We start from the raw sequence: 72,089 nt of genomic DNA, 5'->3' as shown, positions 1-72,089 counted from the left end.
CATATGCATTCAACCACAATGCTCAAGGTTATCCCTTCAAGTGTGTATTGTCTAACAAGTGTGATATGATGTCTTGTGTGACATGTTCACTTGGTGCACAGGTCAAGAGGAGCTTGACCTACATTGCAGATGTTCTACTCCAATGGTGTAAGCCTTCTGTTATTTTGTTCATATTATAGTATCTACAGGCAAGACTGGGTTATTCAACACATCTTGAAGTGTGTCATGCTACATAGTGGTAACAAAGTATAACAACACCTTTGTTATGTTAGTTTGTAATGGCTTTGGGATGGGTAGGTGATGTTTATCCAGTAATTGCTTTTTTCCTTATGAGCATGCCCGGTATAATGATGTAGTCTATTATACAATGGTTAGCAGAAATTACATCAAATAATCAATGTTGCAGAATTTCGCAGTTATCTTGTAAAAAAAAAAACTTCTGGAAATTGGCCTTCATCAGCATGACTTTGCCAATGGCCATGTAGTGGAGGTACTGGCCGATGTGCAGAGGACAACAGCAAATGTTGCAGGCTACTGCATTCTAAAGGTCACATTCAACAGCTGCTTTCTCCAGTTCACGTACTAGCAGATGGTAATATTTCACCTCCCTCTGTGATGTTATGTTGCCTGTTGTGATCCCAGTATTACAGATGTGTTGCACAATGTTCAGTTACGGAGATGATTTGATTTAAGACTTGATACTATACTGACTTCATAGGTGTACTTTATCAGACTGCATTTACTTATGTGTGCCAGTAGCAAAAACTACACTCATAAGCCACAAGTGCTTTAATATCCCATCACATATTTAATAAGCTGAATGAGTGCATGCAGCATTTGTAATTACTCAGTGCTAACATCAGGCACATTTTTGTTGTGATTACTTCTCCTAGGTGCTTGCTATCATCATGGCTGTCCTTCCTTTTGCACAGACCTAATCACATCCACAGTCATACATTGACACTCTTACACACACAACCCTGAAGTTAATGGACTGCCTAGAAATGACATATATCTTCCAGGATTTCCATCTTGGTATATTTTGCATCTCTCCTTGACATGTAGCACATCTCCCGTGTACTTACAGTACATCTCATCTGTTGTAGTTATACATCAATATCAATGCACTGCAGCATAATCTTTAGGTAATACGCTGTTCAAAATTGACAGTTCTATTTCTGTGACAGGTCCTTGTGGATTGTACCACATACTGATTTGGGACTGATAAACTATTCCAATTCCTGCCATTACCAGTATGTAAGTTGCTGCAACAACTGTTATAATTGTTTCCAGTATCACTGCTTATTTAGGAATTATGTCCACTGATGCTCCTTATTTTTATCAATTGTTCCACAGTTTTATTTATGGTAGTTCTCTATTACCCTTGCAATTGTTATGTCAATACATATAGAGTTAATAGAAAGTATAAAGTTGGGTTACACAATCAATTAATTTGGAACATTTGTGCTGCCTATATGTTATGTCTCACTATATCTAACAATGCTACTGACTCTGCTAAATGTCCACTACATGCACTGAATGCAATATCATTCTATATCAGGTTTCCTTGTCAACTGTTATCATACCTCTCTTCACTTGAATTTCAAGGACAAACTGAGTGTGACTGCAGTTGTACCTCTGTCCCTCTTAATAGCATGTAAGAATGGGAAACCTTGGAGAAAGAGGGTGAATTTTACCCTTGCCCAATATTTTGCATCCATGCATGCTTACTTACTATGAAATAAGTTACTACTGCAGGTCAAACAAGGTATTACTTTGATTTCATTTATGGTTTGTCTTGACGATTGGATGGGTATACACACATTTACAACAGTGTTATCATGTACAGCCCTGCATAATTTAGAGAGATAAGCACTATTAAGTTGTAAAAAATAGAGGCACACACTTTTAAGTGTGTCTGCTTAAAGATGTAACTTATGGACTCATGACCACCTGCTTAGTATTGTTCGTATGTTCCTAAGTCCTGATATAAGATGCATTACATTGAAATAACATTTCAATATACTGTCTTGGCAGGAATGGTGGTTAATTTATTAATGCATTTCTGCCTAAATCATATACCTTTGCACAGTGTAACATGCTCCCTCTGTGTAGGCATGGGCTTTTCACATGCCTGCTAACCATCAGAAATTATCTCAGTCTAAAAAAAGAAATCCCTTAAAAGGAAAACCACAACGTAGTAAGGATAAGTATTGTTTCTTTATTATACCAGAGCTTCATAAGAATGAAGGCAGTAAATCAACAATCTAGTTAAATAGCTTTCCAAAAATCATATGATACAACAACCAGCCAATCACAGAAGTAAAAATAGTCACATGGTGGTTTAAAATTACTTTCTTGCAGGTAAGACATTTGAACAGCATTTAATGTTAATGGTGTCATTTAATCCTGGAGTTTTATCTGTTTTTGTCAATAACTGCCATGTCATTTTTTTAAATTCAATCTAATTATTATAATCTTTTTACTTCTGATGAAGTTCTGATATAATAAAGGATGAAGGTGCTTAACCTGACTAAGTCATGCCTTGGGATTCAGAGAATTTCTGCCTGTCCACACTAACTGTCCAGTGCAATTTGATCAAGTAGCATAATAGAGAGAGCGATTATGATGCAGTGACATGGTAAATCTGCACTGAGAAAAACCTCATTATCAGCTTACTACCACAGCTGAGAAACAAACCTTGCAATGTCAAGTATAACAGCACTAGGGTTTTGCCTAGCAACTCATGCATTGTGTTAACAAAGGCAGCCTCCTTCCAATCACACACATGCGCTCATTCAGACACTCATGGTCACACACATACACTACCAGACGTGCACCCCCACACACATATACACAACCACTCATCCACAAACAAGCCCCAAACATACACACACACACACACACACACACACACACACACACACACACACACACACACACACACACACACGCAAATCCATTAATCCTCATTCATGCCCTTACATACTGACAGTACATCCACAGACATACACTGATATCCCCACCTCCCCACTGATGTGCTATTCTTACCTGTACGCTAGTAGTCCAACAGGAGTGAATTGAAGACAAGTGATTCTCTGAATTTTTTGGCTGAGTAAAGCTAACTTTCCAAACATTTGCAGGAGGGATTGCAAGGCTAATTTGTATTAGTCACTTCCCCAAACTTCTGCATTAGCCTGTGACATCACCCACAAGACAGGTCTCCATGTTAGAGTCCCTGCAATGGGAAAACTGGGAATTAGTTTAAGAATCAGAAAAGCTTACCATGATGTAGACTCCTTCTGAGATAAGGCTTTTGCATAACAATAAGCCTTTCTAAATCCCAAGGGAGTTATCCTATTTAAGGAAACTATTTTTCAGTTTTAGTCCATTCATATTTCTTGTTTTGATCTAATTGTTTTTTATATTTCTTGTATTTCGTCAGTCATCTTGCCTGGAAATTATGGACAGCACTGTATATAATACTTCTGCTACACTGGCTATGAACCTGGATCCATCAGAGGGGTGGGGGGAGGTGTCATGAATCAGAAATTAAATAAGTATATTGAAGAGGCACATGATGATCTTAGTTATTTAGTTGCTGAGATTTACCAATTTTGTTTGAGGGTACTCCTAAAAATGCAGAGAATTTATGTGACATTACAGTGGTCATGAGAGAAGAGTTAACAACCAATAAGGACCTGTTACTAACACCGATAAACCTGTTATTCAGAGTGGGAGAGGTGATGGCCACACCATGAGACAGACTACTGATTTAATGCATCTAATGAGTCAGATCTTAAGTCACATTTTAGTGAGCAATGAAAGAAAACTGTGAAATATAAGTCTGTGGTGTATGATAATGTTTACATAGACCAGTGTTTAAGGGTGAAACTCATTCTATTAGAGCTGCAGGTTTTCTCATTTTCTTAACAGAATTACTGCAGGTGACATGGTATATGAAGAATGCTAAGTGTTTAATGACACTGGTTTAAAAGTTATTAGAGTTCTGCAGAAACATATTGTTTTTATTTTATTTTATTTATTTATTTTATTTTTTTTTATCATTTATTGACCAGGTTAGTCCCTTCTTTTTGGGGAAGAGTCCAGGTGGTATTTGTAATACTAGTGGAAATGTATTCAGACCATCTGATAACTTGTCTTACTCTTTTCAGTAGGTGCTGTGGGATCCTTTACATCCACCTCAGCTACCACTACCTCAAGCAGAAGAGACCTCAGTTTAACATTTCATCTGAAGGAATAATTTACAGTGGATTAAATGTTTTGAAGAAGAAATTGTGTCTCTTGATGGATGTATAAGATAACATTCCTTACTTATAGCATTTGCAACTGAATTTGTATTGATGTTTACTGAAGTAGATAGATACATTGCATCTGTCATTAAGAGAAAGTCAAAAAAAGTTTAAAAGGGATGAGTGAGCTTATAGAAACTGGTCTGACTTTGCACTCACTGGGAATTTAGGTCACCGGCTTATTTTGGCTAATCAGAATCACATTTTCCAAGAACAAGGAAGTGAACCTTTCTGGATATCAGTGACGGAAAAACAGCGCCTAACATCCAGACTTGAAATCCAGATGAATATAATGTCAAGACAAAATGCAGTTTCTGTGGACCAGCATTGGAATCATGAAGCTCAACACAACCTCCATTTCCGGATAATACATGACAGCGAGGTAACAGCAACCAGAATGGTTGAAAGGGAGAGAAGATAAACCATGTTAACATTAAGTATTCCAATTTTCAATCTCAGATCCTGACAGTTATATTGGACACACATGCAGATATTTCAAAAGCTTTTAATTTTTGCCCTCAATATGTGCTAAGGCCATTGACCTTCTGTTAGATTTAATGTCTTATCAATGTAAGATTAACCTAGAATATTTTTAAAATATATTCCTACATATTTGGATGCTGATATAGATCCTAAATTAAAGAAGGGAAATGTTTATAATCCAGTATTAGTCACAAACTGGAAGCTTAAATGAACTTGTGTGAAAATGATTTTTGGCTCATATCTATGAGGATCTTATGAAGTTTATCCTCCCATGTTAGTTTTTAACCCTTATAGTTTTTGTATGAATAACCTAAAAGCAAGCAAAATAAGGAATTGTTGGGATGCTTACTCACTGCCCCTACCCATAAGGGACATGTGTGGTAAACCAGTGCTGCATCTGTAGTTTCACATCTAATCATCCAGTCTATGTTTGAAAAAAATAAAGGAAGTACTTCACTTTAGGCAGAGTTGAAGATGGCTCCATAGAAGTATTCTCTGTGATATATATCTATCCCTTCAGCATGTTCTATCTATGTTGTCAAAGAGACTGATTTCCCTTGAGAAGGTGTTTATACTACCATTAAACCTGCAAATGTGTAATAAGTCAGAGAAGATAGATTCTGATGAGGAGCTATACATGAGGCAAATATTATTGTTTAGTGGCCTGTATGATACCAAGTAGAGCAACAATGCTTTGAGATGGTCTGCATAATTTTTGTGATTTAGGGCCTTAATTTATTTTTTTTTAAGTAAGGAAGTGGTAATTTAAGTTCCCTCATCCCTGATTATGGGTTCAACTTTGAGGAGTGTATTGTCAAAGTGATAATTACAAGAAAAGCCATGCTTGCTGAAGAATAACATTATACATTTCTTTGCATTAAGTTTTAGTGTAAAATTTTACTCTAGCTGTTTGTTCTAGAAAGGCCTCTTGGAGGACTTTAATGTTCTCTGGGGAGTTTATGATGGCATCAAGTTTACAGTCATCTGTAAATGTGGTCAGCTATAAACTCTTATTATTTGCTTTGATCTCTAAGAAGTAAATGCCAGCGATGAGTGGTCCAATGATTGGACATTGGGGTACACAGCTAGTGACAGATCCTTTAGGGAAGTAGAGACACACACCATAATTTCATGGGTTCTATTTCAGAACCAATTTGTCATCCAATGAGTTACATAGGGAGTTATGTTTAGCTGGGAGAGTTTCTCTACAATACCTGTGTGTGGGATGGTGTTGAATGCCTTTGGAAGGTATAGGTATGTTGTGTGTTCTCATTTTACCTCACCCATTGCTTAAATAACCTTTTTGAAAAAGTCAGTCAGGTTAAGTGGGCATGATCTGATCTTAATGAAGCTGAATTGGCTCTGGTCGAGAGTTTGTACTTTATCTATGTCCTTATTTATTAATTCCATAATTATCCTTTCCATAGCCTCATAGATGAGGCTGATCAAGCTTATAGGTCTTTAATTACCTGGGTGCATTGCTGAACCACTTTTGTGCAAGGTGATGACTGTTGCTGTCCTCAATTAATCGGGCATAAAGCCTATTTGGATACCGATTTTGGATAACTACTGTAGGGGGTCAGACAAGTCATGATTCGGGCTAACCAGCAGACAGCCTAGTATGTTATGTGGCTCCATAGAGGTGGTGTTCTTGGCCTTGGCTGATGCTTTGAGGACTTGTTCATAGGAAATTTTGATGGATGTTTAGATGCAGGTATGTGATATGAGAATATAGAAGCAGAGAGGTAGAGAATTTTGTCTTCTAGTACATTGGCTATGTCCTCTGTGTCTGAGTACAGAGTATCCTCTACTATGTGGTTATCCTTTTGCTGGGTGGCTATTTTACCTCATTTCTGGTGACGGTGGATTTGATCAGGGTCTGGAGTTCTTTCCTATGTTTAACAGAACATTATTGGCATCTTGAGAATACAATTTATTTTTGTGTGCAATTAATTTTTTCTCTTATCATATACCCCTTTTAAGGTTTACGTTAGTTTTCCACCATATGAGTTTATTTTTAAATTGACAATTGTATTTATTTCTGAGAGGGCCATATGCATGTATGCAGCTATTTACATGTACATAGAATTTGTCAGTAAAGGATTCTGCATGAGAAGTGGGGCTGATAAAGTGGAAGGGACTTTTGAATTTACCCAGGCCACTACTCCATTTTAGTAGATCAGCCCTAACATAATCTCCAAATGCAGAGGTATGGGCAGATGCATCTAGCTGCTGTCTTAAGATGAATGTGACTGATTTGTGGTCTGATTTGACCAGTGAAAAAGTTAAAGTTTGCAGGAACCAAATCTGCCCCATACCAGGATTATATCAACCCTATTTGAGCTGCAGAGTATCTTTTCCAGAGAGTTTGCATTGCTTAAGCCAATACATTTTTGGGCATACGTGTCTGAGGATTTATAATTTTTCAGTTAATGGAGAGGTTGCTGAAATCCCTTAAGAGAATAGTGTTTGGCTTAAAGCATAGGACCTTGATACTGGTTAGGTATGAAGTATGATCTGTGGAGCATAAAGGGGGTCCCAACATGAAACATTTGGCTCAAACAATGACCTTATACATGAAAAGACTTTTGGAACTTTTTAGACTTATTGGACAAATACAGTTTTAATGATCAGGCTTTATACTGTTGAACTAGACTTGTACACTTTGATTCCAATGGATCCAGGACTAGACTATGTTAGAACTTTTGTAAGAGCAAAGCCTGATTTTAGTAATTCCAAGAGCTATGCTATCTGTATTTTATTGGCTTTGCTGTTTTCAAATGTATATACTTTTTTCTTAACAACCATTTTATTAGCAGCTCAAAGTTGTGGTTATAGATACAAATGCTGCACCTGCCTTAAAATATGAATTAGCACAATGGAACAATGAATTTTTTTAATCTTTCATTATATGATCATATTCGTTTTTCTAAGCATTTTATTCATGACTTATTTTTCATTGGGAATGGTGACTCTTTAGTATTTAATGAATTTATGGGGCAATTAAATTCCAACAAAGCAATTCATATCTGTACTTTACATTAAGTAGTAAAGGAGCTACAGTAGACTTCTTAGATACGTTTCTCACCTTAGATTTATCACATCAGGCTTTTTAGTAAGTTTTATAGACAAACTGAATACATTCTCAGAGTTAGCACCAGAAGTGGTTGAAATCTAGTTACAATAATTTGTTATTAGAGTGCTCTTACTTGTCAAGTTATATTTATTTATTCTTTGCTGACAAGGTTAGTTCCACTAGACTAGAAGACATTTTTCAGAGGAAACCCAAGGCTGCATTTATACTATTGTGAGAAAATTTGGTCAGAGCAATGGCGAAGTTCCCCTACTATTTTTGATAGGTGCCCTGGGATCTTTTACATCCACCTGATCTACCAACTCAAGCAGATGAGACTTTAATTTAATGTCTCTTCTAAAGGACAACACATACAGTTTTTAAATGAGAAAAACTTTCTTATATTTTCTATTCCCATTTTTTTTTCTTTTGTGGGGAGAGGAAGTACTTCTTAAGATAAGTGTTCATTAAAATGTTGTATATTTATTATTTGCACTTTAAACGTTAACTAAAAATTAAAGACGGAATCTAAAAATAATGGTGATTTTGTTTTTCCTCTAATAACCTCTTTAACAAGAAGTTGACTTTTATTCAGATAAGTTTTTGATTTTTTTCCAAATAAGTTTGTATTGGAAGTACTTTAGTAATTCTCCATAATTACTGTTCAGAATGTATACAGAGATAATTAAGAAGATATACTCTTACTGAATTTACAATGTATGCAATATATACATTTGCACATTGTTTTAGGCTTGATGTATGCTCCATTTGCAGATTACATTGCTCTGTTTTAGAATGCAGTCGAGATCTATTAACATTATATTTTAATTTGACTATATTAGCAAAGAATCTGAAGCAATTTTGGGTAAGGAAAGTGAAGCATTTATCACTGCCAGCAAATATGTAGAGACAATACAGGACTTTCTAGAATTGTTTGTGTTACTAGATATTAGGTTCAAGAAACATCCTTTAACTGGTGGGTTCATACACTAAAATGCAAAGTATAAGAAGTATTCCAGAACTAATTTTCCGATCTAGGCAATTACTGAAAAGATACATTTAACTATATACCTTAGTTTATATACATTTGCTTATAATTGCTAAGGTTTATTGTGACTGTTTCCCTTGTAATTATCACTTGACAATGTAATTTGTGACTTATTACTGTTATTTTTGCTATTATTATTATGATTATTAATGTGTATGCATAATACTGTCTTTTCTACTGCCAATTGCCCTGGGTCATGCGTGAAAATGGTGTTTGGACCAGCACATGTACGCAGCTAACAAATTTATAAATCAATAAATAAATAGACATAGAGTATTACAAGGTAAAGCTCCTTTGATTGTTTTTATTATTGATAAATATAATACCCTTAACATGTGTCAGAATGAATAACCAGGTTTTAATGATCCATGTGATGTAATAAAATAAAAAAAATATATATGTATTATTGGCAATTGAATCAAAGCCATTTTAGGTTCATAGGTGTTTACTAGGCTAATGACTACATGGGCCTTTTTAAGACTAGCCATGAATCCCAAATCTCTGACAAGCTATGGTACCCTTGATAAGTGTAACCATTGGCTTGAGAGATGAAACATTTACAAACAGGGGCCTGGGAGATGAATCATTTACAGGCTGCCTGTGTCCATTAGAGACACAGGTGGCAAACCAGGGATGAATTTCTTTTCCCCATCCAATTGTCCAAGTTACACTTGAATTTGGTTAGGAAGGAACTCTGTTTCACATTGATTGGGAGCCTGTTCTAGAGATGGAGTAGTCTCTGACATACCTGTCTCTCCAGCAGGTCCTCTTTATATCACAGACAAGGTTTAAGTCATTAGAATGGGTAGTCCTGGTGTTATTTGTTTTGCATATATATAGGAGGTCAATCAGAGTGGGGTCTGACAATGTCCTGTATGCCAGGCATAGATCTCTCCTCAACAACCTGTAGGAGACAGAATAAAGGATAGGTCCTTGAGGCGGTCTGCACAGGACATTTAACATATGTCCTGTATTCTTTTAGTGGGGAACCTCTGTGGACGTTCCAATTGTTGGATATGCCTGGTTAGGTTCATAAAAAAGGGAGCACTGAACTCAATGACAGTTCTGATGAATGCCGGATGCAGTGGAACAATGACTTCCTTGGACCTAGATGCCATACCTTTGTTTATAAGTTGAACAACATAGAATGATTTCCTCACTACTGTAGACATTTGATGATCAAAGGCTAGATTGCTGTTTATGTGTGCCCCTAAGTCCCTGACTACTGGGTCACCTCTAAGGGGTGTGTTATCATTGTAGATAACTCCCTGAAAGATAATATTAAGCATTTCTTGGCATTTAGGTTTAGTCTATTGCTCTGACAACAGTTGTCTGTGTCAGTCTTCCTTACATATTGGAGCCATATATATAACTTTAATATACTGTTTTATGGCCTTTTTTGTAAATAACACCTTTTAAACTCTCATGCTACAAGTGGGAACCCGAGCATTATAATGCGTCTTTACATTACCTCATGTATACTGTACTATTTGTAAACATTTTTATGGTGTATGTAATACTTTGTGGATCTTTTCTCCCTGGGCCTCTGATGAAAATGGGTGCAAGCTCAGTCAAACATTCCTGGTCAACACATGTCAAATAAATAAATCTGTGTCAGTGTTGGATTTAATGACAGCTCCAAATTTGCAATCATCTGCAAATTTAGTCAGCCAAGAGACCATTGGCATCGGCCTTGACTTTAGAGAAGTAAATGCCAAAAAGGAGCAATCCAAGGACCGATTTCCGAGCAACTCCACTTGTGACTAGCCTCATTGTAGAGGTGAGTCCCCAATTCTAAGTTCCTGGGTCCTGTCTGTTAGACATTTGGCTATCCACCAGGTGACATACTCACTTGTATTTAACCTCTACCGTTTGTAAGCAATGCAAGAGTGGGTATTGAGTCAAATACTTTGGCCAGGTCAAAGTAGGCAGTTTCATTTTGCCATCATCCATTGCTTTGGCGACCTTCTCAAAGAAGTCCACCAGGCTGAGTAGGCATACTCTGTCCTTGACAAAACTAAACTGGATTGGATCCAGTATCTGGAGGTTTACTATATCACTATTGATCATTTCCTAGATAATTGTTTCTATGGCTTTACATATAAGATTAGTGAGACTTATGGGTCTGTAGTTTCCAGGGCCTGTAGATGGCCCACCTTTGTGCAAAGGGATGATTGTTGTTGTTCTCCATACATGAGGCATAAAGCCTGTTTGGAGGCTACAGTTAAAAAACTATTTCAGAGGGCCTGCTAGGTCATGTTAAATGCTATTTAGAAGGCATCCTGGGATATTATCTGACTTTGTTGATGCAGTGCTCTTAGCCTTAGTGAGAATATTAAAAATGTGTTCCCTAGTGATAGCAGGGGGAGTTATATTTGATGGTATTTCCTGAGGGAAGGTTGAGGGGGAGAGAGGGGCAAAGTTGGAGATGACTTTGTCAACCAGTAGGACTGTTATATCATCTGGCTCAGTATAGGTGGTTCCATTTCCAATGAGCTCTGCACACAATTGTGTATTGCCTTTGAGATTGTGGACATAAGTAAAGAATGCCTTTTGGTTGCTTTGGCCTGGAAGGGCAAATCTACCTCAAATTTGGCTTTGGTAGACTTTATTTGCCCTCTGAGTTGCCATACTGTATTAACAAGTAAATTGGTGGCATGTAATGCATATATAGTAGCACAGATAGAGATGAACCTTGTTCAAGATTTTTCCTGTAGTTATGGCAGTAAATCACAGGGTAATAGTGTCCTACCCCACCAATGGACACTAGAGATACTTTAAAAACATTACTTGTGTGTTTTAAAAAAATGAAGTAAAATGGGAGGAGAGTTTCAAATCTTGAACTCTTAGCTCATGATAGTTACTAACCCACTAGACTAATTCAGTAATTATTGTTGACAGTTTTTATTAATATTATATAAGACATATAAAACTCTAACATGTGGCATTATTCACTGATTAAAATGGCCCGTGAGATATTTGAGACAGAGCAGGTATGAGAGGTAACAGCAGGAGCTGTCCATAAACTGAGGGACAGTTGAGAGAGGTGGAAGTGTGTCCATGTGGGTGGAGGCTTCCAGGCAAAACCGAAGGAACTCTAGACAAAATCAATGAGAAGATTCATAGAAGTAGGACTCATTTAAAAAATTAGTAGAGCAACAGGCTTGTACTTTGTGAGCAATAAGAATAATGAAACTCTAATGTGTGTCATAATTGACTGGCTGTAAGGATACAGGAGTTGTGATTGCAGGGCCAAAAAAGTAAGATACACTGGAGATGGCCTGTCTACTCAGTGACAGCAGGTTGAGGAGTACAAGTACATGAGTGTGTGTGTGTGTGTGTGTGTGTGTGTGTGTGTGTGTGTGTGTGTGTGTGTGTGTGTGTGTGTCTGTTTGAATATGTTTATGTGTGTGGGAGAGTGAATAAGGAGGTTGCCTGTGCCAACATGAAGCACCATTGTTAATTACTGGAAGAAAGCTCTGATCTATATTAGTGGTAGTTAAGAGCAATTCATAGACATGCAAATTAACTGATAGTGAGGTCTTTCCTCATTGCAGCCAATGCGCCTCTGAACTGAAAGTAGCCACATTATGTAAACTGTTTTGTTCCTACTGCAGCATTTCCAACCAGTACTGGAGTTCTTTTTGAATCCTTAGGTCAGTTAATCATCCTTGGTTCATGGTACAGAAGAAACTAAGCTAAAAATGTTTATGCTGAGCTGAAATGAGTGAAGAGTCAGAATTGCTGTTAGACCTTGATATGTAAACATGCATAAATATTTTCTGTTCTGTATCTGACTTTTCAATATTCTACTAATTCAACAGTTTCAGACAGAGTTAGTCATGTTAGTTATCTAGTTAGACTTTTCTCTTACAATCTGTCTTATCGTTTTTCCTATTCTTGAACACATGCATTGACCTCTACATATCTAATTTGTATCAGATCTGTCTAAAAATCTTTATTTTCTCAGTATTTATTCACTTTTAGGATGTTGTCAAAAAGCCATATGCTGTAATGAGACTAGAAGGAAGGAATATGAGCAATTAACCATAACACAATTTATTTATCTGCTTTTTGTGCAAAGGACTTCATCACAAAAATATGCATTCAAATGCAGATCTTTTTATATAAAAACATAATAGGATAATAGAATAACTAAAGCATGATAATATTAAGTGCTTTCTTATGGACAGAAAGATGAAGGTCGGAAAACCTATATTATGTTATGATGGAGACAATGATTTTTCCTGTATTTTTTTGTATTTTTAATAGTTTGTGTCTTTAAAATTTTGAATTGTGATTTAATTATTCTATTATGCTTTTTATAGAAAGGATCTGCATTTGCATGCCAAGTTTTTTCTGATGAAGTCCTTTGGATGAACGGTTAAACAAACTTTTGTTACACTCAATTGCTCACATTCCTTCCTTCTAGCAAGTAGCTTTTTGATTTTATCTGTGCTTGATTTGCCACTTACTTGCCTTTCATCCTAGTTTAAGATGTTGTCACTGATATTCATTTTTGCATTACTTATCATTTATTATTTGAGAAAAAGGTATTATTTAGCACTGTAAGTTGTCAAGGTGTCAGTATCCATCTCTAATTGGCCAGAGTGTAGCTCTGAAAATTATAATTTGTGTTTATGATTTGTACCTATAGTCTCATTAACTGCCTTGCTTTTTGGTCTGTAATACCAGAAGGCTGAGCATTCTATTTCCACACCAGGTAGTTAAACTAATTTTCCAGTACAGCACTACAGTGTCACATAAAGAAGGTGCTGTACTCCCAAATATATCAGCATGTCAATGACACACTAAACTAAAGCCCATCTGCCTGAGTTGTCCGTAGCTCAAGTGGATGTAAAAAATCCCATGGCACTTATAGAAAAGAACTAGGGATTTAAACCAGGGTCCTGGCCTAATTTCCCCATTCAGTATGAATATTACTTGAGTGCCCCTTGAAAAGAGGCAATGGTCAAGTGGACTTAAGTTGTTTGACAAAGTATAAATACATCTGTGTATTGCTCAAGAATGACACTGTAGTATTTGTTTGTCTATACCAGTAATCTAGTATCTTGGCAGTTCATCCTTACTAGGATGAAAGCTGTGGAAAACTGGAGAATTTTGCCCGCCTTCTCTGTTAACTGCATGTGTATGTGTGTGTGTGTGTGTGGGGGGGGGGTGTGAATGCGTGCGTGTGTGTGTGAACACAAGTACTTAAAATGCAGTTACAATGGTAAGGAGTACTGAAGACACTGACATTCACAGAGACAATGGTGAGTCAGTGACCTGGGGTGCTAGACTTACTTCAGTAAGTAGTCAGTGTGTATTCCTAGTCTGGCTTTGGCTGTTATGAGCAGATACCCATAGCAGCAGTACTCCCTTTATACTCTTGAAGCCAAGTTGCTTTTGATGAATTGCTTAGCAAAACAGATGTATGTGAATCTTTTCTGCTTTAACTTGTTTAGTACCAGTGTTATGACTTGATAGATGATCACATTCATGCTCATCAGCCCCTTTTGGGGATGTGTTGTGGCTCTAATGACTGCAGCCTCTGTTCTTCCCATATATTATTGCTTACCAATAGTCGAATTGAAACCATGTCTGTATGGAAATTAAGTTTACTTTCATCATGACATTTGATTAAAAGTGGTAGGGTTCATAACCCATCAGTGCCAGACCAAGCATGCCATTTGGTGGCAGTTGTGAGGGTACTGGAATTTAACTTATTTATATCATAAAACAGCTCTGTAATTTTAAGTATATTTACATTTGCACCCACATGGAGAATATATAAAGGTTTAGTTTAGCAAAGTAATTATTTTCTTTTTTTAATTATATTTAACTTTAGGAAAACAGGAGCGGATGACCTCTTCTAATAATTACTCAGAGACATGCATTTCAGCTAACTAAGCGCTAAAAAGCTAAAGAGACATCTCATACTGGTAGTCAAAGAAGATATGGTGGTAGCTTTATCTGCAGCTGGATTGAAGTAAACTAATCCTGGAGACAGACAATCAGGTGATGTATGTGTGCAGGAGGGCAGACAAAGACAATCCAATCCATCAGAATAACTCAGAAAACAACTGGAATTGCAAAGATTGGCAATGGAGATGAAATATCTGAAATTCAGTGTGGCAGAGAAAAGCTGAAGCTGGGGCCAGAAGAGATGGGGAGATAGTGCTAGTATGAGTGACAGGTGATCATGCTTTGTCAGAGAAGTGAGTCCTGTGAAGGGAAAAAGCTGAACCATGGATTTCCAAGTCAGTAGTAAACTTTTCTGACAGTATGGGGAGGGATATGATTTTGACTGTTCTATTCAAGCATTTAAAAAGAGGTATAATCAGCATTAAATTGACTAAAATCAGTGCTTGAGTTTTGTATCTCCTGTGTATATAGGGAAAGCGATCCATGCAGTTTTCAAAGTTACAGATGTAGGCTGTTTAAATTATGTTAAAATTAGCAAATGTTTACTTCTATATTTTATCCTGATTACTAAAGGACATAGAAAGAAATTATTATAGCACAGAAAACAGATGACAATGAGAATGCATTGCAGAAATCAGCACTTACTTTTATAGATAGGGAGAGTGTAAGGTCATCACATCAGAAATGCTTGCAGATCTTTTGGTGAGGGAATGAGCCTTCAGTACACCGTCTGACGACATTATGCTCTGGATGTCAGACTGGCAGTGTAACACTGCTGAAGAGATGGGGAGGAAGAGGGACAACTATCTAACTAACTGGTTGCCAGAATTGTGCATGGGTATAACATAACCCATGAGGACAGGGAAGACGTGTTCTGGTACATATCCAGTTCTTGGGGATTAGATGTTTAAATGGAGTATGTACATTCTGACTTCCACTGAGGCATGAGTGGGGAACAAAGGACTCAGAGAGCAGCAAGCTAGTAGAGAAGTATACCAATTGTGAGTTGTCTGACACACCCACAGTACCAAATGACCACAAAAGTCTGCACCTTAATTTAATGGCTTACAACAAGGATGATATTCTGGATCTCATCACTTAGATCTATGACCTATTTTTAAACTGTATGATACACACTAGGTAGTTTGAGGATTTGGTGACAAAGAACCATGGCAGTAACACCTTCAATAATGTCTTCATTCAGTCCTGAGAGATGAGTTATCTTGATGAATGAGAAAGAAACCATTGTTAAACCTGCAGTACTTAGAAATGGAGTAACACTTGTCCAGGCAGTCCACTCCTTTTGGGGCCTTGGGGGGGGGGTCACCTGTTTAGGTATATTTGGTCAGAAGTTATCTGCATTGTGAAAGGGGCAAGGAAGCAAGCAAGTGGCCGTATTTGAAAATATTCCTACAAACTTTACCAGTGTAGTACATGTATGTATGTACACAGCTGCACACAGGTAGGCATGGAGGCAAACAAGTGGGGACTGCATTTGAGGGAGACCCATCCAAGGTTTATGCTTGCAACAAAGACTTGTGATGTGATTGGGATTAAATGGTTAAAGGGGGAGCTGGTAAGTAGCAGTGTGACAAGAACTGAGTCAGAACTGTTGGATGGTACAGGCTTCTCCTGGAAGAGTTACTTCAATGGGACAGGTAGGTGGTAACAGTTAGCCTGCACTCAAGGCAGCATTAGCAGTAGATGCCAGACTTTAGTTGGAAGACCTGGCAAAGATCAAAAATCAGGAACTGAGACCGGTTCATCTCCTTAAACCCTACTTGCAAAAAAAAAAAATAAAAAAAAATAAACTTGAGAGGTGTAGCCAATGAGGCTCCTGATCCTCAATGACAAGGAAAGGACATGTTCTGGGTTATCTGAGTTACATCTCAGACATAATCATTATTAAACCTGCAGTGTGTAGAATGGACTGTACAGAGAATGGACTCCTGAAGCAGAGCAGGAGGGAAACTAACAAGGCAGATGTTAGTACATAGGGCTTATCAATAGGCACTTCTAGCCATAGCCCACAATATACCTTTTGCAGGACTTGGGCATAAATCATACTAAAAAATGGATGATGTAAAATGGTATTGACCAGACACTGCAGAGGATGTAACAGTTCTGTCTGAAGTGCCAAAAGGTTGGGAAAATAAGAAAAAAAGTCAAAGCTGTTTTGGTACCTTTGTCGGTTGTACTGGCACTACTGGCACCATTTCAGAGAGCAGCCATGGGCATTGTGAGACTGCTTAGTATGCCAAGCTCAACAAGTAAGATGTATATCCAGTTGGGGCTGTACAATGCCCCTTAATATCTAGAGATGGTGGCTTTGCCTTCCATTGAAGTAGAGAGGAATGCAAATATTCTGCCAGACATTTTTAGCATGGTAGGTTTTCCTAGAGAAAGCTGACCAGGAAAGGAGAGCTTTGATACTGTCTAATTCAGTATTTGACCTCACTAAACTCCTAAGGGTTGTATGACATTCATAAGTGCATTTATACCTGATCATAGTTGCAAACTGTAACAATTCCGTAAAACTTTGTCAAGGATTGTCAAAGGTAGTCCTGGCATGTGACTATTTATACATATTTGATGTTGTGCTGTCTGTTTGCTGAATAATTTTCAGCTTGTGCAATTTATTACATAAAGCCATGAATCCAAGTGCCTTCTGACAGAAAAAAAAATTATAAAAATATCCTGAAGCAATGGAAAGGTATTGGCATTTGTAGTGAGTGCCATATTCACTCCACAGTGATTATTTGAAATTGACAAATTGCAACATATACACAACTGTTAGTTTAAAATAAAAGTGCATCTCTCAGATTTCTTAATACAAAAGGTATAAGAATGTAAGCACATTGATGTGTAACTGTCAGCCTTAAAATAATGTATATTCCTTTATGAAAATGATATTTTAATTTCTGCACTTATTGCAGCAGAAACATGACATTAACCACTGCTTTTTATTTCAAATCTACAATGTAGCTACTTTCTTACCTTTGAAGTTAGGATAATCATCTAAAGGTATTTTATGTGCCTATATCCCACAAACAATCTCTGGAAATTTTATGAAAGTATGTCAATCCATCTTGTGAGTGCATACTTTTGTCTCTCTGTGGTAAAAGTAGCCAAAAGCATTCAGCAGTCTGTGATCAGTTGATTTTAGAAAATGGTTAGTAGTAGGGGAATTGCATTCACTTATCCAGTTAATATTTAATTACAAAGACATGCGTCTGGAGCGTTTCTTCCCAGGCCTCCACTTAAAATTGGCTTTGTTCCAAGTTGGACTTTCCTGGTAAACAAATGTTAAATAAAATGAAATAAATATATAAATAAATAATAGTCATACTGTATCTGCTATACTTTTCTGAGAAGGTGTTTATTTCTGGAAGCATCTCAGAGACATATTATTCTTTTACAGAATATCTGCTGCATACAGTCAACCTCTTTTTTGCATCTTCTCGAAAAATATTAAGCTAAAATATGCACTTGTGATAGGAATTTATAGAATCTTGAAAACACATTGTATTGAATGGTTAAAAGAGTTAAGTAGACTTTCAAAGCTTCTGTCTGAGCAGCATGAAATGGGCTTCACTAGAAGAAACTGTAACGCATATTTAATTTGCTGGTGAATCAATTCAAAAATGTCCATGTTCGCAGATACTGAAATCCTATTCTACATCTAGCTAGAATGGCAAAAGAATATGCTTCATAAGTTCTGCAAATGTCAGTAGGCTGAGAGTACAGCTGATGAAAGCCACTCTAAATGGTAGATGAAACAATACTATTTTATTTGAATTTGTCACATCTCTCATTGTCTTCTGTCTTTTTTGTTCTTGTCTCTGTTGAAATGTTTTAGTTATCATGAGTTCTATAAAGGCAAAGCAAAACTGTACAATTGCTATCAACAAACTGAGTGTTAAAATATCCCTTCTGTTCTCATAAAAGTATTTGTGTCTAATTGTGACATGTTTCATTCAACACTGTGACAATGAATGCCTTCCACTTTGTAAGCTGCAATGTTTTTTAAAAAGACATTTCCTTTTAAACAAATGTGGTTTCCGAGCAACACTTTTGAATAGCCATAACTGAAATAATGCAACTTATATGCATCCAAAGAATTTTAGATTTTGGGTTTTAAATTACTAGCTGCCAGTTTTATGACTGTAGAAACACTTTAATAAATGTGTTGAAAAGCATTTGTATTTAAAGACTCAAATGCATTTGAAATGAACATATAAGGATATATACTTGACTTTGCTGATGTATAAATTCAGTAGTAGTACAAGAAATTACATTTATTTGGAAACTTATTAATGACAAACCACTCATACTTTTTACTAGCAGTTTAGCAGGGTAAGAAACTGAATAGATCTTTTACTCAGAATATAATTTTGTTTGTTCCAGAATGCGAAGTTAGTTGTTTACCTATTGAAAATTTGTAGATGATCTTCCTGTCGATCTTTTGAATATATACTAAACGTGAAGAAAAGTGGTAAATAGTAATGAGTTAATAGACTGTAATAATGTCAAGTTAACAGACTCACTACATATAAGCTGCCATACTTTACTGTTGTGTGAAATAGTCAGGCTATAACCTTGTCTGATGCAAGTAAAGAGGCAAGATCTGTCTAAGCAGAGTAAAGCTGAGAAATCACTGTATGTCTCTGGTTAATGGATTCCAAATGGTTAGCCATAATAGACATGACAAGAAAGACAAAAAAAAAAATCAGTCAGATAAATTAGTTAAGTGGCATCACTGGGTGCATCTGAGGATAGAAACAACAATGTAACGGGTATGTTAAAAACATTAATGCAGTCACAGTAACTAAAACCAGTTCCACTGGACACAGCCATTGCACTCTGATAGATAACTGAAGTATCTACCTAAGCCATAGCTAATAGCCACTGTTTCCCTCCCTCCTTTTCCCTATCTATCCTATGTCCATTTTCATCTCGTCACTTTTCACTATGTCTGTCACAATTTTAGCAATGTTATTACATATTCCAATGGCATATTTTGAGCCGAATGTCCAACAATGCTCTGTCTGTCACTAGTTTATGATCATCTCATGATATGCATGTACTGAAAGAGGGAATAGCATGAGCTGTCTAGTCTTTCCCCTTATTATCCAATTTCTACATGTTGCAGTAAAACCATCTTTTATTTTTTATGACATCCCCCCGGATTTACTAATCTTCCATGTAAGACTAGATTAGTCTTACATGGAAGCGCCAGTGTAAGAGTATGATGGCAGCGCACCATGCATATTAATGAGGATGTGCTGCCTCAACTCTAAAACTTACACGGAGCATGGACAAGTGTAGGGGGCATGTCAGACTGCTGAGCAGTCCAAAAATCCACATCCCTGCAATGAAGAAATGCCACAATTTCGAGTTACATGAGCTAGTCCGCTCACATGTGCACAGTGTAACACTACACTCCCCCATATGTTAAACAACTGACAAAACTAAAAATAAAAAGAATTCTTTCATTTTTCTTCTGATATAGCTGCCCGAATTTGCGCGGGTTTGCCCATTGCTTAGCTACAGTTAGCAGCATAGACACCAGAAGAGGATAATATGAAAAATGTATGCAAATTAAGCAAAATAGCAATAGCGTAGTTGTTAGAGCCTTCACACAAAGAGGAGGCATTCACGGTTCGAGTCCCACTACTGCACATTCCATTTTCTGTGGGAAATCTGTATACAAAAATATTTGCTGGCATTTTTTATGTATAAGTTTTGTAAAAAGCATTGAAATGTTAAATGTAGTAGTGAACAATTTATATATATTTGAAGGTGAAATGGTTATGCATTCTGACGCATGAGTACCCTATTTTAAGCAATATAAAGCACTGCTAAGCACATTTTACCATTATTGTGCATATTTAAATACAATTGCGCATAGCTGCGCACCGCACTAACCAGCGCAACCACAATGTATTTGCGTGTAGCTGTACACCGCTCTAACCAGCGCAACGTCGGACAGCACCAAGCAACATCGAGCAATGTTGAGCAACATTGGGCAAAGTCGGGCAAAGTTGAGCAAAGTCGGGTAAACACACTCACACCTGCTTTACTGTTCCTTAACCAGTCAGGTCTGCCCAGAAGGAAAATAAAAAGCAGTGACAGAGCTTGAACTCAGGATACTGTGCACTATAGTCACAGTACTTAACCACTAAGCCATGACAGCATTTCACAAACATGCACTTTCAACAGACACATATCTATCAAAGGAATTTTAAACATTGCCAACATCAGCTAAGCAGGCGTGCCTACAGCTGAGTTTTTCCAAAACTGGCCAATCACAAATAAGTGCGGGAAATGAGGCATATTTAAGCTCCACAGGTAGGAATACTTGCTATAACTGGTTGCTTCCATCTGCAGTCAGCATGGCTGGTGTTGGAGAAGGCACTTGATTTAGAGTACAATGCTGGGGCATCCAGGAGTCCAAAGTAATGGTTTGGCTCCTTGTCCACAATCATGAGGAAAGACTCCTGCGGGGCCAGTAACAGGGTACCCAATATAAAACGGAGGCCTGGAACAGTCTTGTCCATGATCTCACCAGTGCCACTGGTGATCCTCAGATTGGTGAGCAGGTCAGGCACCATTATTCTGACCAGAAGCGATGTAGGGAGGATCAACTGGACCAGTGAATCCAGGAATCCCGTATGATGCTTAATGCCCCAGTACTGAGTAAGTAGCCATTGTATTAAGTAGTTAGGAATTGCAATGCTTGTCTATGCTATGGATAGGTATGTCTCAATATCACTGCATTTACTTCACAGCTGCAGGTGTCCGGGCTATGCACCAGCAAGCCCATGAAGATAGGCTGCAAAGGCTGCATCATGAGGCAGGTTAGTATTTATTCTGCATGCACGGTTATATAAAATAAATGAAACAGCCTTCAAAAAGTCTTTTAACCCAATAAATAAAGGTGTAATAATCCTTTAATAAATGTATGATTCATGGAGTGCGCCTGTGTCATTTTCTTTGATATGTTGTTGTAATGTTGCATTCTACAAATAGTAGTGTTGTATTAAGCAGTGTCAACCCACACTTGGTTAGGCCCATATAACGTGGATGAAGGGAGTGCCAGTATCTTGTATGCATATGTACAGCCCTCAACTGTGGGTTCATGGCCAGCACATACAGGTTAATCTGGCACATGAGTAGCTTGGTATTGTGGTCCCCAGAAATGTCAGTGTGCTGCCAGAAATGTAGGGAGCTGTTAACATATAACTGATACTTTCACCTGAACATATCTAGATAATTTATATGAAAGTAGATCTGTCAGTGTTCCATCTTAGCAGTAGTGTGTGTGAGCAACTCTCAAAATATGTTGCAGTAACATCTGCATCTTGGACAGTTTGTATGTAAGATACAGCTCATGTATAGAATGATCTAGCAAAATCCAATTACACAATATAAGGACATTTGGTAGTGTAATAATACATGTAAGGGACATATAACTGCAGTTAATAGGAATGCAGTGAAAACTAGAATGATATATAAGTTGTTAATTGAGCTATCTTTTCCCACCCTACTGTATGAGCATAAAAAATGCAATTCCACACCTCAATCGGTATGTCTAATCTCAAAACATTTGTTGGGAGATATGTCCTATTGGTTTATAAGTATTTGCATTTATTTCTATGCATGTGCCCTGTTAAAATACCACAATATTGGTGGCCTGTTGCCATCAATTCAACCTGCATGCTGTTGTAATGTCCACTAATGTTCTATATAAGCATGCATTATGCTTGCTTTTCAACTGTTGAAAATCTGGTGTGTTGGTTTAATGGGAATACTTCTGCATGCTGTTATAACTGATTGGGAATGTTGTTGACTGTTACTAACCCATATCTTTATTAAACTCTCCAAAACATAGTTTGTATGGGAAGGCTGGTCCCAGCGGACCCACCTGTCCCACCTCAGCTGGCCATGGCACCTGGCACCAGCAGATCTGGTGCCAAGCCTGGGACCTCCTCCTCCATTGGCCTTGTGCCACCTTCAGGTGGAAGCACTGCAGGGGAATGAAGTGAAAACTAGAATGATATATAAGTTGTTAATTGAGCTATCTTTTCCCACCCTACAGTATGAGCATAAAAAATGCAATTCCACACCTCAATCAGTATGTCTAATCTCAAAACATTTGTTGGGAGATATGTCCGATTGGTTTATAAATATTTGCATTTATTTCTATGCATGTGCCCTGTTAAAATACCACAATATTGGTGGCCTGTTGCCATCAATTGAACCTGCATGCTGTTGTAATGTCCACTAATGTTCTATATAAGCATGCATTATGCTTGCTTTTCAACTGTTGAAAATCTGGTGTGTTGGTTTAATGGGAATACTTCTGCATGCCGTAATAACTGATTGGGAATGTTGTTGACTGTTACTAACCCATATCTTTATTAAACTCTATAAAACATAGTTTGTATGGGAAGGCTGGTCCCAGCGGACCCACCTGTCCCACCTCAGCTGGCCATGGCACCTGGCACCAGCAGATCTGGTGCCCATCCTGGGACCTCCTCCTCCACTGGCCCTATGCCACCTTCAGATGGAAGCACTGCAGGGGATGGGCCTCAGCCCACTGTGCAAGCATGGGCAGAGGAGCGCCTATCACCCTTCGAACGGTCCGGGCTGTGGTGCATAGAGAGATTGAACATTCTGTTGCAATAACCTCTATGCCAGCTTGAGGCCCGAGTGGTGCAACTCCTGGGTCAGCCTTCCCCTCCTACACAGCCCACAGCACAGCCACCCTCTGGGCTGTGAAAGTGCAGTGGTAACTCAGTCCCACTGTTTCCATCTAGGGGCTCATGGGCTTGCAATTTCCAAACATCCCTCCCAGTCAAAGATGTTCACCCACCACATGTGTCATATACCACCCCTGTAAGCATCTTGTTTATCTTGTCTGTTTACCTCCCCAACCTACCTCCCCAAATATACCTACTTCCCCTACCCCACATTCCATTCTCACCTGAAAAAAATAAAAAAGGGCAATCGGTTCCCAAAAAAAAAATTACGCTCCATACATAGCTGCCCATTTTGCACACATGTCCACTGGACACATGAAATGTTATTTAATTGGCATTACAACATACTTTGTTGTCCTCACCCCTCTCTCAGGGGTTGAAGGGTTCATATCTACCTCCAAATTTATTGCATATGCACAGCTGTTGCTGTTGAAGAAATTGGCAGCTATGGACCTTCCCTACACCCGTCCTGCACATCCTGAGCTATTTTCCATACTGTCTTTACCTTTTTTGTGCCCCTTTTTCACCACTTTCCTATCTTCCCATTTTTCTTTTCTTTCAAAGAAATTTGCATGGGGGTGAGCGTGAGTAAGCACTATTAAGCAGTAGTTAGCGGGTTTGCTTGAGTTTGCACTTGGCTAAGCAATGCACACCAATGCGCAAACCCACGCAAACCCGCTTACAACTGCTTAAAAGTGCCTTAGTCACTCTATATGTGAGGGCCCTTGTTCTGCTCAGGAGCAAAATAAAACACCTCTGTAAGTCTCGAACCCCGGACCTTGCACACACTACACAGCATGAAGTACCACTAAGCCACGGTAAATATACATCAAGTTGGTGCTTAAATAATTACCTGATGCATCAGAATGAGTGAATATAAAGGAAAATTAGGAATACCATACCACACAACTTGTTCTGTGGATGTTGACCAACAGTTGTTGTGGGATTACATTACATGATTGTAATAAGAGAAGCAAACATTCTAGCAGGAAATAATGTTACACCATCACTTTACAACTCCACTCAGTATCACAGCAGGACAAACACTGGCATATCTCTTTAGGGCAGAGGCTATACCTCCCAACTGTCCCTAATTTTCAGGGATGTCCCTGATTTTGACACAAATTTTTGCTCTGTTCCTATGAATCCCTCCTAAAACTACTGACTTTGGCCAGAAAGGTGGTGTATTACATGTAATGAATAATAACAATAATTAAGAGTTAGACACTTATTTTACTTCAGAAAAAGGTGTATTAATTCATATGATCTGATTCTCTCAATGTTTCAACTTAATGGCACTAATATATTAAAGGTGTCACTGATTGTCCTTGACTTTTTCTTTACTTTTCCCTGAGTCTGTTCAAATATGCACCTGATTGGTTGAGAGGTCTAGCAGAGGCAGAAACACAGAGGCATATTAGCCTTTCTGCTGTTACACACTGTGCAAATAGCTTTGGAAGGAGTTTCGGAAGCATACCCTTATGTAGGAATACAACACTGAAATACAAATGGATGTAGCTATGTACTGGTAGCAACCAACTGTAAGAATGCCATTGCTCTATTGCTGAAAAGACCAGTGTGGTGCACAGACAAAAAATAACAGGCTATTCTCTGGCTATCATGTGGATAGGTCCACAATTGGGAGTTACACAGACAGACTACTTGCCTTGATAAACTAACATGTACACAGCAACCATGCAAGTCCAGCAAGATAAAATTGACACAATACTACTTACAGTCTCTGTACTTCTGCAACCCTACATAAATGTAGAATATACCTGTGTGTGCAGGGTCTACCAAGGATGTAGATAAGCATACTCACAGTACTGAAATGTGTCCAGTTTATCTGAGCAGCTTGTGCTAATGTCAACACTAAAAAAGCACAAACTGTTTAGAACTGAGTAAATAAATATTCACAGTATAGCAGTTCACAAACAATTCTTGTGCCAAAGGAATACATCTCTATAACTAACTTTGTATGGCAGTTAATTGTAACAGTTGAAAATAAAGTACATCTTTCCATGTATCTTGGGGTAGCATTTTGAGGGGTGAGTACATTTCTACACTGACAAGTGGGTACTGGAAGCAGCAACATTAGGTCTTAGTACAAACTTTAAATCTCTGGCTACACCCCTGGCTTCTTATTTAAGAACTATACCAACCTTGTGTCTTAAACAATGATGTCCACAACAAACAAGGATGATCTCCATCATGGAAAGCTGAAAGGGCCACACCTACATGAGTCAGTAATGTATAGCCCTGGGTTGCTATGACAGTGATTACTGCAATTACTACAGCAGCAGACTGCATGCAGTTAGCAAATGGTGGCCACTAATTGGTGCAGAGGCCATCGCATGCTCATGTGCAAATTCCTACAAAAGCAGGCTGCAATCTCTGCCAACAAACTCAATCACTCTATTGCAGAGACTGACAGAGAGAGAGAGACAGAGAAAAGGAAAAAGAAATATTACCACATTATACAAAGGAAAGGTATGTGACACATATGTATTTACTGGCATGTAGTAGATATTATTGAAGAATAGTCTACATAATGTGAAACATTCACATGTGGCACCAGTACTTCTTTAAGCACAGATGTTCTGCTTAACTACTGCTATGGACAATACTGTGTGTACCTGTGGGCAGTGGGGCATACCTGTGAAATGTGTAGCTCAGTATTAAATGTCAAAGATCTGATCCATGTTATCTGTGTTCTGTACAGTAGTATGGTCAATGGCTGTTGGGGGGATTAGCGCTGACATTATATAAACATGGGTGTGACAGAACAACACATGCATGATAGTCATATTAAAGTGTAGCTTAGCATTGGCAACTGCTGTAACAGTCTAGCAGGCTTATCTAGCATATGTTGTCATATATACCCCCCCTAATGTTAGTCTGTGTTCATATGTTGCACCTGTTTATGTTGCAGCAAGGCCCAACAGTTCAGCTGTGAGGTCCAGGAACTTACAACAGTGTGGACCATGTGTGTGTATGCCACAAACATACGGAGAAATATATATGTGTCATATATATTCACATCTGTATGTGTGGATAGAGCAGGGGACATATTGCAATTGTTTGCAAAGGGGGGAGATATATATGTTGGTGAAGGTTAGTATGCGCATATTTGTATGTAGGTTTTAGTGTGTGACAAACAAGACAGCATACAGTGCTGGTATATGACATGTGGTGTTTAAATACTTTGGGTAGTTTGTTCAGTTTGCAATGTTGAAGCCAGTAAGGCCTGCTAAAGCTACCTGAGCTGTGAACACCTTCAATGCATTTATCCGAAGACTGTGCGATTTTATTACATTACTATACACCTTACATCCTTTGTATAATTGATATTATCACTATGAAAGGTGAAATGTATATGTGCCTACATATATATGTATATGTAGACAAATGGATGTGTATAATATATATATATATATATATATATATATCTATATATATATATATATATATATATATATATATATATATATATATATATATATATATATATACTCATACATGCCTACATCTACTTGTTGCAATAGATTCTCTGTACTGTTGACTGACTGTGATGGTCAATATGTTTGTGCATAGATAAAAGATAAGTATCTGTGGAATAGCTTAGTGTGAAACTGTTTATGTTATGGTATTATGGATCCTTGCTTTGATCTTCGCAAAAGCTGTGTATTCTGTTGCTAGGCAGAACAAGTGCTATTGCATACAGTGTGATTAAGTCCCTTGGTTTTAACTAGGGTGTGTCATTGGAGGCTAAAGCACTATATCTATGATTATTGATTGGTACCGATGCTGAATGCAAATCCTTTGTGTACTCTAGTACTAACTGAAGCTCTGGGCCTGTACAGCAAAGTATGGTGTATGTCAACATTGCTTGCATCCACTGTTTTGTGTGGTCCCTGTATTCATCACAGATTACATTTCTCAAGATTAAAATTCTGTAAGTACTGACACACAGTACTGTATAGTACACACTGAAAGCTTATCTGGGTTGTCATACCTTTGTGTCCTATAATTATGTCTGATGTGTGTGTGTGTTTGTCTGTAACATGTCCTTTGACATATGTGTGGTAATACATATAACTGCGTATCTAGCAACAGTCATAGTGTACTACAGCAGTATGTGACCTATATTCCCAATTGTACACATATTTTGGCCATGGGTTTGGCATTAACAAGTTATGTGGTATGTAATACATTTACTGGACCTTACATTGCGATTGTGATGCATGATATATTTCTTTACACATCATCTTGTGTATATCTGCTGTGGCTAGGTGGTGCATCATGTTGCATACAATGTGCCAGGTACTCTTGTATAGTCTTATATAGTGATTTTATTTTGTTGATGTGCAGAGCATGGTTCATTAGATAGAGAGTGAGCAAGGCACTTTCAAGCAGTTGTGGGGTGAGCAGTGATAAGTGATAGTTACAGTGTTTCACTCTTGGTTAGGTTATAGGTTGCTATATATGGCATTCAGTGATATCTGTATTGTATAATGTTAAATGTGCCATATGACTTGCTCAGACATATTTTTATAATTATGTCTTCCAGGGATCATGGCCCACCACAGGAACCTGAGTTACAGTAGTGCTGAAGCTGATATCATTACTAGCAGTATGATTCAGCACTACCATCTCATGTTCTCATGAAACAGCCAGGACCAGCAGGAGTGTACTGCAATGTGGCAAGATGTTGTCCACAGGGTCAATGAGGTAGACCAGCATAACCGGACATATGAGCAAGTACGCCACCACTTCAGTGATCTTCTCGGACATGTCCGTCATTGTGCCACTGATGTGCGTAGACAGCTTGACAGCTTGCAACAGGAGGTGGTGTTAATATCCATCCCCCCCCTCACCAGAGTGGAGGAGCTGCTCATGAGCCTGGTGGCACCTGTCCAACAACAACAGCAGCAGACATATACCATGATGGAGGTTGGAGCCACCCAGCAAGAACACATGGAGCATGCAGGTAACATGGCATATCTGTAGACTACTGTTATTTGTATTGGTAGATCATGCATATGTGAGATGTGGAGTGTGTCATTCAAAGATGTGGAGACTGTTGTTGTGCAATACTGATCATTTGGAACATAATCTGTAGCCCTGTGAATGTAAACTGTTGTTGTACTGTAAGATTGCAAACACACAGTAGCAATGCCACAGTTGTGGCCACTGACAAACTGTCTCATCTCTATGTAGATCCCTCTGGGGTGACATCAAGGCAGCAAACAGATGCTGCTAAGTGTGTTCTACATTTATTATTGTAAATAAAATGTGCATGTCATAGTTAAGGTGTAGGCCATGTACACATGTAACACACCTACCCATAATGCATGCTGTGCATGTTTGGTGTAAGAGCACGCACATCTCACTAATGTGATTAGCTGCCTTAAACACATGCAATACCCAGACCATCTCAAACAAATGTGGCTAGACTGTAGTGACCATTGGATAGGCACAGTTGATACTCAGCATGCACATAACATACACATCTATGTCATACACAGAGCATTTTAACATGCTACATATAAAGGATTCCCAAACCCTCTGTAAAGACACACTCCAGTATCCAAAATCTCATGTCATGTATGAGACTGGCATGTCCACAATATGATCTACACTCACCATAAGTACCGTACATTGGGTATGTGGCCGAATGGTATTCCATCAATTATCCAAGCACCACTGATGATGTGTGAATACTCTTCGTGCATGTGCTAAAAATGTGTCCACAATTATTTGCTAAAGACACAGAGGCTGTAATCAGCATTGGATACCTATCTGACACACAGATACACATCCAGCATTGGTATGAACACCTGTGAGTTATGGTGCACAGTACATCACAGAGTTATGAATACCTGCACATCAATGTTGTGTCTATGTATACATTGTGTTCCAGGGGGAGGTCCATCACCTAATAACAAAACACATGCATCAAAGCCATATATACTGTTAGTAACAAGGACTGACTACACTTGCATTGCATACTGTTGAGCAACACATGTCCTGCATGCTGACATGTGTGATATGACTGTTTTGCTTGTGATACTGTATCCCACCATCACCTGCTATTGTGTATGTTCTGTGATTGATGGTGTTGTGTGTGTCTGCTTTCAGGAGGAGTGTAGTTTTGTGTGTGCATGTGCGCATGTGAGCATGTGTGCATGTGGTCTGAAGTCATATTCAGGTCTTAAAGTGTGTTTTCTGTTTTCCTCTCATAGCTGGCGAGGTGGGGCTGGTTCAGTACAGCAGGGAACCTGATGTCACTGAGACAGACAGTGATAATGAGGATAGGTATGTTGAGGCACAGGCAGGTTTGTCAAGGTCTGTTGTTGGGCCACCAGTTGACAGTACACAAGTCCACACCCCATCCATGCACACAGTCATACTGCCTGTACATCCATCATTACCATTGCTCTTAGCTGAGAGACAGTGTACAGTTGGCACTGGCCAGGACAGTGTGGTATCTATGGCACATGTATCAGGACACAGCAGCCATAGCCAGATGTCTGGAATGGTACCACATAGGCAGATGCCCAGGGGTATTCGTCAGAGCACTGCTGGTCATCATGCCCCGGGCAGACGTGCCACACCTCTTTCTACCACATGCATGTTCCATGCTGTCATGGAGACACAGACACAAATGGAGCGGTACAGCAGACAGGGGCTAAGGGCACAAAGGGCTCATTACACCTCTGTAAATGACAGTGTCCATGACCTAGCAGGTGCCATACGTAACTACACTGAGTTCATTGATAGACGTTGGGGTGAGACATTGGATGACCTCCACAATGTCATGTCCATGTGTCTGGACAGTGCGGGATGGTTGAGGTGTCGACATGGATGTGTGCTATCAACATTACCAGCTGGAGGTCACTGTGGACATCCAGCAAGTCACAGCCACTCCCGTAGTACCAGTAACAGCCCCAGCAATGTTGGGGGGGCTGTCCATAGACCGTCCTAGCACACCATGTGCACATGGCTCTGGCCAGTCCCAGCAGGGACCTGGATCCAGTGGACATATGTCAACCTCTTCAGATAGTACCCAATCTGGATTAGTACCTGATACTGTCTGTAGCACCCCTGCCAGGAACAGGTTCAGTATCCGTGGCCAGAGATGGTGATCTGTAAAGCCTGCTAGGTACAGTCTGTAACTGTCTCACAAATCCGCATATATGGCAGCCACATGGTGGAACTATTGTGCATGCAGACACACACACATAGACCAGAAACCTAGGGCAAACACATACCCGCACACATGATATCAACATTGGCCCATAACTGTACTCATGGCCCTCATACACACACAAACACACACATGTCGATTGTATGGCTCAGTGTAGGCCTCTGGCAAGCCAACAACACACCCTGTGCATATGATGAGACTTGTACCACCTCCTGTCATCTGTAACATTGATGCAGGAACAGGGTAACATGGTGCTGATGCACAGGGTGACTTTAATAAAGTATAGCAATGGTTGGATGTGTAGCATGTTGTCAGCAGTAAAGTGTAATGATATCCTTGAAGGTGTAGCTGAGCAGGCATGATGCATTAAAGCTGTAATTAGCAATGTTGTATTGTTTTCACCAGTGGTTATTCCAATTGTGTTTTGTTTGCCCATGTGCCACTTGGTTGATGTGTGTAGTTGTGTCAGCATGCGTTACACATTGGACGGTAAATGTAGGGTGTGTGCAACACATGTTTGCAGGTGTTCATTTGTGAACATGGTGGAGGTGCACTGTCTGCATGTACATGCATATTGGACATATGGGCCAGTGTTAACACTCCATAGTTTCTATAGGTGGCCAGTATGCATTGTACTACACACATTTTGGAACATGAGTACATCTGTGCATGTATGACACGGGTTGACACTGTGCTGTGGGTGATGCTGTTGTTGCTATCTGTCACTGCCCCAGCTGTATTATCCTTTAGTAATGTACACTGTTCACCTACAGAGTTGCATGGACCACGCTATCACAAACACAAGAAATTCTCACTTATACCGTAAAAGTGCATTAGTCTCATGGACCCCTGCCATAAACTAAATATACAATAGAAGGTGTGAAGTTGTACCAAAAAAGAGTTACATACCAAGAAGGGAATAACCTCTCTGGTCAGTATCATTGAGAAAATACAAGCCCTCATTAAACATACAAGGCAAGCTTCAAAATACAAAATGGAAAGGATTCCAAAGACAACACTAAAGCTTTCTTTAGTGTTGTTTATAATCTACAGGGGAAATCTCAGATTGGGTCACAGTTAATGTAAATGGTCACAAAGTACACTTATCTGACTGACATTACCAATTTCTTGTCAGACAGTCTGAATGCGGATTTCACCACCCTGTCATTTACACAAGGGCCACATTTCCAGACCTGAAGAATGTAAAACCTGATGATTCACAGACACTCTTGTTAAAACATCTCTTTACCAAAGTCCAAACTACAGTGACAATGTGGTACTGGACAGTGTCCCTGGCTGTGTCATACACAAGCTGACATATGAAGTCACCACTCACCTAAACACTCTGTCCAGATGCAGCCTCTATACAGGTTACATACTTGTGGAATGAGCCAGGATAATGGTGTTCACAGTCCACAAGGGTTGAGCTACAACATCTTCTTCTTCTCCTTTCGGATGCTCCCATTAGGGGTCACCACAGTAGATCATCTGTTTCCATTTCTTCTTGCCCTCTGCATCTTGCACTGTCATACCATCAACCTGCATGTCCTTTCTCACCATAGCCATAAACCTCATCTTAGGCATTTCTCTTTTCCTGTTACCTGGCGGCTTCATCCTTAGCATCTATTTCACAATATACTCTGCATCCCTCCTCAGCACATGTACAAACCAACATAATCCTGCCTATCTGGCATGGTCAACTAACCTTCAAACCTGGGCTGACCCTCTAATATACTTATTCCTAATCCTGTCCACCCTCGTCACACCCAGTGCAAATGTTAACATAAATTGAGTAAGGGTAGAACTACAACAGATCCTGGAAACTCTCACCCTGTAAGCCAGACAAATGTTATCTGGAAGGCTATGGAGCACAGCATTATGGAATTCATTAACAGAGACATTATGAACCTGCAAACACTGTATCATACCCACTTAAGTTCTCTAAAGGCCAGATCATGGCTCCTACACCTAGTAGACTTCAAGCCAGTTAACAAGGCTATAGGTGAGGTCCACAAAGCCAGGCTATAGCTCACCAGCAATTCATACCCATCCCACATTCTGGTATTATACATAACCTCAACAGACTGACCATAAATAATTTTTAGATGATGGATTGACAACTGATGCACAAATGTAGGACACACAGTAACATTTGCAGCCTCCATGTACAATTCTATGCCAGTAACAAGTGGTATTCACCTGCACTCAGTCCTGGGACCACTCCTGTTTGGCATATAGCTTTCTTAGGTACAAGTAAACACAGTAGGGCTATGTCTGCCAATGTTTGATGAAAATGCATGCTGTGGGCTATACTTTATTCTCCAGATGACACACACATCCTCCAAAAGGGTATCATAGAGACAGATACCTGGTGTCAAACTCATGCTGTAAAGTTATAAGCCAAAGAAAGCATAGTTATCCACTTTTAGAAAACAAAGTATCCCTAGAGTACTGCATAGGTAGTAGCCCCCAAAATGTGGAACAGGTACTAATGTATACATAGAACCATGTGTTTAGTCATCTCTCCTTTGATAATCACATTACCAAAGGGTTTTGGAAATCCCTCTGTGGAGCACATAAGCAATAAAGGATTTGCATGCAGATCCACAGAGGTTTTTGGACACCTATAAAGATTAGTCATATTTGCCAGACTTTGCTTGCTTTGGAACAAGATTCAAATATACCTCAAGCATAAACCCTCACTCACACTCTTCAATAGATACTGTGATGAGTGGATGTGAAACAGAAGACGTAGCTCAGGGATCACTGCAGTGGCTAAGCTTGTCACGAGCATACAGAAGTGACCTAAGGTCTGGAAAGTGCCAGCACGCTCTGGAAAAGATAACAGATGCTTTCATGGAGAAAGTAGAGTACCCACCTATGAAATAATTTATGTCACATGTATGTATATGGCTTTGCTCCACAGCTACCTTACATGTGTAATGCACATACAGTTGTCATTGTGATATGACATACACTAAAAAAATGAAACCCCCCTCCCCATTGACCAGCGGTGTCACACACTCTCACACACCTGGAACACACACAGTCAGCAAGTGTGAGATTCAAACTCCTTCCTAACTGCATTATGATACTACAGCAGTACACTTTTACATGACACGCTATACACATTACTGGGATTTCACCTTTCCACAAGTATATTTGTAGGATGGTGACATCATTAGACTTGACAAAGATGAGTATACCACTTTTAAGAGGTGTGAGTAGTCTCCAAAAAGGTTGCTCTCTCCCCAAGGAGAGACAGACACACATACACACACACAGTTGGCAAGTGCAGAGTTCTTAATCCAAACTAAGTATGTTTTTACACTTCAGCAAGCAATATGGAGTTACAGGTTGCAATACAGACATTACTTGCTGACAGTTTGCCCAAAGGTTTTTTTCACATTTGCTAAGCTCAACAGGCTTATCATACTAGGTGTATTGTGAGTGTATTGTATGCATAGGCCATGATTATATCATATATGGGTTGATGCACCACATGCTGGCACACACAGGGTCAAACCGGTGGCTAAGCTCTGTCAAGCCAGTACTGGACAATACAGTCAGGAGGAGTAGGGTCATACAACCACAACACCAACAGTCTCACATAGACCTACAATATAAGCACCAGCAAAACACACACATAAATACACATTACCATACTCGGAGAATACAAATATTAATCTGAAAAAGAGAGAGTGTCCTCCTAAGCAGACAAGCAAGCAACATGCACCTACAAGCGCACGCCAGAAATCACATAATATACCAAAGCAGTGTGCCTCACAACAGGCCCTAAGGCAAAACAAAATACCCAACACACTAGTAATAGGTGACTCCATAGTCAGGCACACAGATGTTCCATTCACTCGGCTGGACAAGGGGAAGGATACTGTCAGTTGTCTGTCAGGTGCTATGATCCGCCACATAACACAAGCACTTACATCACTCCAGAACAGGTACCTATATGACGTGTTCTTTGTACATGTCAGTGTGAATGAATTGAGACATACCTTCCAGGACAACATGACAAGAGATATATAGTAGCTCTATGATCATGTAGCCCTGGCTGGTATGACCCTGACCTTGAGAAGCATCTTACCTTCACCTATATGATACTGCAATATAACAGAAAGATGATAAACTCCAACAATTGGCTGAGCTTCTGGTGTCATTCAAAGGGGATCCAGTCTCTGTCTGCCTGTGATGACATGATAGACAAGCCTTGTTGCTTCGCTACAGATGGTTTGCACCTGTCAACCCTATGCTTCTGAATACTGGCCAAAGTTTTTGCTGTCCCCATATTACCTTTTCTAGCCAAGGCTCAAAGGTTCATAGGTTCATAGGTAGGTACTAGGCTATCGGCCCTGGGGCCTATACAAGCCCAGCCAAAAATGTACCCTGGCTTTTGCCACCCAAGAAATTTATTTTCCTGTGCCACTGTCAAGCAGAGAAACAGAAGTGATCCCCGGGGTGAATTTCCTATTTCCCATCCAACCATCAAGACTTTTCTTGAAGAGTGCTAATGAGGAGTTTTGTTTGATATAGATAGGTAGTTTATTCTGGAGTATGAGAAGTCTCTGGTACAGGAATCTATCCCTCCGGCATGTTCTGCTTATTGTGGTGACAAGGTTTAGGTCCCTAGAGCATGTAGCTCGGAGGGATTGGGATTTCTTTAAGTGGAGCATGTCCAACAGCTTTGGGTTTGACATAGCTTTGTATGTTAGGCAGAGATTACCTCTGAGTAGGTGATATGCGACAGAGTAAAGCTGGAGTTTTTTGAGGCGGTCTGTGTAAGGCATGTGTTTGAGTCCAGTAATCCTCTTTGTTAGGTATTTCTGCAGCCTTTCCAGTTGTTATAGATGTCTTGTGAGGTACACACCAAAAGGGGCATTGTACTCTATAGTGGATCTAATGAGTGATGAGTAGAGGGGAACAATGACCTCTTTTTTTCTGCATGAGAAAACTTTTGTAATGAGCTGTGCCACGTAGAAGGATTTCCTGACTACTGTGGCGATGTGATTATCAAAGGAGAGACGACTGTCCACCTGTGTCCCAAGGTCTCTTATCACACTTTCGGTGTTAAGTATACTACCGCCTATGTTGTAGGTCATGGGTACAGAGTTTTTACCAAAGGGGATGACAATGCACTTTTTGGCATTCATCTTGAGGCCATGGCTTTGACATGGGGAGTGGGGGATGGTGTTGAAAGCCTTGGCAAGATCTATATAGTCTGTGTGAACCACCTTACCCTTGTCTATGGCTTTGGTGACTGCTTCAAAGAAGTCTATCAGGTTTAGGAGACATGACCTGTCTTTTACAAACCCGAACTAGTTGGGGTCCAGAGTTTGGAGATTACCAATGTCTTTGTTTATAAGTTCCATGATGATACGTTCCATGGCCTTGCAGACCAGGCTCATTAGGCTAATGAAGCACTAGTTCCCGTGGTCTGTGTTGGCTCCCCCCTTGTGTAGTGGGATAACTGTCTCTGTGCACCATTCAGCAGGCACAAAGCCTGAGGTGAGGCTATGATTGAACATGGTACTTAGGTGTGGTGCCAGTTCATTCTGTAGTTTGTAGAACATAGCCTGGGATGCTGTCTGGTCCCATGGATGCTGTGTTCCTGGCTTTGGAGAGTGTGGTTTTTACCTGTGCAGCCAGAATTACAGGAACTTTGCATTCTTCCGGTATAGAGATGGGCTCTTTCATGGGTGAGACGGGGATAAAGTTAGCACTGAACCTATCTGCCAGGATGTTGGCAATACCAGTTGGGTCTGTATATTTAGTGCCATTCTGCTGTAGCTCAGAGCAGATCTGAATGTTGCCATTGAGATTCTTGACATAGCTATAGAATGCTTTGTGGTTGTCTTTAGAATCAGTGGTGATTTTGTTTTCGGAACTAGCTTTGGAGGATTTTATCATGGATCACAGCTTCTTACTGAGGCTGACCAGGGAGCTCCTCCACTCATGGGATTTTACTCTCTTTTGCAACAGGTTCTTCCTTCTGTTGTACAGTTTGTTTATGGCAGGGGACCACAAGATTGGCTTCCTTTTTTTGGAGGATAGCGTCTTGGTTCTGTTTGGGATAGCACGATCCATGCACTCATGTAAATGCTTATAAAGTGCAATTGTGTAGGATTCAGTAGTCGTAACTGTATAATCCATCTGCATGGGTGTCATGAAGTTCACCACTTAAAGTTGGCTTTGAAGAAAAATTTTAACATGGTTTCCTTAATGGGGGGGTGGGGGCAGAGTGTGGATATGTAGGGTAATTAGCTTATGGTCGGATCAGACCAATGAGGCATTGACTTCAGGTGTGGAACACTGACCGGTCACTCAGGACAAGCCAAACCCCGTAACCAACACAGATAACCAAAAATGAGCTAAATGCTACTCATTGCCAGAAGTCTCAGCCACCAAATGCACACACTCGAGGAACTTCTCACTATGGATAATATTAATATCTGTGCAGTAACAGAAACCTAGTTCAAGGCTCCAGAGAGCACACCAGCACTGCCAGGATACTACTCATTCCATACCTTCCAGCATCAGAACCTGGATCATAGCACATTGGGTGTGGATGTATCCATATTCATCAAGGATACCCACACCTCTCTCTACATCCTCTCTACAGGATATGTACCCATAGAATGTTGCACAGCAACGTTCTTCCCACTCCACAGGGGTGGGGCCACAAAATACCCTTGGCATTCACTCTCTATGAGCCTGATGACTCTGATCTGCAAGGCAATGGAGCCAGTCATAATGGAAGTCAACAATAAAGACATTGGGAACCTTTACACAGTTGAGCACACCCAGTTTGGCTTTGTCAAATTCAGATCACACCTCCTGAACTGGGTGGATTTCTTTGAGACAGTTATCCAGGCTACAGATGATTGAAAGGAGCTCCACACAGCCTACCTATACCTCACTAAGGCCCTTGACACCATTCCCCAGTCAGGTATCATAGATGAACTCACCAACCTGGGCATAAATCCATAGATCACAAGATGGATTGCAAACTGGCTCACAGATAGATCCCACAAATTAAGAGTTGCTGGCTACATGTCAGACTCTAAACCGGTAACAACTGGTGTCCCCCAGGGTTCAGTCCTGGGGCCCCTCCTGTTTGGTATAGACTTCTCAATAGTACATGCCAACACAGGAGGGATGTGGTTGACTAAGTTTGCTGGGAGCTGTAAAGTGTTTGCCATAATAGATTCCCCAGATGAGACAAATATTCTCCAGAAGGGACTCTATGAGACAGATGTGTGGTGTCAGAATTATGGCCTCAAGCTCAATGTGAAAGAATGCATAGTAATCCCCTTTGGGGAAAACAAACTACCCACAAACTACCACATAGTTGTTACCCCCGAAAAACTGACAAGGTAATAAGGGATCTGAGGACACAAGTAGATAGTCATCTTTCCTTTGACAACCATGTTGCCAAAGTGATTAGGAAATCATATGTGGCCAACCTAATCAACAAAGGGCTTGCATCAGGATCAAAAGAGGTAGTGGTGGCCCTCTACTCTTAAGTCATCAGACAAATCATTGAGTACAATGCACCATTTTGGATGTACTCGACTAAGCATATCCAGCAGCTGGAGAGACCACAGAGGTACCTCACCAAGAGGATTAATGGCCTCAAACAGTTGTGCTATGCAACAAAACTGGTAAAACTAAATATGTTCTCTGTTGCATACCGCCTACTCAGAGGCACACTCTGCCTAACATACAGAGCCATGTCCAACACATAACTGTTGAAAATGCTCCATCTACGGATAACAAAATTGAGTCGCACTACACACTCCAGGGATATGAACCTCATCAAAACAATGAATACAAGATGCTGGTGGGATAGAGTACCTTCCCAGATACTTGCCTTACTGTGGAACAGAGTCCCAATGTGCATCAGACAGAGCCCCTTGCTGACACCCTTCAATTGGAACCTTGATAAGTGGATGGGAAACAGACAATTCACGCCAGGCATCATATCAGCAGCCCCACTAGAAAGGGGCTTAGGGTACTAACTATTATAACTAGGGCTTAGGAGACTAACCGATGGGGTGGTGAAAGCTGCACAACTTGTCTAGGCTAATATATGCCTTTGTGAAGATAGTCTATTACATGCCTATGAACCTATGTGACAGGTACATGTCTACAGATAGTAGATGTGTACTTCATTCTACAGTCATGTTGTACAGCAGGCACATGCACCACATACACTGTAATGCTTACAGATACTGGTGGCTATTATGTACAGTGGGTAAGATGTGCACCTCATGTCTTTTGTGCCATTGGGATGTGTGCTGGGTGGGACAGTCCTGGATGGCTCCCTTGCATGGTCACCCTCTTACACACATCTCTGCCCATCCATCTTTGGCTTATTATACTGTGTTCCCCTTTCATATATATAAGTGCATAGGTAGGTAATAGGCTATCTGCCTGAAGGCATATATTAGTATGGCGAGGGTGTGCAGCTATCACCACACATGGGATTAGCTCCCTATACCTCTGTGTAGTAGAACTGATGAAGTGATCCATGGTGAGACAGTTCAGTTTCACATACACTCATTAAGGCTCCTCTGGAAGAGTATCGGTGAGGGACTCAGCTTAATGTAGGTTGGGAGCCTGTTCCAAAGCAAGGGAAGTATGTGAGTTAGTAATGTATCCCTCCAACATGTTCTGTTTATTGTTGTGATGATTATATCCCTAGAACATGCGGCACAGTGAGCTTGGGTTTACTTCAGATAGAGCATGTACATCAGTTTTGCATTGGACATGGACCTGTCTGTTGGGCAGAGATCACCTGTGTAGATAGTATGCAACAGAGTGCAGAGTGAGTTACTTCAGTCTTGTTGTGTGGGGCAACTGTTTGAGGCCAGTAATCCTCTTGTTGACGTATTTCAGTGATCTTTCCAGCTGCTGAAGGTGCCTAGTCAGATTCATCGCAAGTGTGCCGTGATACTCTCTGATGGGTCTGATGACTGATGAGTAGAGGGAACCTCCTTTGACCTTCATGCAAAGACCTTGGCAATTTGTGGGAACACATAGCATGATTTTCTAACCACTTTGTGAATGTGTTTCTGGAAGTAGAGATGACTATCCACAAGTGTCCATAGATCTCTTATTATTACCTCAATATTTAGGGTGTTGGCACCCATGTAGTATTTGTATGACTGTAGCTCGAAGCCATAATTTTGACACCACATCTGTCTGACTGAGACCCTTTTTAAGGATGTCTCTGTTGTCTCAAACATCGATTATGACAACCGTTTTTCAGTCATCCACAAACTTTGCTAACCATAGCCCTCGTGTGTTTGACTGTATTTCTGAAAAGTATACACCAGACAGGAGTGGTCCCAGGACTGAGCCATGGGGACAGCAGTTGTTACCAGCTTACAGTCCAACAGGGAGACCACAATTCTTACCTTGTGGGATCTATCTGTGCCCCAGTTGGCAATCCATCAGATGACATACGTGTTTATGCACATGTTGTTGATTTTGGGGATACGACATGTGTGTGGGATGTTGGAAAAGGGCTTTTCCAGGTCTATGTAGGCTGTGTGGAGCTCATTTCATTGATGTATGTCCTGGGTAATTTCCTTGAAAACTATCTAGCAGGTTTAGGGACCATGATCTGCCCCTGACCAAACCAAAATGGGTAGGGCTGGGTGTTTGTAGGCTCCCAATAGCTCTGTTTATGAATTCCATAATGATGGATTCCATGGCCTTGCAGATCAGGTTTATTAGGCTAATAAGACAATAGTTCCCATGGTGTGTTGTGCACCAACACTTGTGGAGTGTGCCAAACATTGCTGTAACCCATTCAACAGTTTCATATCCTGTACAGAGGGTGAGTCTCAACAGACTGTTCAGGTGCAGGGTCTGTTTGTTTTGGAGTTCACATATGACACAGCCAGGGACACCATGTCATCCCATAGACACTATGTTTTTAGGTTTGGGCAGAGCTGTTAATCATTGTATATGTGATTTCTGGCTTTTCAAAATCTACAGGTATGGTAATGGGCCGTTTTGCCAGTGAAAGGGGGGTAAATATGTATGAACCTGTCTGACAAGATGTTAGCAATGTCAGTTATGTACATGTATTCATTTACACTTTGCACTAACTCGGAACATATATGCGCTTACACTATTTATGACATAGCTAAAGAAAGCTTCATGGTTCTCTATGAACTCTTTCACAATATTTTTGCCAGAACATGGCTTGGATAATGTTAGGAGTGCTCATTGTTTCTTGATGATACTGATCAGAGATTTATTGATCTTCTTTGGATTTTCACTTTCTTTGAACAACTTAAGTACTTGTGTTACATAGTTTGATTATGACGGGGTCCAATATATTATATGGGTCTGTTTTCTTATCACTGTGTGTGCAAGGCAGGATTGGTGAATAGTGACATGTGTCTGGAGTAAGAATTGCATCTGCCAGATATGTGTGGCCCACTGTTGTACTCAGACATGGCCTAAGTGTGTGAGCATGCCCAGTATGACCTTTCAGTATGTTGTTGACTGACATTTGCTAAATTTGTTTAAGTGTGTGAGCATGCCCACTATGGGCATATATATACTATATATGTGTGTGAAAATTCAAGTTGGTTTTTACTTCAGGGCTCACCTTTGTGTTGTACATCGACAGGAAGCACTCTGTGCCTGCAGGGTTTCCATGAGTCAATTTTCATAGACTTATCAACATTTCTACATACAGGGGGGACAGCTATTATTTGTACATTTCTACCCGGGGGGGGGGCACACATGATTGTTACTGTGGGTGTACATAGGATGAGGGGTACACCTGACACTTATACACATTTGCTAGGCCTGCATTGCTATGCCAGGTACTCCATTTCAGTCTATACTGTTGCCTATCATACTGGCGTGAGGCATATCACTGTACTACAGACCTTAGCTTCCAATTACACGCATATTAGTTTGTGACTTCATAGCCTACCCAACCCACATCACAATGTCTGGCCTGCTGTTATCTGTCTGCATAGGCCTGGGGGGAGGTTACTCATATGCTTCTTCAGAGGGCATGATACAGCATTTGTTTGTGTTTGCATTTGTCTACAATTGTCCTGCTGGCTGTCACGGTTAGGTATGTGACCCACCCCCAACTGGTATGTGTGAGTGACTTAAGTTGTGTCTGTGCCAGTGAAATGCTCTCATGGCTTAGTGGTTCAGTACTGTGACTATAGTGCATAGTATCCTGAGTTCAAGCCCTGTCACTGCTTTTTATTTTCCTGCTGGGCAGACCTGACTGGTTAAGGAACAGTAAAGCAGGTGTCAGCGTATTTACCTGACTTTGCTTGACTTTGCCTGACTTTGCCCAACATTGCCCGATGTTGTGCTGGTTAGCGCAGTGCGCAGCTACGTGCAATTGTATTTAAATATGCTCAATAGTGGTAAAATGTGCTTAGCAGTGCTTTATATTGCTTAAAATGGGGCAGTCATGCCTCAGATGGTGCTGCAGGGCTGCCTATGTCGGATACTCATAGTACACTCACTATACATGTTTGAAAATAGGTAGTGTCAAGTTAGGCATCCCTTTTACTGTATGTGCGAGTCAGAGAGAGGTGCCATTTCCAGGGTTCCTACCAAGTCAGTGTATGTGCTATGCCTTGCCTCTTTGCCAAGGCCATGGCATACTAGGAATGCCTCCTTCTGTCTACTGGGGCAGGCTCAGGTTGTTCCTCCTCAGAGTCATGCTGTGCCTGTGCATGCCTTGGCAATGGTGAGGGGCTGTTTGGCCCTGCCCCATGCTGTTCCTGCTGCAGCTGTTTCCACAGGATCATATTGTGTAGCATGGCACATACCATAACAATTTGGGTACATGTAGTTGGTGAGTACTGCAAGGCTCCACCAGATGTGTCAGGCACCAGAACCATGACTTGAGCATCCCAAACACATGCTCAGTTATGTTTCTTGTTTCTGCATGTGCCTCATTATGGAGTTCTTGTTCAGGTGTGTGTGCATTTCTGATGAGTGTCATCAGCCACGGCTCTAGTGCGTATCCAGCATCCCCCACTAGGTGACCATCAGGGATGTCTCCATTGGCAAATCTCTGGTACAGCTGCGTCAGATGCCAGATGTGGGAATCGTGATAGCTTCCAGGGCAGCCAGCACATGCATTCATTATTATGCCCTGGGCATTGCACATGACCTGGCAGTTGATGGAGGGGAAGCCCTTGCGGTTGATGTAGGCCCTACCCTGCTTACCGGGTGGTGCTTTGATACATATGTGCGTGCAGTCTATTGCACCCACTACCTCAGGGTATTTTGCTATTTGGTGGAAAAGATGCATATTGCTGGCCAATGCCTCACGGGAATTGGGGAAATATACATGGTCACCGACATGTGCTGACATGTCATCCAGGAACTGGTGGAGTACCCTGGATGCTGATGCCTGTGAAATCCCCATCATATCACCAGTTGGTCTTTGAAAGTTACCTATAGCTAGTATTCTTAGGCCAACACATACCTTGGTATCCAGTGGGATGGGTTCCCCTCTGTTGGTTCTGTGTGAGAGGCGTGGCTGGCAGAGCTCAACAATTTGATGTAGGAGGTCTCTGTCGACCCTATAGTGCTCCACTATCTCCAACTCATGTAGCCCCTGGTAGGTTACCCTGGGTCTGTACACTCTTCTCCGTCTCCTCACTGTGGGTTGCTCAGCAGCATTCACAACATCACCACCCTCAGCACCTTGCAAATGTTGGTTTATGATAGCAAGAGCAGCCCCTAACATTTTGTCTGACTTAAGCTTTCTAAGCTTCCCTTATATACTGCAGTTTGCAAAGTTATTGAGAAAAAAACAGGGGGGTATGCTGTTTGCAGAGTTTAAAGTGCTGGGCTGAGCTAGTCTGCTGTCTGTGTAATTGGGTGATTCTGATATATTTCACCTGGCAGCTCTGCTAGTCCTCCTTGATTAACTACCTACTACTTCTTTTCCTTCCTTTTACCTTTCTGTTTCCACCCGGGTTGAAGCACCGCACAAACAAGTGCAAATGCGTGCACACACATGCACACACTGTGTGCATGTTTGCAAGGAGTTTTGTATCTTTTAACATTGTGCACCTTTGGTTTGAGGTTTTCAAATATGACAACTGTAGGCACGCCTCTTGCAATCCTGAGCAACTCATAGCAAACATAAGCCACTATGCTCCAGTTAGCTTACAGCCTGTCTGACACACCCCCTCATGTCACCTATATGCTACTCTACTACTCACCTACTCCTACTCTTACACTCTTGGGACATGGCTCACATGCTGGGGAAAATTGGGATTCGTTATCCTTATCCTCATTTGAATAGGATTGCCTACTAATGCATGGTTACATCTCTCACACTGAGCTTCCCCCCCTTAGCAACCATTACTCAGTGGTCATGTTGTCTTCAGCCTGCCATTCACCTGCATGGCAGAATAAGCTTTTTAGTGAAAATGCCTATTTTTGGCTTTTTTTAAATTATTTTCTTGCTTTTATAAGCGCCTCATGTTTGCGTGGTGCTGTGCTATGCTTAAACATCAGAGATTGGGGGGGAAAAAGTTACATTTTTTTATTTTTAAACATTTATAAATGCCAATGGCCTTATATATGGCCATTGGCTTGCTTCCTCAACTGTATGCATTTTTTTTGGAGCTGTCATAGCTCCGTTTAGCTATTTGCAGAACGATACTCCATTACCAATGGAGTACATTTCTGCAGCTAACACTAATCTTCCACGGACAAGTTAGTGTTTCCTGGATTACAAATTTACCTCATTTGCATGGCTTTCACCAGCAAATGAGGTAATTTGCATACCATGATGCTGTCCGTGCAAGAGTAGCTTTAGCAGCTCTCGTGCACGCCCCTGCCGGCTTTACCTGGATCGCACGGCAGACATATTGCCAGCATGAGCTCCTACACTCTTCCTGCACTCCATGCAGGCTTTTGTAAATCCAGCCGATCATCTTTAATAAATTACTCTAATTCCCTATAATCTTATCTTCAAGTTAGAATGTTCTTATATCTGGTTTAAACCATTCCTTTCAATGGCTACTGGTAGTTCTCTATCCTTTCAGTTAGGAGTAATTCCTCCTGCTATACTTTACATATGTCTTCCATTAAATAGATGTCTCACCTTTCTCTCCTTTCCAGAAAAATGCACATCTTACAGATCTTTACCAGTCCCTTCTACTAAACTCCTCATCAGTGTGATCATCTTGGTAGCCTTCATCTGTCCTCAGTTTGCTCTACTCTGATTTACTTTTCTTTGAAGCTTCTCCTGAACTACACTTGTCATTTGAAAGGAAGCCTTCCAACTGCCCCATGCAATAGCATATGAAATCTGTTATCACTGGAGTTTAGTGTTCAGGTTTTGTACCCAGCATCATCATAGCTTTTGATATTGTCGTATAATTCTGTCATGATTCTTTCCTGGGTTAATTATAACTCACATGTCCATATCTTTTCTGTTTCCCATTTAATCCCATCCCAGTTCCAGACTTACTCTGGTTTTTAGTTATTTTACACAAAAGTGAACAACTTTTAATTCTTCTTATAAAGTCACATTTGTTGCTTATTTGCCAACCTCACCCATCTCTTTACACCACTCCTTAAGTTCTATCTACCTCATTTAATTATCACTAAACATTTGAGTATTCCATACAAAAAGAGATGCCTTGTTTTCTTTTCTTAAATTTGCTATGAGTCTGTTAAATGTACTGCTCCCATTATTAAACCCCAACAGGTTGTGGGTCCTTGATTATACCTTCTTTTCCATTCAACCTTCTGACCCTCAGTCATACTCTTAGCTCCTACCCTCACTTTAGATTCTTATATATCTCACTTTCCCAGGTCTATCAGATATGTAAATGTATTACATTCTCATACTTCTCCCACTCAGTCTCATCTGTTACCCAGTCATAAAACTTGATCAGATTAAACTAGATTTACTTAATCTCTATAGGTGTGCCATGCCTATCTGCAGGGTCAGCAGATGACAGGAAGTCCGGCAGTATCTTCTCAGTATAATACAGCTGTGAATATTTCCTCAGGGATCAGTATGATGCTCTCCCACTTGTTGATGCTTGAGTCCTTGCTTGATCTTGTCTTGTGCACATGGATTATCAGCACCGTGCTTCCATGCTTCTCTTGTCACTGCCATATGACAATGTTATGAGTCTTTCCAGGCTTTGTCACTGCCATATAACAGTGATTCTTTCCAGGCTTTGTCACTGCTATATAACAATGTGATGATTCTTTCAGGCTTCATTGTGACTCTCCTAGTATTGATCATATATGCAGGGATATACATGAGTTTGAAATAATAAGTTGGAACTGATATGAGAGCTCCTCCACTGTTGTGTATTCCAATTGCTTTATGAATTTTAGAATCATTTGCATTCTTCCCTGAGTACTATGCTATCCAGTCACTTGATTAGTTGAGGGTCATTTAGCAGTGACTAACCAAGTGAATTGCATTTTAGTGACTCATGCACTCTAGTATAGGGTACAGAAGGTGCAGCTCCTCCCCCACAGATGACTGTTTGCCCCCCCCCCCCCCCACATACACACACAAAAAGCATGCATTAGAAATTTCAGTAAACTGGTGCCTGGTTGCTCACTTCAAAGTAAATCATTTTGAAGTAATAAGTCATTAGTAAGATGTTTTATTATTACTTAGCTGGCTTTGGCTAGAACCCATTTCAGTTTCTTCCCTGCTATACGTCATATTTTTATGTAGATACATACATTTAGTATTTTATCAGTTCTAATGCTGGCTCATGCCTTCTGCATTCCTACCAAGAAATGTTAACTCTTGCCTAATTGTTTTCTTTTCTCCAACTTACTAAAATGAGATTCGGGAACCTTTATTTGCCTAATTCACATATCTTTTTAGCTCCGAGTGCACGTTCCTAGCCTGACTTGCTGCATACTGTTTTGATTCTGCACACTGGAGCATTGCTTGTGTACCAGTGTGACCTTCAGTATTGTCTTGGATTATCCTTACCACTCAAATTACTTTTTTAAATTCATACACATTTGCTGATTCATTTTGTTTATTTTCTGCTGTCCCTTTCTCTTGATGCATTTGTTGAACGTTCACTGTCTGGAAGACTCACTATTAAGTCTGTTCTGTCTCAGCTTTTCCCACTGGATTCATGTCAAAAGAATGAAGAACTGTAGTAGTAATCTCACTTCACAACTGATCCAGAAAACTATAGACCTACATGCCTCACCAGCCTTATCTGCAAAGCAATGGAACACATCATTGTGGAACTTATTAACAAGGGCACAGGCAGACTAAAAGCCCTGGACCCAAAACAGTTTGGGTTTGTTATAGGCATAGTCTGCCTACTGAACCTGATGGGCTTCTTTAATGGGCTTCTTTAATGTGTCACTGATGCATTATACTTGGGAAAGTCAGTTCACACTGCCTACCTGAATCTAGCTAATGCCTTTGACACCATCTCACATTTTGCTGTCATTAACACACTAATCAAATGAAATGTAAGCTCTTGTTTTTACCCACTGGATAGCAAACTGACACTGTCAGAAACCGAGCTGTTAGTGTAGCAGGCATGCTGTCTTAAAAAAAAAAGTCGTTATAAGAGGTGGTCCCCAGGTATCAGTCCAAGGACCACATCTCTTTATTTACTTGTGTAATGTCATGGTAGACATCAAGATCCTATGGCTGATCAAGTCTGCAGATCACTGCCACCAATAGGTAGTGCCTGAACTACTGCAAAAAACTGTCAAAAATGCAACATTCTGTTCTTAGGCAAAACTATGCTCCTATGCATCTACCACATAGGTGACACCTCTTTGAGACTTAACTCAGCTATTAGATACATGGGCACTTTCAGTGACAACAAACTTTCTTTTTAACACATGTAGGCATTGTTCTTAAGAAATCCTTTTCCCTTCCCAGACTAATTAACAAGGGTATTTCTTCCACATCGAAGGAACTCCTCAGCCCTCTCTACTCCCCCCATCAGACCCAGTATTTCTTATTAAGCTGGTCTATCTTTTATATCTCCCACTTTTTCATGCACTCTTTCTTTCTTTTAATTACTTTGTGGGCCTCAGCATTCCACCACTTTTCTTATGTATCCTATTTCCATATCTGGTACAACCCCATATCTGTTTTATAGTCCTCACACATGCTGCTTTGATAAGCTGCCATTCTTCTTCAACGTCACCTATTTCATTTTCCTTCTGAGGTGCTAGAACCCAGAATATTTTCTTGAACTCTTGTATTTTCTCTTCAGTCAACTTTCAGGTCTTGAGACTAGTTTCTATTGACCTTAGTGCTTTCTCTGACCACAGTTTGTGTCTGATTGTAACAACCAGTAGTTTATGCTGTGGTCTGACTATTTTACTGGGGATGACTTTGTAATAGTTGATTCTACCTCAGCGCCCTTTCATTACTTTTAAGAAGTCTACTTGTTTAATAGCCTAACGTGAGTGTGATCATCAATGTGCATAAGAGCCAGTCACTTGTGAGTATGAAATAGGTGGAATGAAAATCAGCAACACAAAATCGTGTCTTAGTCCTTTCTTGGAAAAGAGTAGATTACTTCCTGCAGGAGAGGTGGAAGCAGCTGTACCAAGTGGTGGACTTTAGCCATCTTGGGGTGTTCTTCATGAGTAACAGTAGATGGGATTAGAAGCTTGAGCAGTGGACAGTTGGAGCAGAAGTAGTACTGCAGACATTTTACCAGACTTTGGTAGTGAGTTGAATAATGAGTCATAGGAAAAAAGATCTTGGCTTATTGATCAGACTGTGTCATCATTCGCATGTTTCGTCATGTGCTTTGAGCAGTGACTGAAAGAATAAAACTACACATATAAATCAGGGCTTTCTGCGGGTTGGCTAAATTAACTTTCTGTCATGATCTTAAAAAGTTTTACTATCCTGGAAAGTATCTAAATACAACTGTTAATCAAGATTTAGATGGGTCGAGTGAGATGGCAGACAGCTACTGAGATTGCTCTTTCCCCTTCCTTTGAAAGGTACTCCAAATATTTCCAACTGGGTGGAAGGTCTTAGACCAGACCAAAGCAGAACACGTTGGAGAGATATTGCATCTCTCAGTTTGCATGAAAATGATAGGCTGTCCTGCAGGATGGGCTGTGGACTTTTCCTGGGGCTAAGAAAGACTCCTCTGCTCTGAGAGTTTACTACCGCTCAAACCTGTAGCAGGACAAAGTGATTTATGAGTCTTATAATGAAGGGACCACAGCATGCTATAATACTGCTTTGCTTTCAATATGGGGGTGGGGGTATGTTTTATTGTTGAATATTTTTGTACTTTTTTTTTTCTTTAATTAGTTGGTGTATGGCCTGGGATCAATATGCATTTTAACATATTTTACTTTTGAGTTAGGTTAATTTTAGTGTTTTGGGAGGTGGTTCAATACATGTGAGATGTAGTTTATTTTAGCATTGTCTTTCTATTTGTGAGTTGTGTGGGGGAAGAGACTTTATGTTTAGATTTCGTGAAAGAACCATAATAGGCTTGTTTTAATTAGGGATGATTTTTATAAGGACTAGTGTAATTTTTTTTATTTTTTGATATGGCCGTGTCAGGTTTTAATGATAAGCTAAGTACATAGTTCACTTTTTAGAAGGTGGCATCACCAGACAGTTTCTTAGTAATAGGTTCATAGGTTCATAGATTCATACTAGGCTATCTTCCCTAGGGCATTTATAAGCCTAGCCAGAGTGTGTTTGGCTTTCGCCACCCATTTTAAATTAATTTTGTTATGCCCTATTTCGAGGTTAGTATACTGTGCCTCTGTCTAACAGTGACACAGAAGTGATACCCGGGCTAAACCTATGATCCCCCATCCACTCATCAAGATTCCTCTTGAAGAGAGTCAATGAGGGACTCTGCCTAACCTGGACCGGGATTTTATTCCAGAGTGAAGGGAGCCTCTGGGTTATGAATCTGTCCCTCCAGCATGCCCTATTTATTTCAGTGCTGAGGTTCAAGTTTCTCGAGCACGTAGCTCGATGGGATTTGGATTTTCTGAGGTGCAGCATGTCCATTAATTCCGGGTTGGACATGGCTTTATACGTCAGGCACAGATCGCCTCTGAGCAGGTGGCATGCCACTGAGTAGAGCTGGAGTTTCTTTAACCGGGCAGCATATGGCATCTGTTTGAGCACTTTGATCCTCTTGGTGAGGTACTTTTTGGGGTCTTTCCAGTTGCTCAGCAGCATTCACAACATCACCACCCTCAGCACTGCTTGCAAATGTTGAAGGTTTATATATTGCTTAAGAGCAGCTAACATTTTTAATCTGACCAAGCTTTCTAAGCTTCCCTTATATACTACAGTTTGCAAAGTTATTGAGAAAGAAACAGGAGGTATGCTGTTTTTGAGTTTAAAAGTGCTGGAGGCTGAGCTAGTCTGCTGTCTGTGTAATTGGGTGATTCTGATATATTTCACCCTGGCAGCTCCTGCTAGTCCTCCTTGATTAACTACCTACTACTTCTTTCCTTCACTTTTACCTTTCTGTTTCCACCCACGGGTTGAAGCACCGCACAAACAAGTGCAAAATCGTGCACACACATGCACACACTGTGTGCATGTTTGCAAAGTTTTGTATCTTTAACATTTATTGCACCTTTGGTTTAGAGGTTTTCAAATGCCACCGACAACTGTAGGCTGCGCCTCTTGCAATCCTAGGCAACTCCACATATAGCAAACATAAGCCACTATGCTCCAGTTAACACACAGCCTGTCACAACACACCCCTCATGTCACCTATATACTGCTCTACTACTCACCTACTCCTACTCTTACACTCTTGGGACATGGCTCACATGCTGGGGAAAATTGGGATTAGTTATCCCTTATCACTCATTTTGAATAGGATTGCCTACTAATGCATGGTTACATCTCTCACACTGAGAGCTTCCCCACTTAGCAACCATTACTCCAGTGGTCATGTTGTCTTCAGCCTGCCATTCACCTGCATGGCAGAATAAGCTTTTAGTGAAGAATACCTATTTTGGCTTTTTTAAATTATTTTCTTGCTTTTATAAAGCCTCCATGTGTTTGCGTGGTGCTGTGTGCTGTAATAACTTGGCAAAACATCCAAGAGATTGGGGAAAAAAGTTACATTTTTTATTTTTAAACATTTATAAATGCCAATGGCCTTATATATGGCCATTGGCTTGCTTCCCTCAACTGTATGCATTTTTTTGGAGCTGTCATAGCTCCGTTTAGCTATTGCAGAGCGATACTCCATTACCAATGGAGTACATTTCTACCAGCTAACATAATCTTCCACCAGAGGACAAGTTAGTGTTTCCTGGATTACAAATTTACCTCATTTGCATGGCTTTCACCAGCAAATGGGGTAATTCGCTATACCATGATGCTGTCCGTGCAAAGAGTAGCTTTAGCAGCTCTGGTACGCCCCTGCACGGCTTTACCTGGATCGCCCACGGCAGACATATTGCCAACATGAAAAGGCTCCTACACTTTCTTCCTGCACTCCATGCAGGCTTTTTTGTAAATCCAGCCGATCATCTTTAATAAATTACTCTAATTCCTATAATCTTATCTTCAAGGATTTAGAATGTTCTTATATCTGGTTTAAACCATTCCTTTCAATAGCTACTGGTAGTTCTCTATCCTTTCAGTTGAGGAGTAATTCCTCCTGCTATACTTTACATATGTCTTCCATTAAATAGATGTCTCACCTTTCTCTCGCTTTCCAGAAAAATGCACATCTTACAGATCTTTACCAGTCCCCTTCTACTAAACTCCTCATCAGTGTGATCATCTTGGTAGCCTTCATCTGTCCTCAGTTTGCTCTACTCTGATTTACTTTCTTTGGAAAGCTTCTCCTGAACTACACTTGTCATTTGAAAGAGGAAGCCTTCCAACTGCCCCATGCAATAGCATATGAAATCTGTTATCACTGGAGTTTAGTGTTCCAGGTTTTGTACCCAGCATCATCACCAGCTTTTGATATTGTCGTATAATTCTGTCATGATTCTTTCTGGGTTAATTATAACTCACATGTCCATATCTTTTCTGTTTCCCATTTAATCCCATCCAGTTCCAGACTTACTCTGGTTTTAGTTATTTTACACACAAAAAGTGAACAACTTTTAATTCTTCTTATAAAGTCACATTTGTTGCTTATTTGCCAACCTCACCCATCTCTTTACACCACTCCTTAAGTTCATCCTACCTCATTTAATTATCACTAAACATTTTGAGTATTCCATACAAAAGATGCCTTGTTTTCTTTTCTTAAATTTGCTATGAGTCAGTTAAATGTACTGCTCCCATTATTAAACCCCAACAGGTTGTGGGTCCTTGATTATACCTTCTTTTCCATTCAACCTTCTGACCCTCAGTCATACTCTTAGCTCCCTACCCTCACTTTGGAATTCTTATATATCTCACTTTCCCAGGTCTATCAGATATGTAAATGTATTACATTCTCATACTTCTCCCACTCAGTCTCATCTGTTACCCAGTCATAAAACTTGATCAGATTAAACTAGATTTACTTAATCTCTATGGAATTGATATTGCCGTATGCCTATCTGCAGGGTCAGCAGATGACAGGAAGTCCGGCAGTATCTTCTCAGTATAATACAGCTGTGAATATTTCCTCGGGGATCAGTATGATGCTCTCCCACTTGTTGATGCTTGAGTCCTTGCTTGATCTTGTCTTGTGCACATGGATTATCAGCACCGTGCTTCCATGCTTCTCTTGTCACTGCCATATGACAATGTTATGAGTCTTTCCAGGCTTTGTCACTGCCATATAACAGTGATTCTTTCCAGGCTTTGTCACTGCATATAACAGTGATTCTTTCCAGGCTTTGTCACTGCATATAACAGTGATTCTTTCCAGGCTTTGTCACTGCTATATAACAATGTGATGATTCTTTCAGGCTTCATTGTGACTCTCCTAGTATTGATCATATATGCAGGGATATACATGAGTTTGAAATAATAAGTTGGAACTGATATGAGAGCTCCTCCACTGTTGTGTATTCCAATTGCTTTATGAATTTTAGAATCATTTGCATTCTTCCCTGAGTACTATGCTATCCAGTCACTTGATTAGTTGAGGGTCATTTAGCAGTGACTAACCAAGTGAATTGCATTTTAGTGACTCATGCACTCTAGTATAGGGTACAGAAGGTGCAGCTCCTCCCCCACAGATGACTGTTTGCCCCCACATACACACACAAAAAGCATGCATTAGAAATTTCAGTAAACTGGTGCCTGGTTGCTCACTTCAAAGTAAATAATTTTGAAGTAATAAGTCATCAGTAAGATGTTTTATTATTACTTAGCTGGCTTTGGCTAGAACCCATTTCAGTTTCTTCCCTGCTATACGTCATATTTTTATGTAGATACATACATTTAGTATTTTATCAGTTCTAATGCTGGCTCATGCCTTCTGCATTCCTACCAAGAAATGTTAACTCTTGCCTAATTGTTTTCTTTTCTCCAACTTACTAAAATGAGATTCGGGAACCTTTATTTGCCTAATTCACATATCTTTCTAGCTCCGAGTGCACGTTCCTAGCCTGACTTGCTGCATACTGTTTTGATTCTGCACACTGGAGCATTGCTTGTGTACCAGTGTGACCTTCAGTATTGTCTTGGATCATCCTTACCACTCAAATTACTTTTTTAAATTCATACACATTTGCTGATTCATTTTGTTTATTTTCTGCTGTCCCTTTCTCTTGATGCATTTGTTGAACTTTCACTGTCTGGAAGACTCACTATTAAGTCTGTTCTGTCTCAGCTTTTCCCACTGGATTCATGTCAAAAGAATGAAGAACTGTAGTAGTAATCTCACTTCACAACTGATCCAGAAAACTATAGACCTACATGCCTCACCAGCCTTATCTGCAAAGCAATAGAACACATCATTGTGGAACTTATTAACAAGGGCACAGGCAGACTACAAGCCCTGGACCCAAAACAGTTTGGGTTTGTTATAGGCATAGTCTGCCTACTGAACCTGATGGGCTTCTTTAATGTGTCACTGATGCATTATACTTGGGAAAGTCAGTTCACACTGCCTACCTGAATCTAGCTAATGCCTTTGACACCATCCCACATTTTGCTGTCATTGACACACTAATCAAATGAAATGTAAGCTCTTGTTTTACCCACTGGATAGCAAACTGACACTGTCAGAAACCGAGCTGTTAGTGTAGCAGGCATGCTGTCTTAAAAAAAAAGTCGTTATAAGAGGTGGTCCCCAGGTATCAGTCCAAGGACCACATCTCTTTATTTACTTGTGTAATGTCATGGTAGACATCAAGATCCTATGGCTGATCAAGTCTGCAGATCACTGCCACCAATAAGTACTGCCTGAACTACTGCATACAACTGTCAAAAATGCAGCATTCTGTTCTTAGGCAAAACTATGCTCCTATGCATCCACCACATAGGTGACACCTCTTTGAGACTTAACTCAGCTATTAGAGACATGGGCACTTTCAGCGACAACAAACTTTCTTTTTAACACATGTAGGCATTGTTCTTAAGAAATCCTTTTCCCTTCCCAGACTAATTAACAAGGGTATTTCTTCCACATCGAAGGAACTTCTCAGCCCTCTCTACTCCCCCCATCAGACCCAGTATTTCTTATTAAGCTGGTCTATCTTTTATATCTCCCACTTTTTCATGCACTCCTTTCTTTCTTTTAATTACTTTGTGGGCCTCAGCATTCCACCACTTTTCTTATGTATCCTATTTGCATATCTGGTACAACCCCATATCTGTTTTATAGTCCTCATACATGCTGTTTGATAAGCTGCCATTCTTCTTCAACGTCACCTATTTCATCTTCCTTCTGAGGTGCTAGAGCCCAGAATATTTTCTTGAACTCTTACATTTTATCTTCAGTCAACTTTCAGGTCTTGAGACTACTTTCTATTGACCTTTCTCTGACCACAGTTCGTGTCTGTAACAACCAGTAGTTTATGCTGTGGTCTGACTATTTTACTGGGGATGACTTTGTAATAGTTGATTCTACCTCAGTGCCCTTTCATTACTTTTAAGAAGTCTACTTGTTTAATGGCCTAACGTGAGTGTGATTATCAATGTGCATAGGAGCCAGTCACTTGTGAGTATGAAATAGGTGGAATGAAAATCAGCAACACAAAATCGTGTCTTAGTCCTTTCTTGGAAAAGAGTAGATTACTTCCTGCAGGAGAGATGGAAGTAGCTGTACCAAGCGGTGGACTTTAGCCATCTTGGGGTGTTCTTCATGAGTAACAGTAGATGGGATTAGAAGCTTGAGCAGTGGACAGTTGGAGCAGAAGTAGTACTGCAGACATTTTACCAGACTTTGGTAGTGAGTTGAATAATGAGTCATAGGAAAAAAGATCTTGGCTTATTGATCAGACTGTGTCATCATTCGCATGTTTCGTCATGTGCTTTGAGCAGTGACTGAAAGAATAAAACTACACATATAAATCAGGGCTTTCTGCGGGTTGGCTAAATTAACTTTCTGTCATGATCTTAAAAAGTTTTACTATCCTGGAAAGTATCTAAATACAACTGTTAATCAAGATTTAGATGGGTCGAGTGAGATGGCAGACAGCTACTGAGATTGCTCTTTCCCCTTCCTTTGAAAGGTACTCCAAATATTTCCAACTGGGTGGAAGGTCTTAGACCAGACCAAAGCAGAACACGTTGGAGAGATATTGCATCTCTCAGTTTGCATGAAAATGATAGGCTGTCCTGCAGGATGGGCTGTGGACTGTTCCTGGGGCTAAGAAAGACTCCTCTGCTCTGAGAGTTTACTACCGCTCAAACCTGTAGCAGGACAAAGTGATTTATGAGTCTTATAATGAAGGGACCACAGCATGCTATAATACTGCTTTGCTTTCAATATGGGTGGGGGTTATGTTTCACTGTTGAATATTTTTGTACTTTTTTTTTCTTTAATTAGTTGGTGTATGGCCTGGGATCACTATGCATTTTAACATATTTTACTTTTGAGTTAGGTTAATTTTAGTGTTTTGGGAGGTGGTTCAATGCATGTGAGATGTAGTTTATTTTAGCATTGTCTTTCTATTTGTGAGTTGTGTGGGGGAAGAGACTTTATGTTTAGATTTCGTGAAAGAACCATAATAGGCTTGTTTTAATAAGGGATGATTTTTATAAGGACTAATGTAATTTTTTTTATTTTTTGATATGGCAGTGACAGGTTTTAATGATAAGTTAAGTACATAGTTAACTTTTTAGAAGGTGGCATCACCAGACAGTTTCTTAGTAATGTGTTACATTATTACCTAGCCAGGATTGGGTGCTGATTTGTCCACTATGTGTTCCTGATAATGCTCTTGTATACATGGCTGGACTAGAAGAGGACATTATTAGGCATATTTGTAATTTGTCATTACTATACACATAGGGAAATAGTGAACCTTTACAATTCACAACTGTGCAAATTGAAACAGGATTACTAAACATTAATAAAATATATCAGAACTGAAAAATGGCACTAACATCATTTAAATGATCATTTAAGCATACTGGTCCAGTGTAAAAGATCAAAGGGGACATTCACAACTGTGGGCAGTACAGAGGTATCAAACTCCTATCACACTGCATGAAAGTTCTAGAGTAGTAGAAAGTAAGTTCAGATTCAGTGCAGCTGACCCAATGTTAGACATGTACAATAAGTATGAAGTAAGACAGATAGCTGAGCGGAAGATTGAGATGATGAAAGATCCAAAATAGGAATTCCTAGACATGGAGGAAAGCATATAGCAAGATCCCAAGAAAGCTGATTTGGGTAGTCTTGCAGTGGTTTGAAGCCCCAGAAACATTGGTAGAATTATTGCATGCTATGTACAAGAACCCAATGCCTTAAGTATGAACAGTGTTCAGTCTCACATAAGGATTTCTAGTGGGAGTGGGTGTGCACTAGGGTTCAGCTCTGAGACTTCTACTGTTCTTAGTGATGATGGACTAGATTAGCGAACAGGTTGGAGGGGACAGATCAGCAAAGTTATTATATGAAAATGCTATGGCATTACAGATGGACTCCGAGCAAGAACTTCAGCAAAGGACAGAGGAATGGAGTGCATAACTGAAGGCACGTGGAATGAAACTGAGTACAAATAAGACAGTGGCAAAAAAATGGAGAAAATTCAGAAGAAGAAGAAAATAGAAGAAAAAATAGCAAAACAGGTTAACAGCATCATGTATCTGGGTGGGGTGGTTGAGGAGAAGGGAAATCTGAATATGGAGGTCAGAGCTAGGATCAGAGATGCTGCAGCCAAATGACACAGAATATCAGGGGTAGTGTATTACAGGAGAATGCCAAACAGGCTGAAAACTAAGGTGTACAAAACAGTGATGCAACCAGTACAACTGTATGGTATACAAACCTGGGCAGTAAAGGGAGAGCAGTTGAAGAAGCTAGAGGTGATGGAGATGAAGTGCCTAAAATGGGTAGTAAGATGTAACTGAAGTAACATTGTTTCACAATAGATGCATACTTTTTTACACATTTTATGAAAAAAAATAGCCAAATGCAGTAATAAAGATGCATCTTTCATACACATTTAGATAATTCTCTACTTTACACTTACTGATATTGTTCAAAACTATTTTTCATAGAGTACTAATTTGATGATAACTGGACTTGGAATGCCAAGAAATCCCTCAGGATAGCTTAGGGACTAGGCATAGAGAAGACTCATCTGCCGTATGCATTTTAGTTCTACTACCTCCTTCACTAGGTGATTTATGAAAAGGAAGACTTTTATAATGAGGATTCCTCAACATGCTATGATGATGCATTATTATCTTCTCTTATGTACTTTGTGTTCTATTCCTTAACAGTTTAATGTGCGTTTAATATGGTGTTCTGCTTTGGCAAATTTTAATTCATATATTTATTTATTAAGTGCTTAGCTCTACTATCTGTGTGCGCTACAGAGATGGTTGGAGTTTTCTTTAATTATTTGTCTTTTTAAGGTTTTGCTATTCTATTTTTTATATAGTCTTTTTTATACATTATTGATCTGATCTTTACATTATCAACAGTTCTTTATGGCTATGGATAGCAGAGAGTAATGGCTTTCTTATTATAAATTCAATTATTTCAGTTTCTAAATGCATTTTTATGATTAGATCAGTTATTCTGCTGTTGAAGGGATTTTTTCAGAGTTTCTGTACAACTGTTCATTCTCTGCTTTGTGTTACTGTTCCTGCAATTTCAGGGACTGTATTTATGTTTTACAGTCTTTCACATTTTTATTATGTATTCTATTATGCTTTTCTTTGCATAAGATTACCAAGCTTAGAGTTAGAGCTGCACGTCATTGAGGCTAAGAAATTTCTTTTTTGGGAGGGCAGACAGCTAAGAACATAACCCTGCATCTTTTATGCTCTTTAGTGTACATATTTAGGTTTTTATCATTGTGGATACTATTTGTATTATTTTGTTTTTGTGAGAATTTTAGTTTGTTTCAGGGTATAAGGATTTTGCTTACTCTGGTGCCTTTCTGACTGTTCTGTAAGTCTAGCCAGTTTCAGTTACTGATGCTCAGGAAGAGAAGCTAACCTTTTCTAAGACATGAGCAAAGGGTGTGATTCATGAAATGGATACCTATGGTATTGTACAACCTATATCGTGCAGTTTAGATCTGCTATGGATATCATTCCCTAGCACTGCCTGGTCCTGCAATGCGTATCTGTGTCCTCAGTTATGCACTTCTGCCAGCTCTGGCAATGACAAGAATGGTACACAAGCAGTGTATATAGCCATTTCATGTAGATTACATGAGTGCTCATGCAAAAGATTCCGCTCCCATCTGCATATTTCATACAGAAATACCCACCATACCTCTCAACTGTCCAAATTTTTCAGAATGTCTAGATTTCTGCCTCATATTTTTGGCCTATTCCTCATAAAATGTGTGGTTTTTCTGGAAAATCACTGAGAATTGAAGTCATTTAATAATGAGAAACATTTGAGTTTTGGACTTCATATTACTCTAGCAACTTTGTAAGTTTAAAAGAGCAATACTTAAAATCTGTCCCTATTTTGAGGCCCTCATTCTCCCCAGTATTTTTGGCTTTGTCTACATTTCTTGAGCTAAGAGGTTGAGTGGTATGATGCCCACCAGCATTTGGCTGTTTGTCCCATCCTCCTTTATGTGTAAAGCAATGGAATGTTCATTGTCTAGGGTTACTCACACCTTCCTTTAAATTGTAATGTAGTACTCATAGTTTAGGTGAATAATATATACCCAATGCTTGCTTGTCATCCAGGGACTCAACTCTGTGGCTAAATTGATGTCAATCTACATTGTCTGTGGTCATATCCCATTTGATGGAAATATCTGTGTTTATTAAAGACTTTCTCCTCATTTAAAATAACTAAGTCTAATTATCTTTTCTTGAGTATGACCTTATACTTACATGAGTCTTGCATCCTGTAGAAAATCAAGAAATATAGACAATAGCATAGCTAGGGCAGGGGTTGAGAGGGGCAACTGCCCTGGGTGAAAAGTGTTGGAGGGGTGGTCAGGTAATCCAGATCTCTCTGTAATACAATGTTGGCTTTTAAAAGCCTATTGCATTTTAAGTCAAACTGAGTGCTCAAGAGCTTTGTGTGTGGTCCAAACTGTAGCAAATGCTTGCTACATTGTAGCAAGCATTTGCTGCAGTTTAAAAGTAAAATAAAAAAAAACAATCTCTTTTTAACTTAAACATGTGTGCTGTAGTACTCCATGCAGGCAAGGTGTGAACTATAGCAACTAGTTGCTGTAGCAAGCAGTTTGCAAAAGTTTAAAAGAGTATTTTTTTAACTAACCATGAGTGCCTTAATGCTCTGTGCAGGCAGGGTCTAAAAAATAGCAACTGTTTGATACATTTGCTACAATTTAAAAGAAAAAATAATTTTTCTTTCATAGAAAATACACAAGGCGGGTCATGGGTAGGGCACAGAAATTGGACCTGGATGACTAGGATGGGGGGGAGGTGTCAATAAAAGGAATGGCCAGTTTTTTTCACGCTTCAATAGAGTAACTGGGGTGGAGCACATGGATCTAATTATAACAAGATGATGGCTACATTTTTTTTTTTTCGGTTTGTTTTGCTTATCAGTGGAAGAGCTGATGGGTGAATCCAACTATACTGGTAGTTAGTAAGCTGATGAATCAGTTGAATCCACCCTCAGCTCTTCCACTATTTTATTTATTTATTTATTTATTTATTTTTGTTGTTGCTCTTCAGTGGAAGAGCTTGGGGCCTAACAAGAGGAAATTTGAACTTTTTCCCCACTGTAGTACAATCTCAGAGTTGGTATATTTAGTTGGGGGTGTGGGTTTGAGGTAGTGGGTGTGTTTCATTGTTAGATGATAGTCAACTGGATACTTACCCTGTGAAATGTTTTGGCATTGTAATCATTTGTTACATTCAGGTTTTGGTGATGTCTCAGAAATATTGTCTTCGGTATGTGGGTTTTCAATCTTTTGAAGTAGACTCATAGACACACACACAGACACACACACACACACACACACACACACACACACACACACACACATATATATATATATATATATTTGGTGTGCCTACAGTGTTCCAGTTTGTATGGCACATTAATATATCCCATTATCTCCCAAAAGAAAATGCACCACCTTTTTTTCCTGCCTATATAAGGACACTACCTAGCAGTTCCTTGTTTTTGTAATCCTTATCAGACTGGAGTTTGTTATCCAACCCTGTGGCGGAAAAGGCTTGCATTTTCAATCTTTGGCATGATCGACAGTATGCCTTCTTCTCCCTTCTCTCCCTCTTTGCTTATAATGTTGCTGCTCTTATCCTTTTACTTACATAGCTACATATGACTAAACAATATTTTCCTCTTTCTTCTATAATCTTTCCTCAGTATCTTAGTGTCCTTGTCATCTTCTCTGTGTAACATATATTCTCCTATGTCCATTTCTCACTTTTGCCAGCTCTGACTTTTTTTTTATTTTGCTAACTCCTAACATATATAACATTCTAATCTTTTCATGCAGTCTTAACTCCACTCTACCATCTTTCCACACAACTACAGTAATTGCCTATAACGTAAATAGTTTTTAGTCTGTACAAGGTATAAATGGTGACTCAGTAATCACATATTGTATAAATGTTACATTCCACATAATAACACATTTCGCCATTACATAAATATATTTAGCATGCTCATGTTTGTTTGCCTCTTATATTATATACATTGTTTACCAACTGTTGTTTTTGAATCCTTTCTCCAATGGAATTCAGGCAAAAGGGTTATTTTTTTCCTGTTTGGAATATCTCAGTTAAGAAATGATAAATAAGAAATGTAAAGAAATAAAAGAGTAATAGGTAAGATAGATCAAGAGATGGATCAATACATAGAAGAATAGATAAAAAAAAAAATCTATGGTACTGGCAAACGTGTGCAAGACAATTAAATATTGAACTGCAATGTCATGGCCTATATTCTATAATATTTTTGCCATATTACATCCACCCCTTACTTATCACATTCTGCACATTTGATTAAATTGCCCCTACTGACTCAATGTGCCCAATATGTTTTCATCTTTTGTCAATAATTTTGTTAAAGACATTTAATGACCATTCTCAAAGATGGTAGAGAATTTAATAAATAGTTTTTGATGTTAAGTAAGAATATTGATTTTTAATAATTTTTAAAACAAATAAAACAAAAGATTGAAACTCAGGCATATACAGATTTCTTGGAATTTAAAAAAAAAATAACATTCATTTTCAGTGTTTCACCACCGTTTCATGTAATAGTTGCATATCAGAAGTTCCCCAGATTCAAGCAGGTGACTCAAGTTATACCTGAATTTTTATGAGATTTCAAGTTATTAAAATTTCAGTGTATGTAACAAAAATAAAACCAGAGAAAAACATTCAAGTTGTCTGCTAAGTAGCCAATATATGCAAACAAATCCTCCACTTGTTAACTGAGAATAAAAAAAAAATTCATGTAATATTAGCTAAAATGCAGATTTCTTCCTTCCAGGCTTATCAAGATATTAATAAAGACTATCTTCCATATTTATCCTTGGAGAACCCAATTAAAATTCATCATTTTATCTAAATAATAAGTATTTACTATTGGCCCTTGTGCTCTTTTGCATAGTGGCTATTTTTCTTTCTGTCCCCCACATGATTTCTGTGTTATCACATCATATACCTTGTTTTAGTCTAGCTAGGACATGTTTGCAGCATCCTTTATATTTACTGTATTTGTTACTCAGCCAAAGGGCTTAACATGACAGCCCAGCTGTGATGACTCAGTAACATCTCAGTATTACAAATGCTTTCATTTTACAGTGTTTCCATTCCTTTTTTTTTTACAGATGTCAAACTGGCAAGTCATTTGTTTTCAGCATATGTATCAGTTTATAAGAGTTTCAACAGACAAATACAGATCCAGAAAAACAAACATCTGGCCCAGGAAACTATTGAGAAATAACTTATTAAAAATAAAAAAAAAACAACAAGCTTTTGCAAAAGTTACTTCATCAGGTTGCACATAAGAGGACACGTCCACTACATTAAATAATCATAGTTAAAACCACATGATCGATTCTAAAATGCCAGTTGGCAAATTGTTGTCACTATTTAAGGGAAATTATTAAACATCTTTTAATACTAGGCAATGTACCTATTGCAGTTCCTGCACTGCTTTCTTCTTACCCGCACTTAATGCTCTTTACCTGGGCTCCCTATCAAAAATCTCATTAGGTTATGTTTGTGGTGAACTCTGCCATTAGACTAATGGTGGGGACCCCCCCCTCCCAAGACCACCACATAATTCTAATATTGAGAAGTCAGCACTGACTTTCTCTGAGATGCAGTTTAATCTATATGCTTTTTTTATTGATAAACCATGTTCTATGTTACCTGGGCTATGTTTGTATTAAAAAGACACTTGTCCCTTAATGGCAGGATTATGATTTTCACTCAGCTGTCAGGACAGCTAGTGATTCCGCAAATAAGGTCACACAGCTTGAGCTTCTTTTCTCTCTTACCAGGTAACCAGTCTATGGGTCATCTGTGCATATTTCTTTTACACGCAAGTTTCTTAATTAGTGAATACTGGTAAATAGCTCCATTTGTTTAGTAGTAACACTTTATCCAGTACTGTCAATTAAAACAAATCACAATTTAAAGTAAACACACACACACAACAAATACTACCTAAAATATATACCCTGAATTGAAGACAGTCAAAACATTTCAGTTGTAATAATGGTCCAGTGAAGCTGATATCATTCAACAGAAATGGACCTGAGGCATTTAATTTAATCTGCCAAAACAATTATTTTACTTTTAAGCATAATTTTCCATGGACCCCCCCTCCTACAATCCTGCTTAACAGAGTCTAAGACAAAAAAACCTGTAAGTGTGACCTTCATATGTTTTCAACGTATATTGGTTAGATTGTGTTTTTTAATAGCATATAGATGTTAATATATGTGTTCCTTAAATTATCTTTCTGTTTTCCCTACATATAAGGAAGTGAAGTTTTGAATGTTGTATCTCTGATGAAGTCCTAGTTTATTTTGTAGGGATGAAAGCACTTAGATTATTAAAAGTTTTTTGTTGGTATCTGAGCATGTTGATTATTTTGTTTCACCTACATCTCTTCTCACTGAACGACTTTCTTATTTTGTGTCCAGATGCCATTGTTTTTCTTTGCTTTATCTTCCAGTGGGTGGTGTTGCCTCCTGAGGTTGAATTGGTTTAATCACATGAATAATATAAATAGATATAATATTATAACAGACTTACACTATGTAGGGATGAAATCTGATGTGAATACATTTGGGAAGAGCATAGAGCTAATCCAGATATGAGGGTAACAGAGGAAACAAAAGAGAAAATTTGAGTCAACAAACAAAGTAATAAACACAAATTAATGTCAATCTAAGAAAATAGCAGCAAATCACAGACCAGGAAGGAACCAGACCACAATTCTTTTTAACTTTCATTTGTTTAATAAAACACCACAAACTTTATCAAAACATTTCTGGTCTGTGAATTGCTGCTATTTTCTTAGTTTTGCATTTTCCTTACAAATTAATGTCATACAAATAAAGAGGATGGACGAGGGGAAGAATTCAAATTAGTCACAAACACATGGAAAATAATAATTCTAAGTGGGAAAATGCAATTAATAATAGACGTGTTAGCTATGAAGAGGAAATGAAAGGAAGAAGACTAAAAGAGAAACTGAAGTACAACATAGCAGACAAAAGATTTTCAAAGAAAGAGAAAATTATCCAAAATATAATTAGTAAAGGAGTGGATGGTGGAAAATAGTATAGAGGCACTGGTCAGTGCAGATTCAGTGCTCAAAGATCTAAAAAAATATTATACATAGAATAAGTAGAAAACATGTAATGGTAGCCTGTTCGAGGGTAGAAAAGATCTATGACATGTAAGAAGGTATTAAAATTCTTCTAAATTGTCTAAAATAAAAATAAAGTAGACATTAATCATGTCAGGCAAAAACAAATTTGGTGAACATCAAACAAATAGAATGGTGTAAGAAATAAATGAAATAGTGTTTTTCTACATAAAAAGGCTTAAACATGTTCATGTTACTTTCGCAGACCTATTTCTTGTCCCAAAATATACCTCTTTACAAACACAAAAAGCAAATACTATAAAGAATAAGGTAAGGATGGCACTAATGACTTGAAAGAAACATGCCTATCTTTGGGAAAAAATGTGGATAAAAAAATATTTACTTGCAAGAGATGGGGCACATTTGGCCCATGAAGGAAATAAAATCTTAGGCAGAAAACTGACTAGAGTTATAAAAGCTTTTTAAAAATACATCTTTATCAAACTATAAAAGGTAAATAGGTGAAACACACAGAATAAAATTTATGCTTGATAATGCCAGAAGTTTAAAAAATAAGCAACCAGAACTGAAAAGTTATGCACATAATAATGACATAGATGATGCCGTTCACCTGTAATTTGATATTATCCAGGACAGTTGGTAAGCTTCTGAGCCCCCCAAGCCTTTCTGTGTTGAGGGAAGCCTTCTAGCTTATCAGTGGGAGTGGTAAGCACTAGGTAGCCTATCTACCACAAGAGGAGTGGTTTCTGGCCTAGAAATAGTTGTTTATTGGCCATTTGGGCAGTTTTTTCATCTCTTTCAACTTTCTGGTTTAAAAGCCTGCATTTGCGCTCATTTCCCAACTTTCCTGTAACTAGCCTAGTCCAGATACAGATTTGCTGTATCCAGGACTATTGGTAAGTTTCTGAGCCCCCCAAGCCTTTCTGTGTTGAATGGAAGCCTTCCAGCTTATCAGTGAGAGTAGTAAACACCAGGTAGCCTATCTACCACAAGAGGAGTGGTTTCTGGCCCAGAATTTATACTTTATTGGCCATTTGGGAAGTTTTTCCATCTCTTTCAACTTTCTGGTTTAAAAGCCCACATTTGCGCTTGTTTCCTGACTTTCCTGTAGCTAGTCTAGTCCAGATACAGATTTGCTATATCCAGGACTGTTTGTAAGCTTCTGAGCTCCCAAGCCTTTCTGTGTTGGAGGGAAGCCTTGTACCTTATCAGTGGGAGCGGTAAGCACTTGGTAGCTTATCTACCAGAAGAGGAGTGATTTCTGACCCAGAAATTGTAGTTTATTGACCATTTGGGCAGCTTTTCCATCTCTTTCACATTTCTGGTTTAAAAGCCTGCGTTTTTGCTTTTCCCGCCTTTCCTGTAACTAGTCTAGTCCAGATACAGATTTGCTGTAGCCAGGACTGTTTGTAAGCCTCTGAGTGGTGCCAAAGTCTGCTCTTCAATTTTTCCCTTAGATCTGCTATCTCTCTCCTCTCCTGCACGTTTACTAACTTATTAATTTAGCACTTTACCAGACTTCTTGTAGCAATTATTGTAGCACACCAAAGTGCTACCAGCACTAAACATTCTACAAGGAAACAGCTCCAGTACTTATTATTAATGCCCACCCCTCCAGACATGTCTAAACATCAGTTCCCTGTGCTTTCTCCTATTAACCTGGTGAATTTGGGCATCCTGAGGCAATGTTGCAACTGCCTCATGTACACTGACAACCCTCTCCTCTTACCTCTCAACACCCAGATTTGCGAGAAATGCACTTATATATCCAAATTGGAAGACATGCACTCTCTAGCCAAGACATCTATAGCTGGTCAAGAGGAGTAGGTCAGCACTTGCACCACACCACATGGAACACATAGACCTCCAGAAGACACACCAGCACTGCCTTCACATAAAAACACAAATCACGCACCCTCCTTCATGGAGGCTCTCAGTAAAAATCTACCCAAACAGCAGAGACCTCCAAGGCAGAAATGCACTCAACCACAACAACACAACACTAGTCACGAGACACATAACTCTCCTAAACAGCATGCCACTCAACCAAAGCCCCTTAGGCAAAATAGCATGCCCAACACACTAGTCACAGGTGACTTGATAGTGAGGCACACTGATGTCCTACTCACTAGGTTGAATAAGGAGAAAGTAACAGTCAGCTGCCTGTCAGGTGCCAGGATCTGCCACATAATGCATGCACTCAGGTCCCTCAACAACAGGTGTGAATATGACTCTGTCATTGTACATGTGGGTACGAATGACCTGAGATGTACCTCCCTGGACTACATGAAAAGAGACATGGAAGAACTCTCGGATTATGTAGCCCAGGTGGGTATGACCCCATCCCTGAGCAGCATCCTACCATCACTCAGAATGATAGCACAGTACAAGCAGAAAAAATTATTGATTTCAACAATTGGCTAAGTTTCTGGTGTCATTCTAAGGGGATCCAGTATCTGTCTGCCTGGGATGACATGACTGACAGACCTCAATGTTTTGCCAGAGGTGGCCTGCATCTTTCACCCCTGTGCTTCTGGATACTGGCCAAGGTTCTTACCACCCCTATAGTGCCTTTTTAGGCGGTGTTCCAAAGACCAAATTACCACCATAACAAATACAAACAAATGCAATCTGAGGATCATGATGCTCAATGCTAGAAGTCTAAATCTCAAAATGCACTCACTCGAAGCACTCCTTATGGAGAACATCAACATTAGTACTGTAACAGAGACCTGGTTCAAGGCAGCAGAAAGCACCCCTGCACTACAAGCCTATAACTCAATCCACATCTTTTGACCCCAGAACTTGGAACAAAGCTCCAAAGGCAGTGGTGTTTCCATATTCATAGAGGATGTGCACACCTCCAGACTGGAAGCCCAACATAACACATCTGAGATACTTCAGGAGCAGCTAATATTGGATAAGACAGTGATTCAGGTCATAGCCTGCTATAGGTTCCCAACCATATCCCAAGACTCACACTCCACGTTCCTAAGGACCCTGGAGAATATTAGGGTCCAACCTAATATTGTCATACTGGGCGACTTCAACTACCCCTCCATTATCTGGGAAAACTACTCATGTACCAATACACATGCTCAACACTTCCTAGAATTCATTAATTCCAATGTACTGGACCAGCTTGTTCATACCCCTGGTCATTACTAACATGGCTGGCTGTTGCTCTACACCTCTAGTCAACTCCTCCCTGTAGTTGACCCATTTATGTATTCAAGAAATTCCAATAGCTGACCCTCAGTACCTGTCCACACCAAAAACAAATCATCAAGAAACCTTGTGTAGAAGGTAATATATTGAAAAAATTGACTTTGGACAACAAACTCAGTTTCCCAATGGGCCATCACAAACTTGACATAGTTAGGGGCACAAGGTGCCCCCATAGCTACACCTACCTCTTGCCTGAAATACTGACCTTCAAAATAAACAAAATTATTGTTGAGCACAATTTCCATCAGCGTTACAATCAAATTTATTGTGGTTTATTTGGTTCTTGAGTTGTACAGCAAGACAGAAACAGGTGGTTGTGTGTTAATATGTGCTAAGCAGAAATATCTATCAGATTCAACTAACAGAAACATGGCATCAATAAAAGTAATACGTCCAATACCAATAACCTATAGTAGGTAAATACAGAAGCCCAAGTTAACAATGCAAGGATGGAGAAAGAGGTCTGTCTGAATGACCTATCCAAAATAGTAAGCATAAGAATGTTATTAATATCAGAAGACTTAAATACACAACATATGTTGTGGGGCAGATTCAGTTTACTAAAAAAATAAATAAATAAACAACCACAAAAATACCTGAGTAAGTTAGTTTTACATTTTTTCTAGTATTGTATTTTTAATTCCTGATGCACATGTTTGCATGGTGCACTATGTAGCTGAGTGTGTTTGCATGAACAAGACCACCTGGGTCATAGTGATGACATAGGTAGCCAGTAATGAAAATTGGATATATTCAATTACTGATTTTGACTTTTGTATGAGCTATGTTGTGCGGTGCTGTGCATGGTGCAGCATTGTGTAATAAAGTAGGGCCAGTAAATGATGTTAATTAGAATCTACATAGGTGAAATGCATAATTATTAGCCAATCAGACATGCTAGACCTAAAACAGGCCAGTATAAAGTATGCATACACCCTACATGCTGATTTTTCTCAATACTCTAGACCACTGGAGTACAGACTTGGGAATTTTAACTGAAACAATGCTAGGGGCAGCTGAAGGTCTGCTACATCTGTATGTGCTACATGCTGAAGTCAGTGCTGCTGCTGCTGCTGCTGACAATAGGCCTAGACAGAGAAGGAGAAGGATTCTTCAGGCTCAGGGTAATCTTCCAGGAGCTGGAGATCGAAGAGTGCTACAGGTTAGACAGGAGCATATTACAACAACTCAGTGAGCTCTGCCACCCTCAACTCAGAAACAGAGCCAACAGAGGGGAACACATCCCAGTGGAAACAAAGATGTGTGTAGCCCTTATGACACTAGCTACAGGTACTTTTCAAAGACCAACTAGGGATATGATGGGGGTGTCACAGGCATCTGTACTCAGGATACACCACCAGTTCCTGGATGCTATGCCACCACATGCCAGTGAGCACATATCTTTTCCCATCTTCACTGAGGTGAGGGCCAGTAATATTCAACAGTTCTACCATGTAGCACATTACCCTGAGGTACTGGGTGCCATAGACTGCACCCATGTACACATCAAGGCTCCACTTGGTGAGCAGGGTACAATCTACATTAAACGCAAGGGTACCACTCCATCAACTACCAGGTCTTTTGCAATGCCCAGGAGATTATCCTGAATGTGTGTCCTGGCAGCCCTGACAGTTATCATGACTCCCATATCTGGCACACATCACAGCTGTACCAGATGTTTGCTAGGGGGCATCCCACATGGCCATTTACTGGGGGATGCTGCCTATGCCCTGGAACTGTGGATGATGGCACCCATCAGAAATGCACACACACACACACATGCACACACATGAATGCCATAATGAGTCATATGCACAAACTAGGAACATCATAGAGCATGTGTTTGGCCTGCTGAAGTCATGGTTTTGGTGCCTAGATATATCTGATGGAGCCCTGCAGTATTCTCCAGCTAGATGTGCATGTATATTCACTGTATATGCTATGCTACACAATATGATCCTGCAGAAACAGCTGCAGCAGGATCAACAAATGGGCAAGATACACAGCCCCCCACCAGTGCCTAGGTCACCACAGCCACAGTCACAGGAGGGCTTGGAGGAGGAACCCCCTGTTGATGTCCCTGTAGACATATGTAACCATGCTCAGTACACCCTAGCTTTGGATTAGAGGCAATGTATAGTACACTCACTGACAACCTTGGGCCATAGGGACTGACACTTTACTCCTAATCACAAGCAGAAATTATAAATGATGGCTGGCAACCCATACATCCTGTACCTACTCATGTATTGGCTGTGTACTGCTTGCATCAGACAGAGTCAGCTGAACTATGGTTGTGTCAACTGCAGCATTTGAAAGGCTAAGTCCATAACCTACATGGTATTTGTAAGGATATTTATGATATGAGATGACACCCATTAGAAATGCCCGTGCGCGCACACACACACACACACACACACACACACACACACACAAACACACAGAAGAATGCCATAATGAGTCACATGGACAAACTAGGAACATCATAGACCATGTGTTTGGGCTGCTTATGTCATGATTCCAATGCCTAGATATATCTGCTGGAGGCCTGCAGTATTCTCCAGCTAGATGTGCACATATATTCACAGTATATGCTTTGCTACACAATACGATCCTGCAGAAACAGCTGCAGCAGGATCAGCAAATGGGCAAGATACACAGCCCCCCACCAGTGCCTAGGTCACCACAGCCAGTCACAGGAGGGCTTGGAGGAGGAAGCCCCCATTGATGTCCCTGTAGACATATGTAGCCATGCTCAGTACACACTGGCTTTGGCTTAGAGGCAATGCATAGTACATTCACTGAAAACCTAGGGCCGTACAGACTGACACCTTACTTGTATTCACATACAGAAATTAAAAATGATGGCTGGCAACCAATACATCCTATACCTACTCATGTATTGGCTGTGTACTGCTTGCATCAAACAGAGTCAGCCCTGAACTATGGTTGTGTCAGCTGCAGCATTTTCAAGAGCAAGTCCATAACCGACACAGTATTTGTAAGGATTATTATGATATGCCATTGTGTGTATGGATCTGATACATTATGCATGTAAATATAGTGGACCACTTAGACAGAAATTACATCCACATGGAATTACAGATACCCAATCCACTGCCTTGTTTCCATGAGTAGTCATTAGACCTCATGCATGGAATAGTCATGAAGTCATACTGCAACAGATTACTGGTACATCTGTCAAGGGAGATGTTAGACATTAGGGTGACATGACAGTCAGACTACTGTGTATCCCAGCAGAACATGTAGTGGTGTTCCACCACCTCCAACACAGCAGTGTTCTCCTGTAATTGCAGTAACACAAATTCATCAATGGTATATCAGTATGAGAGGCAGTCTGAGGACAGTAGCATAGAAATTGATAATACATTCTATAGCTTACTTAGCGCAGGAATAACAATATACATATGCATGCAGTTGATTGTGTGATGAATAATCACTCTCTGTCACACAGCTTGTGTGGCTCAAATGACTATCACAATGAGCTGGTGTGGTGGTATTCATGGTTCTAATCTAGATGTAACTACTTATTTTGGATGTCAGGTAGAATTCCTTTTTATTTTAGACAGTCTGTGTGTGGTATAATATTAGTAACCTTTGTGACATAATAATTACATGACACAACTGAAGAACGTCATAGCCAAGTTCAGTGACATGCAGCAGTGCAGAAACAGGGACAAATGTCATTTTGTATAACACACAAATCCTGGACTACAGCACAGGCAGGGGTGCACTGGAGTCAGTTTATAACTAGCAAAAATCCCTCTGGGCATGCTCATATACTTAGTTAAGCACAACACAATTCTGTTGCTCCCCACTCAAAATGACTCATTATATAAAGATATGTTTACAGAAATATACATATATGTATACATACCATATCTGTCAGTATATCACTCTCAATATATATATATATATATATATATATATATATATATATATATATATATATATATATATATATCTATACACACATATTTTTATATATATAAAGACACATACATCTTTGTCTCTCCCCACACATCTACATAACACATATACATATACCATACACACACACACACACACACACACACACACACACACACACACACACACACACACACACACACACACACACACCTCCATGTATATTTACATCCCTGTTATCTACAGATATAACAGATATATGTTTATATGTCTATATTGTCCTATATACCCTGATAATGGTGACTAAAGCTGCAGTGTGACACATATATTTATAATATTGCTCAAAGGCTCAAATGTAAGGGCTCAACAGTAGATAATATACTTCTTTACAGCCCCTTGTGCCTGCTGGATATCACAACACATATACCAGCAGGTGAACAGGTGGTGCTATGTATCATATTGTCTACACATGCATTGACAGGGCACATTATTTTTGCCACTAGTATTTGCCTGCAGTCACGTAGAAAACACATATCAGCTGTTGTGTGTGCTCTAAGTACTGTGATCTGTAGTGTATAAAACTAGATAGGTAGGGGTTCTACTCTCACTTCAGCCCACTTAGTGTGTATCTCCCTGCATAACAAATGGGAATCCCACATTGACTTCAAAATTTCAATGGACCTGCACTTTTTGGC

The sequence above is a fragment of the Protopterus annectens genome, chromosome 2.part1 (assembly GCF_019279795.1).
Source record: "Protopterus annectens isolate FY-2018-M chromosome 2.part1, PAN1.0, whole genome shotgun sequence".
NCBI lineage: Eukaryota > Metazoa > Chordata > Ceratodontiformes > Protopteridae > Protopterus > Protopterus annectens.
The sequence above is the reverse complement of the archived record's forward strand: the minus strand, read 5'-3'. Positions refer to the sequence as shown.